Raw genomic sequence first — 71,856 nt, 5'->3', positions numbered from 1 at the left:
CAAACCCTGGATACAGATAGCGTAAGTGCCTGGGGTGGCATGTCGCCCTGCTCTGACTATGCTGCCCTACTAGATGGTGCTTTATCACCAAGAGCATGAACCTGATGCCCAGTGAAAATGGAGACTCAGAAGCCGTCTAAGCCAGAAAGAATCAAATGGACCAAGCATTTTTGTTGGGTGAGACTTATGTGAAGATCATCTTATTACCTCCTTGCCACTTATGATGGGGGTAGAAACATGTTTTGTGAAGTTTATACAATGTGATGGACTCTCTTCAAGAAAAAGAACTCAAAACTGTGGGTATAAAGTTAGGCACAAAAGTAAGTGTTTTTTAAATGGGAAAAAAGAACTCATAACTGATTAGAAATTTATAAACTTTTAAAATTTAACAAATGCCATAAGCATTTTCTGGACTACTATACTTCAGCAAGAAAAGACTGGGGACAAGGGACTGGTGAGATGGCTTAGCAGTAAAGGCACTTGCCTGAAAAGCCAAAAGACCCAGGTTTTTCTTTTTTTCTTTTTCATTTATTTATTTATTTATTTGAGAGTGACTGGCAGACAGAGAGAGAAAGAGGCAGATAGATAGTAAATGGGCATGCCAGGGCCTCCAGCCACTGCAAACAAACTCCAGGTGCATGTGTCACTTTGTGCATCTGGCTTATGTGGGTACTGGGGAGTTGAGCCTTGAACCAGGGTCCGTAAGCTTCACAAGCAAGTGCTTAACTGCTAAGCCATCTCTCCAGCCCAAGACCCAAGTTTTGGGCAAGAGAACTACTTTCTTAATGAATCTGATATGGGCACAAGGGTGAACAAGACATACTCTGCGGACACTCAACACTTAGCAAAGCAGAGATCCAGAGGCTCCTAAGTCCCATCGCTGAAGTAGACTTAAAATGCTCCCAGCATGGATCAGGGAATTTTGCAGAAGAGGGGGTGTAATGATTGTTAGAGCCACAATTTGTGACAGTACCCATAGAGACATTGCCTCTCCCCTACCCCAATAATGCATGACCCACAATCCCCAAGGGGTTGATCTGCATCCCTAAAGAGGAAGGCCTCTTCAGCAAAGGGGAAGGAAGGAGGAAAGGAAGGTACCAGCATGTGTTGCTTACATACTAAATACATCCACATCTAATAAAAATAAAATTAAAATTAAAAAAGACCCAGGTCTGATTCCTCAGGACCCAGGTAAGCCAGATGCACAAGGGGGTGCATGCATCTGGAGTTTGTTTGCAATGGCTGGAGGCCCTCTCACGCCAATTCTCTTCTCCTCTCCCTCTCTCTTTCCCTCTCTCTCTCTCTTTCTCTCAAATAAATAAAATAAATATTTAAAAAAAAAAAAGAAAAGATGGACCAGAACACGAAGATGTCATCCAGTATATCAGTATGGGCACGCCAGGGCCTCCAGCCACTGCAAACAAACTCCAGACACTTGCCACCTTGTGCATCTGGCTTACATGGGTCCTGGAGAATTGAACCAAGGTCCTTTGGCTTTGCAGGCAAATGCTGTAACCACTAAGCTACCTCTCCAGCCCCTATCTTCTTTTTTTAACATCTTATTTTTATTTGAGTGAGAGAAAGAGGCAGAGAGATGGGGGAGGAGAAAATGAGAGAATGGGTTCCCCAGTGTCTCTAGCCACTGCAAATGAACTCCAGACAAAAGTGCCATCTTATGTATCTGGCTTACATGAGTCCTGAAGAGTTGAGCCTGAGTCCTTAGGCTTCGTAGGCAAGCACCTTAACCACTAAGTCATCTCTCCAACCCCCTTTTCTATCTTCTAAGGCTGGCTGGACTTCCGGTTAAGATGGCGGAGTAGGTACCACGCCAAAGCAGCCTAGGGGGAAAAAGACCAAAAAAACTCAGCAAAACACACTTTTACTAAAAAGTGAAGTGTATAGGAAATTGAAATGGCAGTGGAGAAGTAGAAAAGATCCAGAGCATCCAGAGCCCGCACAGGCTGGCAAAAGCAGCCCCGGCAGGTGCGCCGACCATGGCGGTGGCAGCACACCAGAAAGCCGCCAGGTTCGGCTCCAGCCGCAGGAAAAGCCAGGTGAGGGGAGCTTCCCCTCACACCGCGCTCTCCGCAACTCAGGAAATGTGAAGGGAGAGCGGCAGTGAGCAGCGGAGGAGCAGATCACAAGGTAAAAGAACACGTGGAGCAGCGAGAGATCCAGAGCAGCTGCGGCTCCCTCCCCTCCCCCACCACCTGTGCCCAGCTCCAGCGAACAAAGCAGTGGTCCCAGGACCTGCCTAGTCAACTTGAGCCAACAGCGGGACCCAAGCAGGAACAGAGTCCAGCAGCAACATCAGCAGCTCCGGCACCAGCAACAGCCACCCCAGCAGCAGCGGATCCAGTAGCAGCAGCTTCAGCAGCAGCAGCGGTGGCTCCAGCAGCAGCAGCTTCAGCAGCAGCAGTAGCAGTTCCAGCAGCAGGGGTGCTGATGTGCAGGGCCACACTTGCCAGGCTTGGTTTGCCCCACAGGAAAAGCCAATGCCCAGCTCCAGAAATCAGAACAGCAGCCCAACGACCCAGGCAGCAACTTGACTGAGACCAAAATCATCCAAAAAGGTAACTGGGATTGCACCAGAGAAGGGTCTCACTTGGTCACAAGCTGACTTGGATCCCTCAACAGACCAGAAATCTTAACCTCATTGTTGATAGAGGATATGGTTGTTATAATAACTACTCTTGCATAAATTCTCAGTGCTGTTTTGGATTGAATGTGTACAATGTTTAGTTAAATTTTAGAATCTACCTGTATTTTATTCCACTCAGCCTACTTTAATACTCCCATAGCAGGGAAACTCAACCCCTAGGAACACCTTTGTAGATACTCTGAGAGCCTTAAGAGCCACACCTAACACCTTAAGCTCCTACCCTGAAGATATATAACATCAAATCAATTGATACAGCTAAGAATACCCAGATAGCTAGAAAATCCAAGCATTAACTTAATCCAAGATGCAAAAATATATACATTATAACACAAGAAACACTAAAAAGCAAGACGATATAAATCCACCTAAAAGTATTAATGCATCAGAAATGACCTCCAGTGAGGACGAGTTAGAAGAAATGCCTGAGAAAGATTTCAAAAGAATGATTGTAAATATGTTCAAAGAAGTCAAAGAACAAATCAAAGGAATCAAAGAGGAAATCAAAGAAGATGCAGGACACCAATTTAATGAAATAAAGAAGGCAATACAGCCAGGCATGGTGGCGCACGCCTTTAATCCCAGCCCTCGGGAGGCAGAGGAAGGAGGATCGCCGAGAGTTCAAGGCCACCCTGAGACTACATAGTGAATTCCAGGTCAGCCTGAGCCAGAGTGAGACCCTACCTCAAAAAAAAAAAGAAGGCAATATGAGACATAAACAAGGAAATAGAAATAATAAAAAAACTCTGTAGAAAATCTCACCAGCAGAATGGATGAAGGAGAGGACAGAATATCTAAGATAGAAGACCAGGTGGCAGATCTAATACAGTCCAACAAAGAGAAAGACAAACTTATAGAAAAGTATGAGTGGGAATTTCAAGATATTCGGGACACTATGAAAAGATCCAATATAAGAATATATCCAATATATCCAATATAAGAATTCAGGGCATAGTAGAAGGAGAAGAACTCCACTCCAGAGGCATAGTAGGCGTCTTCAACAAAATCATAAAAGAAAACTTCCCCCAAATTGGGAAAGAGGTGCTGATGCAGATACAGGAAGCCTTTAGAACCCCAGCCAGACAAAACCTGGAAAGAACCTCTCCTCGCCATATTATAATCAAACTACCAAACACACAAACCAAAGAAAAAATATTGAAAGCAGTTAGAGAGAAAAATCAAGTTACCTACAAAGGCAAGCCCATCAGGATTACAGCAGATTATTCAACACAAACTTTAAAAGCCAGAAGGGCTTGGAGTGATGTATTCCAAGTTCTGAAAGATAACAACTGTCAACCAAGGTTACTTTATCCTGCAAAGCTATCCATTCAAATAGACAGAGAAATAAGGACATTCCATGACAAAAGCAGGTTAAAGGAGTACTTGAAGACAAAACCAGCTCTACAGAAAATACTTGAAAGAATCCTCCATGCTGAAGAAAAGGAAAAGCACACATATAAGGAACCTGAAATAAACAAGCAATACTCAAACTCTAGTTAACACAAAAGAGCAAAGATAGAACCGGAACCACACAAAAAAATGGCAAACATAAATACACACCTTTCAATAATATCTCTTAATATCAACGGCCTCAGTGCCCCAACCAAAAGACATAGGTTTGCAGACTGGGTTAAAAAGCAGGATCCTACAATTTGTTGTCTCCAAGAAACTCACCTTTCTACAAAGGATAGATATTATCTTAGGGTGAAAGGTTGGAAAACGGTGTTTCAAGCAAATGGGCCTAGAAAACAAAAATATCTGACAATGTAGACTTCAGTCCAACGTTACTCAAGAAAGATAAGGAAGGTCACTTTATATTGATTAAGGGTACACTCCAAAAGGAGGACATTACAATCCTAAATATATATGCACCTAACATGGGGGCTCCCAAATTCATCAGACAAACACTATTAGAACTAAGGTCACAGATAACACCAAACACAGTGGTGGTGGGTGACTTTAACACCCCACTCTCATCAATTGACATGTCATCCCGGGAAAAAACAAACAGAGAGGCATCTGGACTAAATGAGGTCATAGAAGGAACGGACCTAACAGATATATACAGGACATTTCATCCAAATGCTGCAGGATATACATTCTTTTCAGCAGCAGCACATGGAACATTCTCTAAAATAGACCATATATTAGGACACAAAGCAAATCTTAACAAATTCAGGAAAATTGAAATAATTCCTTGTATTCTATCTTCTAAGGCTGTTTGCTCCACAAATATTCCTGACAAAACTATCCAGAGCAAAGTTGTCACAGAGATATGAAAGGTCAGTAGAGAACTGTCTCCCAGTGCTTACTGCATGCATAATAGACAACTTTCATGAACTGGGTCTTAGTCCATCAGTACGCGACATCCTCAAGCCTTGTCCAGCTGTAAATAAGATAAATAACACTTCCTCACCCCAAGTGTCTCCTTCTCCATCACAGCCAAACCTGTTACAGGCTTCAATGCCACAAGTTAGCATCTCCCCCTCCCCCATTCCTTTCTCATCCTACTTGGATTTGACTTGTGTCTCATCATCCGTCTATCAAAACAGATCCTGGGCTGGAGAGATGGCTTAGAGGATGAAACACAAGCCTGCAAAGCCTAAGCACCCATGTTTAACTCTCCAGGTCCCACATAAGCCAGACCCAGACGCACAAGGTGACTCAAGCACGCAAGGTCTCACATGCGCACAAGGTGGTGCACGCATCTGGAGTTCAACTGCAATGGCTGGAGGCCCTGGTGTGCCAATTCTGTCTCTCTCTCTGTCTCTGTCTCTCTCTCTCTCTCTCTCTCTCTCACACACACACACACACACACATACACACACACACACACAGATCTGGGGCTGGAGGGATGGCTTGGAGGTTAAGGCACTTGCCTGCAAAGCCAAAGGAGCAGGTTTCAATTCCCTAGGACCCACATAGGCCAGATGCACAAGGTGACGTATGCATCTGGAGTTTGTTTGCAGTGGCTGAAAGCCCTGGCTATGCCCATCCCCCCCACCCCTCTCTCTCTCTCCCTCTCTCCCTCTCTCTCTCTCAAGTAAAAAAAAATAATTTTTTTAAACTTAAAAAGAACAGATCCTGCTGAAGTCCCCAGTGATTTCCATGTTCTGTGTGTGTGTGTGTGCGCGTGGATGTGTGTACCAATGCACATATGTGTGGAGGTGTGCATGCAGAGGCCAGAGACAACCTTTGGTATTATTCCTCTTAGGCATCATCTACCATTTTTTTAATTAGTTCCTTCTCTTTTTTGTTTCATTTTTATGGTTTATTTTTATTTATTTATTTGAAAGCGACAGACAGAGAAAGAGGCAGAGAGAGAGAATGGATGCGCCAGGGCTTCCAGCCACTGCAGATGAATTCCAGATGCCTGCACTCAATTGTGCATCTGGTTAACGTGGGTCCTGGGGAATCGAGCCTCCAACCGGGGTCCTTAGGCTTCACAGGCAAGCGCTTAACCGCTAAGCCATCTCTCCAGCCCATCTACCATTTTTTAAACAAATCCACATTTTTGGTGTGTGTGCGTGCGTGTGTTATATATGATGTGCATGGCATATGCACGCCTTTGTTCCGGTGTGTGCACATGCACTGAGACCAAAGATGACATTTGGTGTCTTCTATCCTACAACGTGCCCAGATACCACTAGGTCCCGAAAGCCCTGGTGCCTTTGAAGAGAGCGCCCTCGTGTGTGCAGACAAGAAACGCGCAGTCTTTGCTCCTGGACGCCGGACCCAGCGCCCCTGCGCGGGGCGGACCTCGGCTCCCCCGCTGGGCCACAGCTCGGGCTCGGCAGCCACTGGCCTCTCCGGGCGCGCTTTTCCGCTTTCAACCGGCTGCCGATCAGCTGGCTGCCGCGTGCACACACAGAAATGCACAAAGCACACGCACAAAGGCACGTTCCTGATGAACCAACCCCAACCCCTGCTAAGCCGCCACACCAGAGACATAGTGACTGGATCCCGGCTCTCTGGCCAAGGTGTTTTCTCTCTCATTCTCTTTCTCCCTCCCTCCCTTTCTCAAAATCCTGCTTCAGGATTTCTTTCTTCCATTCATATTCCTTTCTCCTAACTTACATGTTCATACACTGCAAAAATATAAAAGCTGAGGCTGGAGAGATGGTTCAGCGGGTAAAGTGCTCGCCTCCAGAGCCTGACGACCCTGGTTCGATTCCCCAGCACAATCGTAAAAGCCAGATGCACAAAGAGGCGCATGCGTCTGGAATGAGTTCCTTTGCAGTGGCTGGAGTCCCTGGAGTTCCCCCGACACTCTCTCTCTCTCTCTCTCTCTCTCTCTCTCTCTCTCTCTCTCTCTCTCATAAATAAAATAAATGTTCAACAAAGTCTAAAGAAGAAGGGGGGAAATCGCAAGCTGTCATTCATCATCCCCCACATTTCAGTCTGTTTTTCTTTCCAGTACCAATGAGCCCAGCTTTCTGCTGCTGCGGCCCCTGTGCGGAGCCTGGAGCCCGGAGCCTCTCCCTTGCCGCCCTTGCCTTGAGCCGCTCCCGAGCGTTGGGGTCCTGCGAGCAGGTGTCACCTTAGACACTGCTGCCCGCGCCTCTCAGAAAGTTCCAGGCGCGCCGGGGGAGCCGCGGGGGACGGGGCGGGGCGGGGCGGCTCGGGTTTCGGGGCGCTGCGGGAGGCCCGCGCGCCGGCTGCACTGCTCCCCGGGAGCTGCGCGCGGCCAGGCCAGGCGAGGCGAGCGCGCGGCGGAGGCCCCAGGCGGCCCGGGCAGGGCAGGCCAGCGCCGGCCGGTGAGTACGCGGGCGCGCGGGCGGGCGCCGGGGTGGAGGGCGCTCCGGACCGGAGCTCGGGGGCGCTCGCTGTCCCCGCGTCTCCTGGCGATCTGTCCCCTCCACGCCTTCCTCCCGCTCACAGCCGGCGCGTCCGGCCGGCCCCCCGGGGACAGCCTCGGCCGGTGCAAACCTTCACCCCCTGAACCCCACCCCGGGCTTCTCCCCAACGCTCAGAAAAGTGTCTTCCTAAGTTCTCCTGAGCTGGCCTCTCCATCTCCTGCTTGCCCGGCTGTGGCCTCCATGCAGGGACCCCTCTGAATGCTAACCTGTGTGCAGGTACCCCTAGAAGGTAACCAAACGGAGTCCACAGGACCTGCCGCCTCCTGTTAAATCCGGGTGGGTTCTGGAGAAGGGGAGCCTTGGCTAACTTGGAGGCCTCAGCTCAACACCCAATGAAGCAGTTACTTTCCTGGTTGATGAACTGACTGCTTCGAGCTTTCCTATCCCAAAATGAGGTATTTGAACTCTTGCTGAAAGGTCCTGTGCCCTCCCGGCCACTCTGGTGGCTCGCGCCCTACTGTAGAGCTGACCGTAGTGCCTGCAGGTGCCAAGGGCACTTGACAGGGAACCAGTTTCGCGCTGTGAACTGTGCCTCGGTGAGCGCGTCCCCTGGGCCAGGCCCTATCCAGGACAATCTCTGGCCACTCTCGGCGAACTTGGAGCCGGCCAAGGCAGAAACCCCTGCCAAGATCTGCTGGCGGTGCCCAAGGCCCACAGTGGATCCGACAAGGCTGTGTGGCAGGGGAAGAGAGGGTGTTTTCCCTCTAGTGATAAGTTAGGTCATCACTGTGATCTCTCTTAGGTCTAGGACTTAAAATATAAATAAATGAGTTTAATGAATACTCAACAACAATTTTTTAAAAATGATGCCAGGCGTGGTGGCGCACTCCTTTAATCCTAGCACTCGGGAGGCAGAGGTAAGAGGATCGCCTGAGTTCGAGGCCACCCTGAGACTACATAGTGAATTAATTCCAGGTCAGCCTGGGCCAGAGTGAGACCCTACGAGAAAAACCAAAAAAAAAAAAAAAAATGATGACCTTGGGGGAGCTGAGATCCAGCTCATTCTTTTCTGAAAACTGGGAAGGATGAGCTTCACAAATGAACACATTTCTAGACCATCAACGTGGAAGTGGAGGGGGGGACTGAAATGAAATATGTAGTAGGAAATTTAAGTCTTTTTTATTTTCATTTATTTACTTGAAAGAAAGAGGCAGAGAGAGGATGGGCTCACCGGGACCTCCAGCCACTACTGCAAACGAACTCCAAATTCATGTGCTCCCTTATGCATCTGACTTTTGTGGGTCCTGGGGAATCGAACCCGGGTCCTTTGGCTTTGCTGGCAAACGCCTCAGCCATGAAGCCATCTCTCCAGCCCAAAACTTTTTTTAATTATTTTAATTTAAATATATGTGTGTATATATATATATATATATATTGTGCTAGAAAGATGACTTCGCGGTTAAGGTTCTTGCCTGCAAAGCCAAAGGACCTAAGTTCAATTCCCCAGGACCCTTGTAAGCCAGATGAACAAGGGAGCACATGAGTCTGGAGTTTATTTGCAGTGGCTGGAAGCCCTGGCGTGCCCATTCTCTCTCTCTCTCTCTCCTTTTCCCTCTCTCAAATAAATAAATAAAAATAAAAATATTTTAAAATATCTGTTATTTTATTGGGGCATGGTGGCACACACCTTTAATCCCAGAACTCCTCCAGCTCTAAATTCGAGGCCCTCCTGAGACTACATAATGAATTCCAGGCCAGCCCAAACTAAAGCAAGACCATACATACACATACACATGCATATATGCATATATCAGAAAGAAAAAGAGAGAGAGGGCTGGAGAGATGGCTTAGCGGTTAAGCGCTTGCCTGTGAAGCCTAAGGACCCCGGTTCGAGGCTCGGTTCCCCAGGTCCCACGTTAGCCAGATGCACAAGGGGGTGCACGTGTCTGGAGTTCGTTTGCAGAGGCTGGAAGCCCTGGCGCACCCATTCTCTCTCTCTCCCTCTATCTGTCTTTCTCTCTGTGTCTGTTGCTCTCAAAGAAAGAAAGAAAGAAAGAAAGAAAGAAAGAAAGAAAGAAAGAAAGAAAGAAAGAAAGAAAGAAAGAAAGAAAGAAAGAAAGAAAGAGAGAGAAAGAGAATAGGTGTAGCCAGGCAGGGCCTTTTGCCAGCAAAGGAACTCCAGGTGCACGAGCCACTTTCTGTGTCCGCTTCACGTGGGTACTTGGGAATCCAGCCCATGCTGGCAGTCTTGGCAAGTAAGGGCCTGGGACAGCGGAGCCATCTCCCCAGCCTTTTTGAAAATGAAATTTGAATTTGTGGGAGGGGTCAGCGCTGGGGACCTCTGGACCTCCACTCATTAAACCTGCTACCACTGAGCTGGAAGGCCCGGCCAGCTTGCTAGTTATTGGGGGTGTATCCTAAGACTTAGGAAAACAGAAGGAAGCGAAATTCAAACTAATTTGCATTAGAAAAGAAACTGAGGCTAAAGAATTCCCGGGTAAGGTTGCTCTGGCTGATACCGTAAGTGCACTGCTGGAAAGCTTTCTAGTCTATTAGATAACACCTGAGGCCCCAATTCTGTTACACGGCATTGCCTCTTTTTTCTCTCTTTAACTACTCTGAAACTATACAGAGTTACACGTTCCTCATTAATTTATGAGGGATACCAAAAGAATTGACTCAATCCAAGCGTTCGAATGCGTGCTGTGAATGCGCTTTACTGAGAACTGAAAAGGAAGGAAGACTGGCCACTTTCTAATGAGAACATTGGTGGGCTGACTTGTCAGGTGTAGGTACAAGTTTGCACTGCCTGTTTGATTGACCCTGGAAGTCAGTTGAGTTTTCATCTCATTCTCAATGCTTTGGGGGTCCCCTGATATCATCAGCATTTTGTAACCTTGCTACCTTAGCAGGTGGGCTGGACTTTAGTCATTCCAAGGTAGGCAGTTTGCTAGGAATAGAGATCCATTTCTCATGTGTTTGCATTACCATTAATCCAATTAAAATCAATCCGGAAAATGAGGAAATTGTACTCTTGCTTTCCTTTGTTTTCAAACTAGTGGTATCCTTATGTGAAAAAAAGACAAGGTTGACAAGGAAAAACTTAATCTTCCAGGGACTCCCAAACCACCTGCCTATTCTTTTGGAGTTTGGACCCATAAAATTTTATTTTATTTTGTTTGATAGGATCTCCTGTAACCCAAACTGGCCTCTAGCTAATTCTCTATGTATCCAAGAGAAATAGACATGATAACAGGATATGAGCTAAATTCACAGAGTGGATCCCCAGAACTTAGTAGGTAGAAGCAGAAGGATCAGAAGTACAAGGTCATCCTCAACTACATAGTGAGTTCAAACTCAACCTGGACTACATAAGACGCTGTCCCTAATTAATTACTAAACAAAGGTCTAAGGATATAGCTCAGTGGTAGAGTGTTACCTGACAGGTAGAAGACTCTGGGTTTCCTCCACAGTATCACCAAATAAAGAAGAAAAAAATATTGGGCTGGAGAGATGGCTTAGCGGTTAAGGCACTTGCTTGGGGAGCCTAAGAACGCTTGTTAGAATCTCCAGGTCCCACATATAGCCAGACGCAGAAGTGATGCAAATGTGCAATGTCACACGAGGGGGTACACACATCTGGGGTTCAGATACAGCAGCTGAAAGGCCCTGGCGTGCCCATTCTCTCTCTCTCTCTCTCTCTCTCTCTCTCTCTCTCTCTCTCTCTCTCTTTCTTCCTCTCTGTCTCTCTCTCAGTAAAAGTAAATAAATAAATAATCGAACTTTGTCTCTCACACACCCTAGCAGTTCACCTTTAGGGAGAAAAAAATTTTTACATGTGCATATTTTATCCTAATCTCCTCCTGCTACTTTTGTTCTCCTCCCCCAACTCTCCTGCCACTGAACCCACGAAGAAAATTATTTATGATTATATAAATACCATATTCCTCATAAACCTCTGTGACAGCCATTATGTGTCTTGGAAAAGACTGGGTTAGAATTAAGAATGAATAAACAGCTGGGTGTGGCGGCACATGCCTTTAACCCCAGCACTCGGGAGGCAGAGGTAGGAGGATCGCCGTGAGTTCGAGACCACCCTGAGACTCCATAGTGAATTCCAGGTCAGCCTGGGCTGGAGTAAGGCCCTACCTCAAAAAAACAAACAAAAAAAAAAAAAAAAAAGAATGAGTAAATAGCATTAAGAAATAGTTTAGACCCTGTTTCTTTCAAGGAAAGACCCAATAACCTGGAGTAACTTTCTTCTTTCCCCAGGGGAGGGCACGCTGTCCCTTGTCAAGATCTCAGCCCCACAGGCCAAGGTTTCACTGGCCTCCACTGGAGCTCCCAGCTGGGTCTCATCCCTTGCTCTTTGTGCTGCACGCTGTATCTGGTGAGTAAAGGGCCTCTTGGAAGCGCCCATGAGTGAGTCATAGACAGCAACGATCTACCAGCATTAAAGAAATCCCTCAAAATCCCATAAGCCTGTGCTACCTACCATGCAGTAAGAGGGAATGGCTATCTTTAAATGTCAGCTAAGGCTTTTTTGTTTGTTTGTTGGCTTTGTTTCTTTGTTTAAATATTTTATTTACTTAAGAGAGAGAGAAAACGGTATTGGAGGGAGAGAATGGGTGCACCAGGACCTCTAGCTACTGCAAACGAATTTCAGATGCATGTGCCACCTTGTGCATCTGCCTTATGTGGGTCCTGGAGAATCAAGCCTGGGTCCTTTGGCTTTGCAGGCAACTGCCTTAACTGCTAAGCTATCTCTCCAGCCCGAGATGTGAGTCAGTTTTGACTTACCCTATTCTTGAGTGGCAACTTGGCGGCTAGTCATTAACTGGAGAATATGGTTGGTAGGTGCTTATTGCATGAGTAAATCCATGGAGTGCATGGCTTTAATCCACTAACTAGGCATGTAAACCTGCATAGGTCACAAGTCAACTGCATTCTTTAGATGTCAGTTTTTCTATGTGTAACAGTCAGGTAACATATGGGATCAGTATAATTCTGCTGCACTTGTGTTGCCTGGGAATTTACTTTATGAAAAATAGCAAAGTTTTTTATTTACTTAGACTGGTAACTTAGGCATCTGTGTTTGTTTGTTCTATTAGTTTTGTACTCAGTGAATACAGTCAAGTCGGTACCATTGTTAGCCTCCTCCCTGTCCTCCCCCTCCACAGGGACCCTTCTTGTTGGGGTATATGGGTCATGCATTGCGGAGTTTAGCCATCAGTTATGGGTAAGAAGAAATGTCTCTGTGTATCATGACCCATGTTGGTTTGTTTTTAAGAAATATCAATTCCCAAAAGACCCCTCAGAACTGATTCTGAGATTGTAGCATCTTAGAACAGGAAGAGGCCATCAAACCCCGTTGTTCACAGCCTGTCCCAGAATTATGTAAAGCATGCCAATTGGCCACCAACCCTGAGCATGCCCTCCTCAGAAATGGTCCAGCCCAAGCCACCTCAGAGTGTCCTAGTACAGAGCTGTACCCTCTCACCTTTTGTTTTCCCACAATGCTTTGCTCAGCTCCCCATCTACTTTGACGAGCTGAGTTAGGTGAAACTCGGCCTATCTGTAATGATCAGCTGTTCTGAAAGGCCTCTGAGGACGATACCATCTCTCCTCTGGGTATCCATGCCAGTGTTTAATGGCCTCTGAAATCGTCTCCTAGAAGGGATCTGTGACTTGCTGAGGTGGGGAAGAAAGGTGTCAGCAAGGGATAGAGATGATCACCTTGATCGTAGCTGACATGTGAGCTTCTGTGTCCAAGCTGAGATAAAAAAAAAAAAAAAAAAACGATCCTCACACCTTCTCAAGTAGCCAAAGACTCTTGAGTTACCAAACGTGGGAGGGAAAACAAGAGCACGTTGTTTACCTTATGCACTTCTTGGGACCTAATCTTGGTGCCACTACATTGTAAAATATTGAAAAATTATTCTTTAATTTAAAGATGTAACTTAGGAAAGTATAGCCCATGATCTGTATTTGTTTATCCTACACTTTGTTTCTCTTTAACCCTTTCTTTTTTTTACTTTTTATTGACAACTTCTACACACATAGACAATATACCCTGATCATAGTCCCCTCCCACCACCCACTCTTATCACCCTACAGAATCACTCATCCACTGAATCTCTTCTTCTTTGAAAACAGTCTCTCCTCTATTTTGATATTATCATTTTTCCCCCTCCGGTTATGCAGGTCTTGGTAGGTAGTGTCAGCCACGGTGAGGCCATGAATACCATGGCCGCTGGAAGACGGTATTGTAAGCACCCCTCCCCTTCCTTTGGCTCTTACATCTTTTGCACCATCTCTTCCACAATGCTCCCTGGGCTTTGGAGAATATAATAGAGATGCCTCACTTGATGCTGATCACTCTACTGTCACTGCTCAACAATTTGGAGAGTTTTGAGTCACCCCAGTGGCCACTGCCATCTGAAAAGAGAAGTTTCTGTAACCAAAAATGAGAGTAGCATTAATATATGGGCATAACTATAAGTATGTAGAGGGCCGTTAGGTAGGTATCATATACCCTTTTAGCTAGATAACAGTAATAGTTTTCCTTCTAGGGTTTATGACTTCCTATCCATAGGCTTTTTATTAGATTTTCAGTACCAGGCAAGAATTTTTTTCTTGTGGAACAAGCCTCAAATCCAATCACAGAGCAGTTGGTCTTCCCCATAACAGACATGCCACCATTGCATCAGTTGGTGCATTCGGCCTGGCTCTTCAGCTGTAAAGCTGTAACGCTTGAAGGGTCCACTGCTGGTTAACACCACTGATGACTTCTCTCCCCCAACAGGCTGCATAGCTCTTTTCAGTACCCTAACAGCTAGTCAACAGGGAAGAGGCTTCCAGCTCAGTTCTAGCATGATTTTGCAGGGAACTGAAGCCAAAGCATGTGGAGACTTCAGCAACAGGATCTTATCATCTAGTTCTTGTGGGTGACAAAGAACCTTGGCAATAGCCTATAGTGTTTGGAAGCACCTGGGGCTTCCCTGACCAACAGCTCACCAGAAGTGCAAGTGAGACTTCACCTGAAGTCACTTTATATGTGAATCTCTATAGTAGTGAATTAAAAGGCTGACAAGGGCTGGAGAGATTGGCTTAGCAGTTAAGCACTTGCCTGTGAAGCCTAAGGACCCCAGTTCAAGGCTCAGTTCCCCAGGACCCACGTTAGCCAAATGCACAAGAAGGCACACGTGTCTGGAGTTCGTTTGCAGTGGCTGGAGGCCCAGGCATTCCCATTTTCTCTCTCTCTCTCTCTCTCTCTCTCTCTTTCTCTCTTTGGTTCTTAAATAAATAAATAACAAAAAATTAAAATAAAAATGCTGATGAAATAAAAGCAAAGGAAAATCATTAACCTCATTTAGAAATGAGCAACATTGGGCTGGAGAAATGGCTTAGTGGTTAAGCGCCTGCCTATGAATCCTAAGGACCCTGGTTTGAGGCTCGATTCCCCAGGACCCACATTAGCCAGATGCACAAGGGGCGCACGTGTCTGGAGCTCATTTGCAGTGGCTGGAGGCCCTGGCGCGCCCATTCTCTCTCTCTCTCTCTATCTCTATCTATCTATCTATCTATCTATCTATCTATCTGCCTCTTTCTCTGTCTGTCTCTCTCAAATAAATTAATTTTTTTAATTTAAAAAAAGAAATGAGCAACATGAAGTGAAGTAAAATATGAAATTAGAGATCATACTCTCAGTGTAATGATAATAGTCAAATTTATTAGGTATGTACTGTGTGGCGGGCCTCATGGTAAAAACATTAGAAATATTTTCTTTTTTAAAATATTTTGTTTTTATTTATTTATTTGAGAGAGGCAGAGTCAGACAGAAAGAGAGATAGAGAGAGAGAATGGGCACACCAGGGCATCCAGACACATGCACTAGCTTGTGCATCTGGCTTACATGGATCCTGGGGAATTGAACCTAGGTCCTTTGGCTTTGCAGACAAGTGCCTTAACCACTAAGCCATTGCTCCAGCCCTAGAAATATTTTCTAATTTATTCCTCACCGATCAATAGATATAGCTTTTGTCTCAGTGTTGAAGCTAAGAATTCTGAAAGGGAATATAATTTATTTTCTAATCTAAGACACTTTCGAAAGTAAGAATTTCCCTGAGCCAGGCATGGTGGCTCATGCCTTTAATCCCAGCACTCAGGAGGCAAAATTTACCATGAGTTCAAGGCCACCCTGAAACTACATAGTGAATTCCAGGTCAGCCTGGGCTACAACAAGACCCTACCTTGAAAAAAACAAAAGAAAAAAAGAAGAAGAAGAAAGAAAAAAGAACCACCCTGATACATACTTTGAGCATCCTACTTAAAGAGATCAGGCAGATTGCCGAATGTCCTGGCGTGATGGCAGAAGTGGGACTGGCTGACTTACTCCCATAGTCGGGACTCCCAGATAAGGAAACCATAAACACTCAGTGGTTAAATCCTGCTGAACCCAAAGCCCAGTATATAGTCGGCCTGTGTGCATGCTCACGAAAGAGCCTGCGCAGAGGAGTTTAGGGGAGGAGGACACATAGAGACGATGGATGGATGGATGGATGGATGGATGGATGGGTGGGTGGGTGGGTGGATGGATGGGTGGGTGGGCAGGCGGGCGGGCTGATGGATGGATGGATGGATGGGTGGGTGGGTGGGTGGGTGGATGGAAGGCCGGATGGATGGATGGAAGGACGGACGGACGGACAGACGGACAGATGGATGGATGGATGGACAGATGGAAGGACGGATGGATGGACAGACGGATGAATGGATGGATGGATGGATTGATGGATGAATGGATGAATGGGTGGATGGATGGGTGGATGGATGGGTGGATGGATGGATGGATGGAAGGACGGATGGATGGATGGGTGGGTGGGTGGATGGAAGGCCAGATGGATGGATGGAAGGACGGATGGATGGACAGACAGATGGATGGATGGATTGATGGATGGGTTGATGGATGGATGGAAGGAAGGAAGGGTGGATGGATGGATGGATGGGTGGGTGGATGGATGGATGGAAGGCCAGATGGATGGGGAGGACCCTGGGTTATATGCTCTGCCAGCTCTGACCCTGCCTCTCAAGCTCACGTAGAGCATCGTCCGCCATTGCCTGAAAGACACTGCCCGCCGCTGTGGGCTGTGCTCAGAAAGAACGTCCTGCCCTCCCAGGACACGCAGTCCACATGCAGAAGGAGCCTGTGCAGATTCAGGGCCTGTAGCTCTTCCTGCATAGTGAGCCACTATGACTCAGCGGTTATGAACAAGGAAAAGCGGATATTCTGGTGATGCTCAGAGTCTAAAGAGTGACGTTATAAATTGCTTCAGAAACAGGCTAAAACAATCACAAGCCAAACAGTTTTCTGGGTTATCATTCATGAAGTGTGTGCTAGATGTATGTATTTCAAAAGTTTGAATCATGGCTGGACAGATGGCTTGACAGTTAAAGTGCTTACCTGTGAAGCCTAACGTTCAATTCCCCAGGACAAGGGTGGCGCATACATCTGGAGTTCATTTGCAGTGGCTAGAGACCCTAGCATGCCCATTCTCCCTCTCCTCTCTTTCTCTCTCCCTCTCTCAAATAAATAAATTAGTTAAATATTTTTTTAAGTTTAAATCATATTCGGGGAAGCATTTTCTTTTAATTCTCATAATACGCAAGCAAACAACCTTAATGAAACTCAATGGTTCATGCAGAAAGTTGTGAAAGTAGAAGAATTTTGTTGGGAAAATAAAAGGGTTCAAAAGGAATGGAAGGGGAATAAAGGAGGGTAAAGGGAGAATTATGATCACAATATACACGTATGAAATTGTCAAAGAGTGGATAATTTGTTTTATCTGTGGGTGGGTGGGTGTGCATGTGAGCCTGAGTACATGTGTGGAGATCAGAGGACAACCTTGTGTGGTGGACAGACTCACGTTGCTGGAATGAGCATCCAGAGCAGACAGAACAACAGGAGGAACTGGTCCAGCTCCAGAGCCAGTGGACCGTTCCTACATCAAATAACAATAATAATAATAATAATAAATTTTGCTTCTGTTAGTTGCTCACGTCAATGCCTGTAGGGAAGATCTGTGACCGACACGTAGGCGTGGGCTTGCACACTTAACTATTTAAGTCAGTTACTTTGAAAAAATGAATGGATGCCTCAGACCGCCTTTCTTCTGATACCAACCTTCCATCCACAGAGAAAGTACTGATTTTTAAAACATAAAGAACAGCATAACTGGTCTAGGAAGGTGGCTAGTTTCAGACTGCAGAATCCACTCTCACTGGTTTTAGCATGGAGAGATTTAAGCAACATTTTGAACAAACATGCCAGATTCTCTTTTCCGAATGTTGTCATCAAGAATATTATCTAGGGCTAGAGAGATGGCTTAGTGGTTAAGCGCTTGCCTGAGAAGCCTAAGGACCCCAGTTCGAGGCTCAGTTCCCCAGGACCCATGTTAGCCAGATGCACAAGGGGGCACATGCATCTGGAGTTTGTTTGCAGTGGCTGGAGGCCCTGGCGCGCCCATTCTCTGTCTCTCTCTATCTGCCCCTCTTTCTTTCTCTCTCTGTCACTCTCAAATAAATAAATAAAAATTAAATAAAAGAATATTATCTAAAGATGAGGAAACAGGTGGAGGGAAGGGTGGTGTAGTAGTCAGCTCCACATGGCTGGGATGAAAATCCAAACCAGGCACAGTTGGGGCAGAAAGGGATTTATTTCGAGTTTACAGATCCAGAGGGAGTTACACAATGGTGTACGAAGCTGGCTCCTATGCATAAATCCAAGCAGAGAGAGGAACCCCCCAGCAGCCAGCAACACCAAAGAGAAAACAGCAGGCACAACCCCAGTAGCAAGCAGGAACCCCCAGAGCTCAGGCTGCCCTGCACACCTTTGGGCCAGATCCCAGGATCCCCCCTCTCAGTGACACCTACTGAAGCCAGGCAACTGGAGACCCAAATTACAAGCTTAATAAAAATCTGAACCACATATAAGCTTACCTTTAAGTGGAAGAAGAAAATGACTGCTCAGGATTTAAACAAGAAGGTGGCCTTGTGAGCCTCTATTGGTTACCCCAAGCAGTCCAAGCTAAAAGTCTTGTGGGTTTATGTTTAATAAGAGTCAATTATCTATGGCATATTTTTCGGTCTGGCTTCTTCCTTTGTCGTGATAAACACAAACTTGAAACAGTATTTTAAAAGTCCAAACACTTAAATGTGCTAAGCTGGAGGCAACTATTTCTAGATAGTTGAGTTTTTACAAGTGCTGCTCAGCCACACAACTGTTGTATACATACTTGTTTTCCTGTGCCCTTTCTGTATGCAAATAAAGCTATAAATTTACTCATTTTGATAAACTGGAATGACACACACAAAAAAAATCTGAGTCCATGGGGGCATGCATTCACATTCAAACCACCACAGTGATGGTTGCCAGGGACCAAGGGGAAGGGCATTGCTAGAGAGGCAATAGTCAAAGGGAAGGCAGTTTGAGTTAGGTAAGAATAAATCCCCAAGATCAATACCACATAGCAGCTAGTTAGCAATACAGTACTGTATGCTCACAATGTTTACGAAGAAGGTACATCTTTTTTTTTTTAATTTTTAAATTTTTATTAACATATTCCATGATTATAAAAATATATCCCATGGTAATTCCCTCCAGAAGGTACATCTTATGCTAAGAGTTCACATCACAGGTCTGAAGAGGTGGCTTAGCAGTTAAAGCGCTTGCCTACAAAGCCAAAGAACCCCAGTTCAATTCCCCAGTACCCATGTAAAGTAGATGCACAATGTAGCACATGTGTTTGGAGTTCATTTACTAAGTGGCTGGAGGCCCTTGCATGCCCATTCTTTCTTTCTTACTCTATCTGTCTCTCTCTCTCTCTCTTTCTTTCTCCCTCCCTCTTTTTCCCTCCCTCCTGAAATATATAAGAAATAAGAAAATATTTTTAAAGAGTTCATATCACACAATAATAAAGAGTGGGGGTGGGCTGGAGAGATGGCTTAGCCATTAAGCGCTTGCCTGTAAAGCGGAAGGACCCTGGTTCGAGGCTCGATTCCCCAGGACCCACGTTAGCCAGATGCACGAGGGGGCCCATGTGTCTGGAGTTCATTTGCAGTGGCTGGAGGCCCTGGAGTGCCCATTCTGTCTCTGTCTGTCTCTCTCTCTCTCTCTCTCTCTGCCTCTTTCTCCCTCTGTCTGTTGCTCTCAAATAAATAAAAATATAAACAAAATTAAAATAAAGAGTGGGGGGAAACTGGGGGTGGTAGGACACGCCTTTAATCCCAGCACTTGAGAGGCAGAGGTAGGAGGATCACCATGAGTTCAAGGCCACCCTGAGACTATATAGTGAATTCTAGGTCAGCCTGAGCTACAGTGAGACCCTACCCCAAAAAAAAGAAAAAGAAAAAGAGTGGAGGGAGCTGGGCGTGGAGGCAGAGGTAGGATTGCTGTGAGTTCAAGGCCACCCTGAGACTACATAGTGAATTCCAGGTCAGCCTGGGCTAAAGTGAGACCCTACCTCAAAAAAAAAAAAAAAAAAAAAGAAGAGTTGGGGGAGACCCTTAGAAGTCATGGATATGTGTAAGTGTATACCTTTAATCTCTCAAGTTGTTTAATTTTGTGCAATCTTTGTATGTCAATCCTAAATCAATAGAGTGATCAAAAAGTAAATCGCAGCTGAGGAAAGTAAGAGCTTTTATTTCAGTACAGAAGTGAGCAGGGTTGGTTCTCCTCTTGTTGAGCCTCCTCTGCTTTCCAAACAGGGGGTGCGTGGTTCTTACTCTAAGAAGTGTGAGACATCACCATCTAATACTGAGATTACTAAAATAAAAAAGTGTTATATATCTGAAAGGCAGACTTACCGCCTCTTCCATTTTCTCTGATAATCCTACAGATAAAGTAACACCCACCCATACCTTCCTAAACCTGTCTAATGTTTCGGATCTAAATTTCTTTGACCCTTGCTCCTGATTTCAGTCCTCAGTGCAGTGGTCATGACAGTTGGCAACACTTGCCTGAAATGCCCAGCCAGGCACAACTCCTTTGTTGTGAGAATATAAGCACAGAAACAAGACTTTGATTGAGAAGCCTAAATATTTCTCCTTGTCATTTCTTTTTTTCTTCTTTTTTTAAGTTTTACCTACAGATGAATAAGATCTCATATTTTTTTGTTGTTGTTGTTGTTTATTTGTATTTATTTGAGTGTGACAGAGAGAGAAAGAGGAGAGAGAGAGAATGGGCATGCCAGGGCTTCCAGCCACTGCAAACGAACTCCAGACGCGTGCGCCCCCTTGTGCATCTGGCTAACATGGGTCCTGGGGAATCGAGCCTCGAACCGGGGTCCTTAGGCTTCACAGGCAAGCGCTTAACTGCTAAGCCATCTCTCCAGCCCTCCTTGTCATTTCTTACTTAAATATTTCAAAGACATACATAAGAAGAGGTTCTGATATAACTCATTTGCACAATTTGTTTGCACTCTATTTAGACGTTTCTTTCTTTTTTTCCCCCCTGTTAGGGTGGGTTGATAAATGAGTTGTTAGGTGTTTTGCCATCTCTGGAGTCAGTGGCTTTGTGTTTTGGTTTGGTTTGGTTTTGAAACAGGGTCTCGTTCTATAGCTCAGGCTGCATTGATCTCACAGTAGTATTCCTGCCTCAGCCTCCCATGTTCTCAAATTAAATACAAGAGCCACCAGGAGAAACGGCTTAGCGGGTAAGGTGTTTGCCTGTGAAACCAAAGGACCCAGGTTCGATTCCCCAAGACCCACATACGCCAGATGCATCTGGAGTTCATTTGCAGTGACTAGAGGCTCTCTCTCTCCTTGCAAATAAATAAAATTTTAAAAATAGTCATTAAAAAATATATATATGAGAGCCACCACCTCTAGCTTGAGTCACTGGCTTCCAATCCTGGTCCCAGAGTAGAACCACCAGCCTTTTAAAGGCTCACTCCCTGCCTGCCTCCCAGCCTGATTCCATCAGAAGCCCTGCTATTAGAGTGAGGTGTTGGGTGTCGTTAACCCTATTGGGGGAGCGCCAGTACACAGCCAGGTTTAAGCATGAAAACGGCCAGTTCAGAGAAGCATTTGTACTACTATTTAAAGACGTGTTTATTCCCACCATTCTTGATTTTTAGTGCTTATTGTTTTTCTATCACTCTCTTGCAATAACTTTTATTTGAACAGGTTTTAACTCTTTCTTGTGGTCTCGTAGTATGTGCTTTTTCTTCTTTTCAGACCGAAGGATTCCTTCTGGTGTTTTCTGTAGAGCTGGCTTACTGTTCATGTATTTATTCCTTTAACCTGTTTTTATCACGGAATGTTCTGGTTTCTCCTTTCAATTATGACAGATAGCTTAGCTGGATACAGCAGTCTCAGTTGGCCGTAGTTGTCTTTCAGAGCTAGGTACTTTAAAAGCTCTTCTGGGGCTGGAGAGATGGCTTAGTGGTTAAGGCACTTGCCTGTAAAGCATAAGGACCCAGATTCAATTCCCCAGATTCCATGTAAGCCAGATGCACATGGTGATGCATGTGTCTGGAATTCATTTACAGTGGTTAGAGGTCCTGGTGCAACCTCTCTCTCTCTCCCTCCCTCTCTGTTTGTCTCTAATAAATAAAATTTAATTTAATTTAAAAAAAAAAAAAAAAAAGCTCTTCTGGCCGTTAAAGTTTACTGTTGTCCTGAGTGGCTTGCCTTTATAGGTGACTAAGTGCTTTTCCCTTATTGCTTTCAATATGTTTTCTTTGCTCTGTGTGTTCAGGAAAAGCATTTGCTCTATGAAAAATCATGTCCTTATGCTTGAAATTCTTCCTTTCAAAGTGGTTTCCGGAACATTTAGTAAGCATATTAATTTATAGCATATACTATGATATTATCATATGATACAATGCTTTAAAAATTATCTCTCAGGCTAGGAAGATTAGTGGTTAAAGGCACTTGCTTGCAAAGCCTGCCTGCCAAGGCTCAGTTCTCTAGTACCCACATAAAACCAGATGCACAAAGTGGCACATGCATGTGGAGTTCATTTACAGAGACAAGAGACCCCTGTGTGCCCCTTCTCTCCCTCTGTCTCTCTCTCTTCTTGCAAATAAATAAAAATATATTTAGGGGCTTAGCAGTTAAGTGCATGCCTGTGAAGCCTAAGGATCCCGGTTCAAGGCTTGATTCCCCAGGACCCACGTAAACCAGATGCACAAGGGGGTGCATGCATGTGGACTTTGTTTGCAGTGGGTGGAGCCCTAGCGTGCCCATTCTCTCTCTATCTATCTGTCTCTTTCTCTCTGTGTCTCTCAAATAAATAAATACAAATAAACAAATATATATATATTTTTTAAAAAAGAATTTCATTTGGTTTTAATTATATTAGTGATTCATTACTAATTACCTGAAAGTAATAAAAAATTGTTTCTTTGTGATAGTCCTTTGTCTTTTTCATCTCTAGTTCTCTGGCTCCCTATGTTATAATCTGGTGGTGATCACTATGAACTGCTTGAAGTCATTTTAGGATGCTTTGAAAACCCTGTGCCTGGACCCCACACTGCCTGGAGGCTGAGCTCTAAGCATCAGTGTGAAGCCAGGCTTTAGTGAATTTTTGAAGTCACTGAGTTGATGCAGGTGCAGCCAGAGCTGAAAACCAGTATTTTCCATGTCAATCACCCACCAGAACATCTGAATGTCTGGGGCTCTTCAAGCGTGCGCATTGCCCTGGTTAATGAAATAAAGAAACTTTGAGGGTGTAGGGGAAAGGAAGGCATAGTGATCTGCCTTTAGATTAGTGAGTAGAAATGAAGACTTCTTGTGTTATGGATAGGCAAACAGCTTGGTAAAGATAAGGGTGGCAGCCAGGCATGGTGGCACACGCCTTTAATCCCAGCACTCGGGAGGCAGAGGTAGGAGGATCGCCTTGAGTTGGAGGCCACCCTGAAACTACATAGTGAGCTCCAGGTCAGCCTGAGCTAGAGTGAGACCCTACCTTGAAAAACAAAATAAATAAATAAATACAAAGATAAGGGTGGCATTAGTTGTGGGGGCACACATCAATAATCACAGCACTAAGGAAGCTGAAGTGGGACAATTCGAGATTTGAGGCCAGTTTGGTCTATGTAGTGAGACTCTGGAGAAAGAGAAGAAGACAGACAGAAAGACAGATCTACTAGTTCACGTTGGTTTCTAGAGCCATACAAGTTAGGTGAGAGGCAGCCAATCAGCCTTGTTAACCTGAAGCAAAAGACACTTGATCTCTACCAGATTCTGCAATAAAACCCACCCTTGCCAGATTTATTCTTCCCATCTTGGTTCACTTTGTACCACCGTGACAAAATGTAGCCAGGCGTGGTGGTGCACGTCTTTAATCCCACCACTCAGGAGGCAGAAGTAGGAGGATCACTGTGAGTCTGTGGCCATCCTGAGACTACATAACGAGATCCAGGTCAGTCTCAGCTAGAGCTAGACACTACCTCAAAAAAAAAGTGGGGGCTGGGGAGATGGCTTAGCGGTTAAGTGCTTGCCTGTGAAGCCTAAGGACACCGGTTCAAGGCTCAGTTCCCCAGGACCCACATTAGCCAGATGAACAAAGGGGCACATGCGTCTGGAGTTCATTTGCAATGGCTGGAGGTCCTGGCATGCCCATTCTCTCTCTCTTTTTGTCTCTACCTCTTTCCCCCTCTCTCTGTTTCTCTCAAATAAATAAATAAAAATAAACAAAAAAGTTTATTTATAAGCGGGAGGAATGTATTTCTTACAGTTGAGGCTGGGAAGTCCAAGATCAAGGTGAATGCTGGGAAGGCCTCTAAGATGGACCCTGTTGCATCCTCTGGAAGGGAGGAGCTCTCTGTCCACACCTAGCAGAAGGGATGTAAGGAGACAAACCCCAAACTCCTTCCATCAAAGTACATCTTATCCCATTTATGAGGGCAGAATCCTTATAATTCAATCATCCAACCCATAATGGCCACCTGTGTTCACATTTTTTTTTTTTTTTAGGTAGGGTCTCACTCTAATCTTGGCAGACCTGAAATTCACTATGTAGTCTCAGGCTAGCCTTAAACTCATGACGATCCTCCTACCTCTACATCCTGAGCGCTGGGATTAAAGGCGTGCGCCACCTCACCCAGCTTCCATTTTTTTTAAATACTTTTATTTATTTAAGATACAGAGAGATAATGGGAGAATAGGTGCATCAGGGCTTCTTGCCACTGCAAATAAAGTCCAGGTGCATGTGCCATTTTGTGCATTTGGCTTTATGTAGGTACTGGGAAATTGAACCTTGGCTGGCACCCTTGACCACTTAGCCATCTCCTCAGCCCCCATTCTTTTTTTTTTAATGATCAACCTAAAGCATTGCAGATGCAGTTACTGCAAGACAATTGACTGACCCTTCACAGGGTCATCTTCCTTCTCTCCAGAGGTGAAACCATCTGGAATGTTTATGTTTATTATTTTACTACCACCATGAATGATTTTTTTTAATAGGGTTCTGCCATACAGTCCAGGCAGGCCTAACATTTGCCATGTAGCTCAGGCTATCCTTGAACTTTAGCTTCTTCTCAGCCTCCCAAATGCTGGGACCTTTGGCTATTTTACTAAATATATTTATCTAGTTGCATCTTCCATTTTTTTTACAAGTTAAGTCTTTGAGATCAATGATGATGCATTATCACTGTGTTACTTTTAATTATGATTTAGTGTACCATTTACGCATATAACAAAATACATTTTGTTGCTTGCAAGTAGACATTTTCATTTTTCCAGTTACTTATTATCATAACTTTACTGTGATTATTCTTACATACATCTCCATAAGCATGTTGGATTTTTATTCTATAATTATATATTTTATTCATATAAGTAGCTCTCACTGTGTAGCAAGGGAAAGATATATCAACCATCATAGTGTTAGTTTAACATTTGACAACATAACCAACTTTAAAATAAGATTATAATATTGCACTGATGTTTTTAACCTGTAACCTACTTCAAAAATCACCAGGGAGAGGCCAGGCATGGTGGCATATGCCTTTAATCCCAGCACTCGGGAGGCAGAGGTAGGAGGATCACTGTGAATTCGAGGCCACCCTGAGACTACATAGTGAATTCCAGGTCATATTGGGCTAGAGTGAAACCCTACCTCAAAAAACAAAACAAAAAAATCACCAGGAAGGGTTGGAAAGATGGCTTAGTGGCTAAGGCACTTGTCTTCAAAGCCGAAAGACCCAGGTTTTAGCAAGTCAAATTTGTAACATGGTGCATGCATCTGGAGTTCGTTTGCAGTGGCTGGAGATCCTGGCATGTCTGTCTGTCTGTCTATCTGCCTCTCTCTCTCTCTCTCTCTCTCTCTCTCTCTCTCTCTCTCTCTCTGTAAATATCTATCTATCTGTTTTCTTTCTTCTTCTCCCCCTCCTCCTCTCCTTCTCTCTCAAATAAATAAATAATTATTTTACATCACCAGGGACTTCCTTCATGGTGATGTAGTCTCTTCTCTGAAGCAAAGATTAAGTACTAATCAACAGAATTGAGAATGGAGTTTCAGAGACTTGGTGACAATTGAAGGACCAATCTTACCATCTTTTCTGCTTGCTGGTCAGAGTTGGCCTCATTTGCACTCACCCTTATATGGTGGCTTGAATGTGGCGTGACATACCCCCTCCCAAACCTCATGTGTTTGTGATTAAGCCTCATGCTCAATCCCCAGCTGGGAAAACAGTTGGGAGACGGAGCGTTGCTGGAGGAGGTGTGTCACTAATAATCGTCCGTCCAGCCGTAGTGGATGTTCACTGGCTGGCTCACTCTTTCTGCTGCCCCCCAGCTGATGTGACAGGATATGACCACCAGCCTCTGTTCTGCCACACTTGCCCTGCTGTGGTTTGAAATTTGCCCTTGAAACTGTAAGCTGAATAACCCCATCCCACTTTTTTTTCTATGATCTATTTCTGGTCAGGGTTTTTGTTTTGTTTTGTTTTGTTTTTTTTAGTTTTATTTATTTGAGAGAGAGAATGGGTGTGCCAGGGCCTCCAGCCATTGCAAACGAATTCCAAACACATGTGCCACCTTGTGCATCTGGCTTACTTGGGTCCTGGGGAATTGAACCTGGGTCCTTTGGCTTTGCAGGCAAATGCCTTAACTGCTAAGCCATCCCTCCAGCTCCTGGTCAGGTATTTTGTCCCAGCAAATAAGAAGGTAACTGCTACACCTTATATGGGGCTAGAGGCAATGGATTGCAGTATTTATTTGCTGAACTAAAATGAGCTTTGTTGAAGGCATACATATTGACCATTTATTCCGATGGGAGAGACTAAGTCAGGCTTGCTTTTTATTCATTTTTGTTCCATTGTTTATGAGAGTCAACTGTATACAGAACAATACTTGAGGCACTCTGGAGTGCCCAAAAAGTTCTCAAAACCTAGGGTACCCCAGGAAGAGATGATTAAGACACTCATCAGTTAAGGTTTTGCCATCTAAGATGGAGTCTTTTATTTTGCCCTTTAGTGACGTTCCAGAAATGCTTGTCTCCTGCTGTTGATGAAGACCTTGGAAGTACTATGGATCATGCTGAGGAAAATGAAATCCCTGCGGCAGCCCAGACATACTGCGTGGAAAGGCCCATCTTTAGTCACCCAGTCCTTCAGGAAAGACTGCACCCAAAGGACAAGGTCTCTGATTCCATCGGGGACAAGCTGAAACAGGCATTCACGTACGTTTTGTGCTTTAACCTGTTGCCTCTGCCGTAGATTCTGCTGTGAAACAAGCAAAGGCAGTTGTGTAAATGAAATCTCTCCAGCGACATGGAGGGAGAATGAGGGATGAGCGCTCCCGATTTGCAAAGACCATCCGCCGTGGTCCAGTCCGTGTTGGCGACTGAGTAGTCCACGTGAAGATCATAGATTCCGCCAGCTTTCTGGGATTTCTGCTGTGCAAAGGCTCACATGAGCGACTCGTTCTTGGGTTCTCTGAACTGCCCACCTCCTCCACTTGTCTCAAAGGATGCTTCAGTTCTCTGCCTAGTTTCCTATCCCTGACTCCTTCCCCATGGAACAACATCTTAAATCACCAATCGCAGATATGAGGAATAGAAAATGCTTCAGTATGATGTCGCCAGAGATTTTTCTCACTTTTTTTTTTAAAAAATGGTATCTCTGTCTTTCTTCTTAGATGTACACCTAAAAAAATAAGAAATATCATTTACATGTTTCTGCCCATAACGAAGTGGTTGCCGGCATACAAGTTCAAGGAGTATGTGTTGGGCGACTTGGTCTCAGGCATAAGTACTGGAGTTCTTCAGCTTCCTCAAGGTTAGTGGAACTTATTTCTTTTATTTAATTTTTTTTTCTTGAGAGACAAAGAGAGAGAGATAGAGGGAGAGCTGGGCATGGTGGCGCACACCTTTAATCCCAGCACTTGGGAGGCAGAGGTAGGAGGATTGCCGTGAATCCAAGGCCACCCTGAGACTACATAGTGAATTCCAGATCAGCCTGGGCTAAAGTGAAACCCTACCTCAGAAAAATAAAAATAAAAAAAAAAAAAGGGAGAGAGAAAGAGAGGTAGAGAGAATGGGTATGCCAGGGCCTCCAGCTACTACAAACAAACTCCAGACACATGTGCCACCTTGTGCATCTGATTTACGTGGGTCCTGGGGAATAGAACCTGTCCTTTGGCTTTGAAGGCAGGTGCCTTAACTGCTAAGCAATCTCTCCAGCCAGAATTTATTTCTTTTTTCCCCTTCATTATTTGTTTCTCTTGTTACCATCTCCTCCAAGGATTATTTGATCCTTTTTCATCATGGTTACAAATTGAGTTTTTATCATATTTTTATTTATCATATTGTTCTAGCAACCTTGACATTTCTTTTTTCTTTCTTTTTTTCTTTTCTTTTCTTTTTTTTTTTTCCCCCCCCCCTAGGTAGGGTCTCACTCTAGCTCAGGCTGACCTGGAATTCACTATGTAGTCTCAGGGTATCCTCAAATTTGGTGATCCTCCTACCTCTGCCTCCCAAGTGCTGGGATTAAAGGCATGTGCGCCACTACACCTGGCTAGTTTTTATTGTTGTTAAAGTCCTTGGCTTCTAAGTAGCTAAACTAACTCAAGGGTCCTGTAAAGTGCTGAATCCCTCTGCAGCTCTGTGATTTTATGTGTGCTGTAAGAACTTAGGAAATGTCACTTTATTCATCTAAATAATGCATGGTTGTTATGCATCCACCTCGCCTTCCTTGTCCCCAGGTAATAGACTAGCCTTCCAGTGAAATTAAGACAAGAGGGCTGGAGGGATAGCTTAGCAGTTAAGGCGTTTGCCTGCAAGGCCAAAGGATCCAGGTTCAATCCCCCAGGACCCAAGTTAGCCATGCACAAGGGGGTACATACATCTGGAGTTAATTTACAGTGGCTAGAGGCCCTGGTATGCCCATTCTCTCTCTGTGTCCCTCACTCCCACCCCACCCCCTGCTTCTTTCTCTCTCTCAAATTATATATGTATATTTTAAAAATTGAGACAAGAAACAAATAAAAGCACATCAACATTTTAATTATAAGCAGTATGAAAGAAAAGCCAGGGCACTATGGTATTATAACGACTAGGGGTCTAAATTAAATAGGGAAGTAAAGAAAAGTTCTTTGACAAGGTGAATTTGAGCTGAGACCAGAGGTAACGAGTGAGAGCACATGAGGTGGCAAGATACCTCAATGGGTAAAGTGTTTGCTTTGCATGCTTTTGGATCTGAGTTTGGTCCCCAGTGCACACATAAAATAAGAGACCCTGTCTCAAAAAGAAATAGACAGTATGGGGCTGGAGAGACAGTTAAGGCGCTTGCCTGAAAAGCCTAAGAACTAATGTTCGAATCTCCTGGCCCCACATAAGCCAGACACACAATGACACAAGTGTGCAATGTTGCACATATGTACAAGGGGCACTGCGTCTGGAGCTTATTCACAACAGCTGAAGGCCCTGGTGTGCTCATTCTCTCTCACTCAATAAATAAATAAATAAGATGGGGGGAAGAGATGGTATTATCATGGGGTATTTTTTTTAATTAATTAATTTATTTATTTGAGAGCGACAGACACAGAGAGAAAGACAGATAGAGGGAGAGAGAGAGAATGGGCGCGCCAGGGCTTCCAGCCTCTGCAAACGAACTCCAGACGCGTGCGCCCCCTCGTGCATCTGGCTAACGTGGGACCTGGGGAACCGAGCCTCGAACCGGGGTCCTTAGGCTTCACAGGCAAGCGCTTAACCGCTAAGCCATCTCTCCAGCCCACCATGGGGTACTTTTTATAATCATGGAAGTTGTTAATAAAAAAAAAAAAACTGAAAAAAATTTTTAAAAAAAATAAATGCAGGAAAGAGAGGGTCATTGAGTTTGCAACACAGTTTTGTGTTTTGGAAATGGCCATGGGCAGTGTGAAGTAAGTTTGCTGGTTGCCTGCCTGGAGACCTCATGGGGCCATGAGGATGAACCATGGCTTGCAGTGGAGACCTAGTAGGGATGTCAGGACCACAAGAGGGCTGCTAAGGAAAGCTGCTGGTCTGATGAAGTTTTCCAGGACTGTGAGTAAGCTGCGGGAAGGGAGGGGGGGAATTGGAATACCAGAGACATGTTGCTGGTTAGAATTATCAGGCTTGGAGATTTGTCACTGACTAGAGTTGTTTGCCTTGAAGCTACCGAATTTGGTGTTTGTCCTGGTTGTTTTAAATCTTGTATTGAATGAATATTCTTTGCTATGCCCCAAATAAATAAATAAATAAGAAATAGACAATATGGGTTCAGTGAAAGACTCTGTCTCAAAAAAAAAAATAAGGTGGACAGTAGAAGTAAAGGGTGACACCTGAGGTGTGTCCTGTGACCGTGCACACGTGCACACCAGCACACAGCCATGCGCTCGTGTGAATAGGAATACATATCCACAACACAGAGAGAGAGAGAGCGAAGTGGCTTCGAAGGGTTTAGGGGAGGGCAGTGTGATAGGAGTATAGGCTGTCTGAGGGCAGTGGTGATAAGGAGGGGTAGAATCAGGGAATCGAGTCTGTAGACCCTTCTCAAGCCCCTTTTGGATTTCACTGCCTGCAATGAAAAGCTGTCAGGATGTTTATTGGGTGGATTTTCTTTGTACAAGGCCACAGCGAGGGAATGGATCAGGCTGATGAGTAACAGATGTGGGCGGACCAGTTACAGGTGACAATGGCCCAGAATAAACAAAGGTAATATTGTCTTGAGGAGCTGTAGGTCAGATGGACAAAAATCTATCTCCTTCTAGCCAGTTTCCCAAAGTTATTGGTTGGTAGGAAAAGCACTATTATAGCCGGGTGTGGTGGGGCACGCCTTTAGTCCCAGCACTGTGGAGGCAGAGGTAGGAGGATCGCTGTGAGTTCGAGGCCACCCTGAGACTCCGTAGTGAATTCTAGGTCAGTCTGGGCTGGAGTGAAACCCTGCCTTGAAAAACCAAAAAAAAAAAGAAAGAAAGAAAGAAAACACACTTCTAATGAAATTTTAATTTCCAGATTTATTAAATCTATTAAATAAAATCTTTCTGTTTTTTTTAACTTGAGAGTGAGAGAGAGGAGAGAAAGATTTGGTGCACCAGGGCCTCAGGTACTGCATTCGACTGCCAGACACTTGCGCCACCTAGTGGGCATGTGCAACCTTGCACTTTCCTCACCTTGGTGCATCTCGCTTAAGTGGCATCTGGAGAGTCAAACATGGGTCCTTAGGCTTCACAGGCAAGCGCCTTAACCACTAAGCCATCTCTCCAGCCCTGTTAAACAAAATCTTAGCCCAGACTTAGAAAAGTGTCTGACAGCCATTTTGGCACTATCACCCCTAGACAGAATGAAAGACAAGGTCAGGATAGGATAAGGAGCTCAGTATCTTCAATGGGAAAAGAGCTAAAGTGATCTTTAGTCAAGCTGCACCACAAGACGTCAGGAAATGTAATGAGGGAACTATGAAAAGTCACATTCACGGAGCTGGGGAGATGACTCATTCAGTGACGTGCTTGTCACACAAGAGTGAGGACCTCAGTTCAATCCTCAGAATCAATGAAAAAGTAGCGCATGGGGACACGTGCTTATGATCCCTTCACTGGGTAAGTAGAGCCTGGAGAATCCTCTGGTAATTGCTGCCTAGTCTAGTCAAATCAGTATGGGTTCAGTGAAAGATCCAGTCTCAAAAAAATAACATGGAGCCAGGTGTGGAGGCTCATGCCTTTAATCTCAGTACTTGGGAGGATCACCATGAGTTTGAGGCCGCCCTGAGACTACATAGTGAGTTCCATGTCAGCATGGGTTAGAGTGAGATCTTACTTCAAAAATCAAAAAGAAAAAAAAAAGGATAATTTGAGGAAAACACCAGTCATTTAACCTCTACATGCAGACCCTTGGTTGGTACATACACACATATGTACACTCTACAGACCCCACACAATGTAAATAAGCCAGGCATGGTGGGTGATGCACATCTAATCCCATTAGCAAGGAAGCAGAGAAGAGGATCATCAGGGCTCATTGGCCAGCCTAATTGACAAGCTCCAGGCCAATGAGAGACTCTGACTCAAAAAGAAATGGAGGGCTGGAGAGATGGCTTAGCACCTAAAGCACTTGCCTGCAAAGCCAAAGGACCCAGGTTCAATTCCCCAGGACCCACATAAACACAAGGTGGCGCATGCATCTGGAGTCCGTTTTCAGTGGCTGGAGGCCTTGGCGTGCCCATTCTCTCCCTCTTTCTGCATCTTTCTTTCTCTCTGTCTCTTATAAATAAATAAATAAGAAGTGGACAGTGCTCTTCTGAGGCTGACACCCGAGGTTATTCTCTGGCCTCCGCACACATATCTAGGGAGAGTAAAATGAGAGGAGAATCCCCTGGCCTGCGTTCTCTTGCTGCTACAAATGTACTCCTGACAGTGTGCGTCTGGCATCACGTGGATATTAAGGAATTGTGCCCAGGCTGGCATGCTTTGCAAGCAAGTACCTTTAACTCCTGGGTCATCTCCCCTGCCCCATGACCTGCACTTCTAAAACTTCTTGGAATAAAATTCCATGGTAACCAGCCCAGGCTCACTTGAAGATACCTGTCCACAAAGAATGCCTACAGAATGAGCACATGCCAAGCAGAGAGCCAGGGTGGAGGTACCTTCTGATTGGAGGCCAGGGCTGGAACCTGAGTCAGAGAGAGGAACATGCCTTAGATGGGTGAATGTAGTGTGGAGTTTCTTATAGCAAAGGGGCCTCCAGAGAAACACCCCATTAAAGAGAGAGCAACGGAGAGATGGCTTAGCAGTTTAGGTGCTTGCCTGCGAAGCCTAAGGACTCATGTTCGACTCTTCAGATCCCACATAAGCCAGACGCACAAAGGTGAAACAAGTGCAAGGTTGGACATGCGCACTAGGTGGCACAAGCATCTGGAGTTCGATTTCAGTAGTTCAGGCCCTGGCATACCAATTCCCTCTGTCTCTCTCACTCTCTTCCTCTCTCTCTCTCACTTCTCTCTCCTTTTCTTTTTTTTTTTTTTTTTAATTAATACATTTTTAGTTATTTATTTGAGAGTGACAGAGACAGAGAGAGAATGGGCCCACCAGGGCCTCCAGCCACTGCAAACGAACTCCAGACGCGTGCGCCCCCTTGTGCATCTGGCTAACGTGGGTCCTGGGGAATCGAGCCTCAAACCAGGGTCCTTAGGCTTCACAGGCAAGTGCTTAACCACCAAACCATCTCTCCAACCCTCCTTTTGTTTTTATATATTTATTTGAGAGTGACAAACAGAGAGAGAAAGAGGCAGATAGAGACAAGCAAATGGGTGTGCCAGGGCTTCCAGCCACTGCAAAGGAACCCCAGACGCATGCACCCACTTATGCATCTGGCTAACGTGGGTCCTGGGGAATCAAGCGTCGAACCAGGGTCCCTAGGCTTCACAGGCAAGCGCTTAACTGCTAAGCCATCTCTCCAGCCCTCTCTCTTTCTCTCTCTCTTTTTCTCTCTCTCTCTCTCGTAAATAAAATAAATAAAGTAAAAAATAAAAAAAGACAGCCAGCACTGTGCATCAACACAACTACATCTAAACCCACCAAGTAACACGTTTTCTGTTCTTACCTAATATATGACAGAATAAAGCAGGAAAAACTCCACGCACTGGCAAAAGGAAGATGGCAAAGTGAGCTGCCCTGGACTGTGTAGGCATGAGGATGCGCACGAGGCTGGGGTGGAGGGCAAGCAGGTTAGACCTAGCCTACGTTAAGTCAGGTAGCCCTGCTCATCGGAGACCAACCCAGGATGGAAAAGCGCACAGCCGGCTGTGTGCGGGCCGGCTCGCCAGCTCTGCTTTCTCGCCCGCAGGCTTAGCCTTCGCCATGCTGGCCGCCGTGCCTCCCGTGTTCGGCCTGTACTCTTCGTTCTACCCGGTCATCATGTATTGCTTTCTTGGAACCTCCAGACACATATCTATTGGTAAAAGTATAACGTTTGGTCCTCTCAGATCTATGGGATGTGGCAAAGAAATACAGTAGTAACACACACGCTTACTAAAAATTTTGTGATTGTGCAGTAAGTGCTTTCAATGTATTCTCTTCTTGGTGATGTGGATCAGTGGTTAAAGCATGTATGGAACCCTGGGCTCAATCCCCAGCGCTGGAAAAATAATTGCGTGTGTATACACACATATTCTTCTGGAGATTTCTACTATTAGTAGCTCTCTTATAATCTTGTGATAATTAAAAAGGATTTTTTTTAGCCGGGCGTGGTGGAGCACGCCTTGAATCCCAGCACTCGGGAGACAGAGGTAGGAGAATCGCAATTAGTTCAAGGCCACCCTGAGACTACCTAGTGAATTCCAGGTCAGCCTGAGCTACAGTGAGACCCTACCTCAAAAAAAAAAAAAAAAAAAATTGGTTTTTTTTTTTTGTATAAGAGAGCAATTGTTGAAATCTGTAAAATGAGATGAATGTTTCATTTCCTAATACAGCATGTGCCTGATCTTTATGTTAATAGTGGTACTTCAAGCTCCTAATTACGATGCATGTATAACATTTTCATCACACATTAGGCTCTTAATTATATAATCTTTTTAGTGTATTTAAGATAAATGCATGTGAATTTTATAATAGGTTTGAAGCTCTTTTATGTATTGGCTGCCACCAGCAAACACACTATATTTCAGATATTTATTGTTTGGTACCTAATGTCCTAAGATTTAGAAGCTCATACATAAATTTTTAAATAAGTTTAACAGAAGCAGAGGGTGGTGGCACATGCCTTTAATCCCAGCACTCTGGAGGTGGAGGTAGGAGGAATGCCATGAGTTTGAGGCCACTCTGAGACTACATAGTGAATTCCGGATCAGCCTGGGCTAGAGCGAGACCCTACCTCAAAAAAAAAAAAAAGTAATAATAATAATAAGTTTAACAATGAAATTTCTTCATATCCATCATAATAGTTACCAAAAATTAGTGGAAAATAATACCAAGTGCTGGCAAGGAGGTGAAGAAACTGAAACCCTTGTATATTGTTTGACAGGATTGTAAAATGGTGAACCTAAAATTTGAGGATGACAGAAAGAATAATTTGAAATGATCTATTGTGACTATTGTTAATAACATATATTGTACATTTGAAAATTATTAAGACAGTAGATATTGTTTTCGCCCATTCACAAAAAAAAAAAAAAAATCTATAGCTGGATTTGCCACTCCAGAGTGCATATCCAAATCAAACCAATCATGTACATCCTAAATATGTACAATTTTATTAGTCAGTTAAATTATATCATTCAAATTAAAAAGTAAAGGGCTGGGGCGATGGTTCAGAGTTAAAGGAACTTGCTTGCAAAGCCTGATGGCCCGGGTTTGATTCCCCAGTGCCCACACAAAGCCAGATGCACAAGGTGATACATGCATTTGGAGTTTTTTGTTGCAAGGGCAGGAGGCCCTGGAATACCCACGCTCTCTCTCTCTTTCCTTGGAAATAAGTAGACAAAAATGATCATTTCCCGACACCCCGGAATACAGCATCATGCGTGCCTCATCATTGCAGGTCCTTTTGCTGTTATTAGCTTGATGATCGGCGGCGTAGCTGTCCGGTTAGTTCCAGATGATATCGTCATTCCAGGAGGAGTAAATGCAACCAATGGCACGGAAGCCAGAGATGCCCTGAGAGTGAAGGTCGCCATGTCTGTGACCTTGCTTTCAGGAATCATTCAGGTGAGGCTCTCTCGCATATGGGATATCCACTGATATTCCCCTTGGCTGATCTTACTATTGGGTAGGCAGACAGCTAGCAAAACTCCAGAGCCTGGGGTCCCTAACACTCAGGAAAACCAGCCCAAGTGCATGCCATTTGCAGCTAAGAGTGACTAGCAAGCTTCAGATGGGTGGTTTAGAGATTCCCCAAAGCAAGCCGAGTTTAATTTAATGTTATTTACTTATTTGAGAGAGAGAGAGAGAATGGGCATGCCAGAGCCTCCAGCCACTACAAACTCCAGCTGCGTGCTCCACTGTGAGCATCTGGTTTACACAGGTACTAATCAAACCTGGGACCTTAGGCTTCGTGGGGAAGCTCCTTAACCACCAAGCCATATCTTCAGCCCCCCATAAACAGAGTTTAAAATGGCACGATGAAAGACTGTACTTTCAGGAATCAGTTCTGTAGTTCCGTTACTAGAGAGGTTTCTCTGACTGTGTAGAGTAACCACGAGGAGGAGGCGCAGCTGGTCTCCTGAGCGTGAAGCCCGCTCTTGGAGTTGCTTTTTATTGCTGGAGGGAAAAAATGGCATGACTAAATGCCTTTAATTCCAGCACTCGGGAGGCAGAGGTAGGGGAATTGCTGTGAGTTCGAGGCCACCCTGAGACTACAGAGTGAATTCCAGATTGGCCTGGGCTAGAGACCCTACCTTGAAAAACAAAAACAAAAACAAAGGCACGATTATTAGCCTTGGGAAGGGAGCAGCCTTACTTACCTGCGTGGAGGCAGTGGCCAGTGTTCACCAAGCACACCCCTGACTCCATGGGACAGTGAGGGTGGCCAAGCCTCGGAGGGCCCGGGCCCCTCCAGACCTTCCTTAGAACCAGTGACTGGCTTAGTAGCTGCTGTCGGGGGAAGTCTGTAGTGTTAGGAAGGGGCCCAGAAAGAACTGTGATGTGTTGTCTGTTGATCGATTGCAACCTCCTAACCTCTCATGTGATTTGTCTGTTTCTTTATCATTTAAAAATATATATATAATAGTTTTGCCTAGGTGTCTGCAGATTTGGATTTGTGGCCATATATCTCACAGAGCCTCTGGTCCGAGGGTTCACCACCGCAGCTGCTGTTCACGTCTTCACCTCCATGTTAAAATACCTGTTCGGGGTTAAAACAAAGCGGTACAGTGGGATCTTTTCAGTGGTGTATGTAAGTAAGCAACTCTTGACGCGCTGGCCCTGGCTGCGCCTTCCTTCCTCTCCCCCTTCTCTTCTGCATCTCTTCCACCTCCAAGGCTTCCAGCGAACACTTGCTTATTTTAAGGCTTTCTGAGAAGTGTGCCTCAGGAGGAATACACCCTGAAATCCCGTGATAGAGATGTGATTTTACCTACTTCAGAAGGAATTTGTTAATTCTTTATTTGGTGACTACAATGTCACCTTAACTAGATGAAGAGATAGGGGTTTCTTTGTAGAATTAAATTATATTCTTTTGGGGGAGGCACTAATGAATAATTTAAAGATATAGTAAGAAAACACATCATTCTCAAAAAATTTTAATTCAAGCAGGCAAGAGAAAAATAAGTAAGGCCGGGCATGATGGCACACACCTTCAATCTCAGTACTTGGGAGACAGAGGAAGGAGGATCGCTATGAGTTTGAGGCCAGTCTGAGACTACCTAGTGAATTCCAGGTCAGCCTGGGCTAGAACAAGACCCTACCTTGAAAAACCAAAAAGAAAAAAGAAAAAAAGTAAGGCTATAGAACACTTGACTAACATAATTAACCAGTTTGATATAATAAAGTATGTATGGGTTTGCTCGACTCAGAGACTATAAAAATTACTTGCAAGTACATAGGAAAAATAGTAATAACTGATCACGTTGAAATGATGATATAAAACTGATCACTAATTCTAAAAGCTTAGCATTTTTTTCACATATTTCAGTCCAACTAGAAATTGATACTAATATAGCTTCCAAACCCCACTCCTAATGTTTGGAAGCCAGAATTTTCTAAACAGTCCCTGAATACAGAAGAAATTGGAAAATAATTAGAACCAATCGAAAGTAAAATGCTGCGTAGCAGAGCTTCAGCTCTGCTGCTGGAGCCTTAGCAGGTTTTTATCTGCCAGTTCAGTGGGAAGGTAGGTAGTGAAGTATGAGTTACAAATTAAGTGCTGTAAGAAAAAGGAACAGGGTGCTCAGGAAAACCAACCAGGGGGGCCTTTAGATTAGGCCCTCGGAAAGTTATTCTGCGGAAGTAACACTTAAATATGAGTCCTTGATTGATGAGACAGTAATCAAACGGTAAAGATAATCCACAAGTTATTAGTTTCTCACGATAGCTGGAAATATACCTCATACCCTGACACTTCTCAAAATGACTTGTCACAAAGAAAATGCAGCAGTCAACCTGCATATACGCTGTAGGCTATGTGGCCCTTACCTGGGGGTGGGGGGCGGGAAGTCTTCTTTGTTGATGAGAACTGAGTATGGGGTATCCTTTAACTCTTCTGGGCTCCCCCCTCCCAGCTTCAAAGCCCACCTGACTTCTCTTTCATCTGCTAAGGACAGTTTCCAGTGCAAGCTCTCAAAAGGGCTTCTGTAAATTGACCTTCCAAGTGTTTGCTGATGTCACCCTTGATTCTTTCCTAATGCTCACAACTAAACCTCAGGGTGACTTTTCCAAATCTCACGATCCTACGTTGAGACACCAGCATACCAAAAACTATAAACCTGGAGTGATAGAACATGTCTATAATTTCAGCACTACACTCCAGAGGATCCCAAGTTCAAGGTCAGGCTGGACTATATTGCCACAACCTTTTATGAAAAATAACGTATGTTGCCAGGTGTGGTGGCACACGCCTTTAATCCCAGCACTCGGGAGGCAGAGGTAGGAGGATCGCCGTGAATTCGAGGCCTGAGACCCTGAGAATACAGACTGAATTCCAGGTCAGCCTGGGTAGAATGAGACTCGACCTAAAAAAAAAAAAAAAAAAAAAAAAAAAGTTGTGTTATTAGATAAGAAATGAAATCATAAAAGCCAGCCATGGTGGTGGCACATGCCTTTAGTCCCAGCTCTTGGGAGGCAGAGGTAGAAGGTTTTCCATGAGTTCAAGGCCAGCCTGAGACTACATAGTGAATTGCAGTTCAGCCTGAGCTAGAGTGAGACCCTACCTAGGGGAAAAAGAAAAAAAAAAACAGAAATGCAATTATAAAGTATATAGCTAAGTAAAAATGCCTGTCAGTTTGTGAGCACTACAAAGAAGAAAACGTCAGCCTGAAAACGTGTGTGTGTGTACTGAAGATTGAACTCGATGCCTTACGCATGTTAAAAACACACTCTTACCACTGAGCTACCCCACCCTTGCGCTGTAACCCCACACAGATAGCATGACTTTTTAGTTTGAGAGTTCATCTGAATGTTTAGAGATTAGATTATTTTATTGTGGTAAAATATGTATGCTGATACTTATCACAATGTTCACATTATTTTTTTAAATATTTTATTTATCTATTTGAGAATGTATTTATTTATTTGAGAGAGAGAAAGGGTGGGGGGGGGAGAGAATGGGCGTGCCAGGGCCTCCAACCATTGCAAACGAACTCCAGATGCGTGCGCCCCCTTGTGCATCTGGCTAACGTGGGTCCTGGGAGTCGAACCTGTGTCCTTTGGCTTTGCAGGCAAATGCCTTAACCGCTAAGCCATGTCTCCAGCCCCTCATATTATTTTTTAAGAGGAATTGAAATACATGCACCTTGCTGTGTACCCCAAACAGAAGTCCCATACCACCCAGCAGTCCGCGGTTCCCCTAGCAGCCCCGGGCCCCCTCTGTCTCTGCCTCTGAATTGCCTCATCCGCGTCTCTCGTGTGTGTTGAGTCATGCAAGGCGGGGGGCTGTTTCTTGATGTAAACACCCCGTGTTCACTGTGTTACAGAGTACAGTTGCTGTGTTGCAGAATGTTAAAAACCTCAACGTGTGTTCCCTAGGCGTCGGGCTGATGGTTTTTGGTTTGCTGTTGGGTGGAAAGGAGTTTAATGAGAGATTTAAAGAGAAACTGCCAGCACCCATTCCTCTAGAGTTCTTTGCGGTAAGTCCAAGCAAGGTGCGGAGCGCCTGCGGTCCCAGGTGCCTGCTTCTCTGCGGGGCTCTGGACCTGGACGGGGTGCACCGAGGAGCAACAGGGAGCGAGAGGGTCTGTTTGCATTCAGGGCTGCCAAAAGAACAAAGAAGTATGGGCTGGAGAGATGGCTTAGCGGTTAAGCACTGGCCTGTGAAGCCTGAGGACCCTGGTTCGAGGCTCGACTCCCCAGGACCCATGTTAGCCAGATGCACAAGGGGGCGCACGCATCTGGAGTTCATTTGCAGTGGCTGGAGGCCCTGGCGAGCCCATTCTCTTGCTCTCTCTCTCTCTGCCTCCTTCTCTCTGTCTGTTGCTCTCAAATAAATAAATAAAAATAAACAAAAAGTAAAAAGAGAAACATATTAAAACATAGATATAGGTGAGATTTTTAAAGTAAAACATATAAATAGATTTAGTTATGAAACATAGATTTTTGTGAATTTTTTATTTTTATTTTTTTATAATTGATTTTTTATTGACAACTTCCATAATTATAGACAATAACCCATGGTAATGCCCTCCCTCCCCCCACTTTCCCCTTTGAAACTCCACTCTCCATCATATCCCCTCTCCCTCTCTCAATCAGTCTCTCTTTTATTTTGATGTCATGACCGTTTCCTCCTATTTTGATGGTCTTGTGTAGGTAGCGTCAGGCACTGTGAGGTCATGGATATCCAGGCCTTTTTGTGTCTGGAGGGAGCACGTTGTAAGGAGTCCTACCCTTCCTTTGGCTCTTACATTCTTTCCGCCACCTCTTCAGCAATGGACCCTGAGCTTTGGAAGATATGATAGAGATATTTCAGGGATGAGCACTCCTCTGTCACTTCTTCTCGGCACTGTGGTGCCTTCTGAGCCATCCGAAGGTCACTGCCAAATGTAGATGAGTTTTAAAATGCAAGTGAAGACTATACATGTGAATTTTAATATTAGTTATCTCTGAGGAAGGGGATGTTTGGAGGATTTGTTTTCCTCAATTTCTTTTTTCCCCCGAGGTAGGGTCTTACTGTAGCCCAGGCTGACCTGGAATTCACTATGGAGGCTCAGGGTGGCCTTGAACTCACAGCGATCCTCCTACCTCTGCCTCCCAAGTGCTGGGATCAAAGGCGTGCACCACCACACGTGGCTCAATTTTTTTGTTGTTGTTTAATTATTTTGCTTTTTTTTTTTTTTTTTGCTTTTTTTTTGTTTTGTTTTGTTTTGTTTGTTTTTTTCGAGGTAGGGTCTCACTCTAGCCCAGGCTGACCTGGAATTCACTCTGTAGTCTCAGGGTGGCCTTGAACTCACAGCGATCCTCCTACCTCTGCCTCCCAAGTGCTGGGATTAAAGGCGTGTGCCACCATGTCCAGCTATTATTTTGCTTTTAAGAAAAAGAATTATGAAATTTGCAGGAAAATGGATAGACCTGGAAAGTATTATACTAAGTGAGGTAACCCAGGCCCAGAAAGCCAAGTGCCACATGTTCTCTCTCATATGTGGATCCTAGCTACAGATGACTGGGCTTCTGCGTGAGAATGAAAATACTTAGTAGCAGAGGCCAGTAAGGTAAAAAGGAGACATCAAGGGAAGAGAAAGGAAGGGAGGAGGGTACTTAATAGGTTGATATTGTATATGTGTAAGTACAATGGTTGAGATGGGGAGGAAATATGATGGAGAATGGAATTTCAAAGGGGAAAGTGGGGGGGGAGGGAATTACCATGGGATATTTTTTTATAATCATGGAAAATGCTAATAAAAATTTTTTAAAAAAAGGAAAAAGAAAAAGAACATTGAGCTTGAGAGATAGCTCAGATAGTTCAGTGGTTAAGATGCCCATAAAGCCTAGCAACCTGAGTTCCATTCCCCACACAAAGCCAGATGCACAAACCGCAGTGACTAGAGGCCCTGGCATACCCATTCTCATTCATTCATATTCATCCATTCCCTCTCTCTCTCTCTTTCCCTCTCTCTCTCTCTCTCTCTCTCTCTCTCTCTCTCTCTCTCTTTCAAAGGCATGGTGACACACATCTTTAATCTTAGCCTTCAGGAGGCAGATGTAGGAGGATTGCTGTGAATTCAAGGCCAGCCTGAGACTACGTAGTGAATTCCAGATCATCCTGTGCTAAAGGAAGACCCTACCTCAGGAAAACACCACACACACACACACACACACACACACACACACACACAGAGCTGGATGTGGTGTCAGCCTTGGAGAGGCCAACGTAGGAGGATCACCAGAGTTCAAGGCCAGCCTGGGGCTGCAGAATGAATTCTAGGTCAGCCCGGGCTACAGTGAGACCCTACCTCAAAAACAAACAAACAAAAAAAAAACACATTACTTTAATAACCTAAGAAAGTAAAATGGCTCCCATTTTTAAAAGAATACAGGACAAAGTTTTAAAAGAATACAGGACAAAATTTTAAAAGAATACAGGACAAAATTTCTTTTTTTTTTTTTTTTTTTTTTTGGTTTTTCGAGGTAAGGTCTCACTCTAGTCCAGGATGACCTGGAACTCACTCTGTACTTTCAGGGTGGCCTCGAACTCACAGCAATCCTCCTACCTCTGCCTCCCAAGTGCTGGGATTAAAGGCGTGCACCACCATGCCCGGCTACAAAACTTCTTTAATATTTCAGTTTCCTAACAGTACTTTTTACACTTCTTACCTATGTACTCCATAGAGCAAAGATACTAGAAGCCACCCTGGAAAGTCTGGGGAAAGGACAGGATTCAGTTTCAGCATAAAGTTCATATATATATTTCATTTTTCAGGGCAGTGTCTTGTTCTAGCCCAGGCTGACCTGAAATTCACTATGTAGTCTCAGGGTGGCCTCAAACTTATGGTGATCTTTCTACCTCTGCCTCCCAAGTGCTGGGATTAAAGGCATATGCCACCACGCCCAGCTTAAAGTTTATATTTTTTCATAAACACATTTTAATTTTGCACTGAATAATACATTTCTTTATGTCATTAGTTTTTTTTAAAAAAAAGTGGTTTAATTTATTACCTCCACAGAAAACCAAATCACCAGAAACTTGAGCTATGATTACCCTGTAAATTTAAATATTATAGCCATTCTTCTACTTTGAAATAAGCAAAACAATTCAAGGGTAACAAACAACTGCCACCAACATCAGAGGATCTGTCACTTCATTAAAGAGGCCCAAAATGCCTGTGCCTGCTCTTGTGGGCCACTGCCTCTGACAAGCTTACCTTAGAAGTCACCTGCAGCGGCCACAGCCATGGCAGACTGGTCCTTTCTCTGGCCCCCTCTTTTCCTTTCTCCTGGAAAACCCATTCAGAAGCTGCTGGAAGCAGTATTAATTCAGGACGAAGCAAGTTGCTAGCTCACCTTCTGTTACGTTTTTCTGCTTCTAGCTCACTGTCGATTGTTCTTTGTGTCTCAAGTGATCCTAAATTTTGACCATTTCAGTGTGGTCTTGGGGACATCAGTCTGGGTAACGCGATGCCTACTCTGGGCCTGGATAAGACAGTTGTAGGATATCCCAGAAGGCTGCTGTCCTAAAAAACAGAGTTCTAAAGCAAAATGTGGGTCTCGTGATCATTTTAACATCCTTACCATGCACAGCTAAATAACATTTGCTCAAGGTATCTTCACCCGGATTCCTTCTGTCTGTCCCAAAGTCAAGGTTAGCCACCAGGAGGATTTATCACCTCTTTTTAAAAAAAAAAAAAAAAAATTATTGTTACTTATTTATTTGAGAGACAGAGAGACAGAGAGAGAGAGAAGCCCACATGCCAGGGCTTCCAGCTGCTTCAAATGAACTCCAAATGCATGCGCCACCTTGTGCATCTGGGTTCTGGGGAATCAAACCTGGGTCCTTTGGCTTTGAAGGCAAGAGCCTTAACTGCTCAGCCATCTCTCCAGCCCTTCTGCCTCTTTCTGTTGCAGTCAACTAGTCAAGCACCTTGACAGGGAATAAAGCAAAAAAAAAAAAAAAAAAAAAGCACACCATGGCAGGCAGTGACCTGTAGTATCAATTTGAGTTACAAGGGGTCGAGTCATGAAAAGCAGTCTAGATTGCTGAAGTTTAAGTAATCCCCCTGAATAAATCTAAGCATTATATATTAGGATAGATTTGGTTTGCTAATGAATTCTGTGAACCTAATTTTTATGACATGTAAGGTCTCATCTCTGAAGTTGCATTTGGATTTGTGTTTGTTTTAGGTGGTAATGGGAACTGGCATTTCAGCTGGATTTAACTTGCAAGAATCATACAATGTGGATGTCGTTGGAACACTTCCTCTGGGGTAGGAAAACAATGTGTTTTAAGAAACAGTATGACTTGGATAACTGATGGATCTATTGTTTCTAATTCCTACTATAGTAGTCTTGGAATGAAAAATCATCTTTTCTACATATTAGGAGAGGATTTTAGAGCTTTGAGGTGTGCAGGGCATGTGTGGTGTGTGCACATGTGCTTGGTTAAAAACATATAAAATCTACCACCTTAACCACTTTTAAGCATATAGTTTGGTAGTGTTAAGTATATTCATGTTGTAAAACAGACCTTTGGGACTTTTTCATCATGTAAATCTAAAATTCTATATGCATAAAACAAATTTCAGTCATTCTCCATCCCTCAGCCTGTGAATGGTAACCATGCAGCTTTCTGTTCTATGAATTTGACTGCTCTTGTTTTTATTTATTTATTTATTTATTGGGGGGGGTTCAAGGTAGGGTCTCAATTGAGCCCAGGCTGACCTGGAATTCACTATGTAGTCTCAGGGTGGCCTCGAACTCACGGCAATCCTCCTACCTCTGCCTCCCAAGTGCTGGGACTAAAGGTGTGCACTACCACGCCCAGCTTGACTACTCTTTCTAAAAAATTCTTTTATTTACAACACAGAGAGAATGAGAACGGGAGTGCCAGGGCCTCTTGCTGCTACAAACAAGCTCCAGATGTATGTGCTACTTTGTGCACCTGGCTTTACATGGGTACTGGGGACTTAAACCCATGCCCTTAGGTTTTGCAAGCAAATGCCTAAACCGTTGAACCATCTCTCCAGCCTCTGAATATGACTACCCTGACATCAGCCTTATACAATGCTTGTCTTTTCTATGACTGGCTAATTTCTTTTTTTTTTAATTTTTTTGCTTATTTTTATTTATTTATTTGAGAGTGACAGACAGACAGAGAAAGAGACAGAGACAGACAGAGAGAGAGAATGGGTGCTCCAGGGCCTCCAGCCACTGCAAACGAACTCCAGACACGTGCGCCCCCTTGTGCATCTGGCTAACGTGGCTCCTGGGGAGTCGAGCCTTGAACCAGGATCCTTAGGCTTCACAGGCAAGTGCTTAACCGCTAAGCCATCTCTCCAGCCCATGACTGGCTAATTTCACTGGGCCCAGTATCCTCAAGATTATCCATGTTGAAGCATGTAACAGTGTGTTTGTCCTTACAAGAGCCGAACCGACTCCATTGTGTGCATACCCTGCACCGTTCCACTGCACTGCCCCACCCATGGGCGCTTGGCGTGCCTCCTCTGCCTCGCGACTTCGAATGGCGCTGCTACAGGTGCAGACCTGCAAATCTGTCTTCGACCCTGCTTTTAATTCTTTTCAAGTTACTGGATAGTATTGCAAGATATTTCTAGGAAACCAGACACCATTTTATAATACTGCCAACAGTTGGGAGTTTTGTTTGTTTGTTTTCCTCAACATTATAAAAAAAAAGCTCTCTTTGAGCGACAGGAATTAAAAGGAAAATGAGGGCTGGGGAAGCGGCTCAGTGGTTAACTGCAAAACCTAACAACCACACTTCGATGCCCCAGATAAAGCCAGATGCACAAAGTGACACCTGTATCTCGAGTTCTTTTGCAGTGGCTACGGGTCCTGGGGTGCCCATTCTCTCTCTCTCTCTTTCTCTCTCCCCCTCCTCTCCTTATAAATAAACAGGTAGATAAATAAATGAACGTATTTTTTTAAAAAGCATAGTGACTTAAAGCCTAGCCTACCACTTATTAGCCATATGGCTTTGGGCAGATGGCTCGCCCTCTCAAAGGCCCATCTTCCTACCTGCCAGGGTGTGTGGTAGTCCACAGTTATGCCCAGGGTAACTTGGAGTATTCAGGAAAGAATGTGGGTGGGTGGGCCTGGCAGAGCAGTGTTACACACATCACAGGCATTCAAGACATGCTCATTGTTCCAGAGGGCTTTCTGTTTCCAATCATATGCTACTTTGTCTTTTCTTTATATATATGACCTAGCTCTGAATTTTTAATTTTTTTATTTATCTTATTAAATTGAGAGAAAAAGGCAGAGAGAGAGAGGGAAAGAGAGAGAGAGAATGGGTGCACCAGGGCCACCAGCTGCTATAAACAAACTCCAGATGCATGCACCGCCTTGTACAACTGGCTTACGTGGGTCCTGGGGAATCGAACCTGGGTCCTTTGCTTCACAGGCAAATGCCTTAACTGCTAAGCCATCTCTCCAACCCTGCATTATTAATATGTAACCACTTCTGCTTCTCACGCTGAGCCAGTCTGGCACTCTCTGACACCTACAGGTGTGTCTATCTTTCTGTCTCTTGTAGTAATGCTCCATCTCACTATTTATTTATTTCTTTAAGACAGAGAGAGAGAGAGAGAGAGAGAGAGGAGAATGGGTGCACCAGGGCCTCCAGCCACTGCAAATGAGCATGTGCCACTTTGTGCATCTGGCTTACATAGGTCCTGGGGAATTGAAACCCAGCCCCATCTCTTTCTTTTGCCACCTTTTTCTTCTTCTTTCTCCTCCCTCCCTTCCTTCCTTCCTCTTCCTCTTTCTCCTCTGCCTCTTCTTCTTCTTCCCTTTTTTTTCTCCAAAACAACAGAGTCAGACATGTTCCCCAAACTGGGACACTGAGGGAACCTGCCATGTTCCATCGGACCAAACCCTCCAGCTCCATGTGAGTCTCCTAGGAGACAGTGGGAACACCAGGGGCTCCCTAAGACAGAGCTTACCCCACAAAGCCAGTGTTAAGGCAGAAGTTTGCACTCCACTTCAAGACAAAAAATAGATCCCTCATAAAACAGATGCACATGGTGGCACATGCACAAGGTGGCTCATGCATCTGGAGTTCGCTTGCAGTGGCTGGAGGCCCTAGCACACCCATTCTCCCCCCATCTCTCTCTCTCTCTCTCTCTCTCCCACTCTCGCTCTTGCTCTTGCTCTCTCTCATAAAAAAAAAAAAAAAAGGCCAGTCTGCTGGGCTTGCCTCAAGAAAAACCCATAACACAATAGTAATACCTTGTTTTGAAGTTGGGTTTATAATTTAGAAAATGCTTTTATATTCCCCGCTAGTTAACATTTGTAATTACTCTATTGACAATATATTTATTATCCCTATTTTACTATGGACACAGTAGTTGCAAACAAAAACAAGCACACAGCAAAAAAAAAAAAAAAATCCTTACCCTCATGGAATCTATATTGTACTGAATATAGACAATCAATCAATAAAACACAAAGAATGAGAGGTGCTATGAGAAGTGGGCAGCTCTTGTAGGTCAAGCGTCAGGGAAAGTAATGTCTGAGACATATGTGAGCTTCAGTGACTCACTGGTGACTCCCAACTTGGCTCCAGAACTTGGTTTTCTGATGCCCATTTTCATCCCTTTCCCATTACCTCACACTGGGCCTCTGTCTACCACAGTGAGTCACATGATAAACATCACTTTTTTTTTTTTAATTTTTTTGTTGTTGTTCATTTTTATTTATTGAGAGTGACACAGAGAGAGAGAGGGAGAGAGGTAGAGAGAGAGAGAGAGAATGGGCACGCCAGGGCTTCTAGCCACTGCAAACGAACTCCAGACGCGTGTGCCCCCTTGTGCATCTGGCTAACGTGGGACCTGGGGAACCGAGCCTCGAACCGGGGTCCTTAGGCTTCACAGGCAAGCGCTTAACCGCTAGGCCATCTCTCCAGCCCAATAAACATCACTTTTTGATTGTATCAAATAGGTAATCTTATCTTATTTCAGCTACTACTAACAAGCAATTTGATTGAGATTTCTTTCTAAAATATGGTAATAGGGGCTGGAGAGATGGCTTAGTAGTTAAGCGCTTGCCTGTGAAGCCTAAGAACCTCAGTTCGAGGCTCAATTCCCCAGGATCCACATAAGCCATATGCACAAGGTGGCGCATGCATCTGGAGTTCATTTGCAGTGGCTGGAGGCCCTGGCGTGCTCATTCTCTCTCTCCCTCTCTTTCTCTCCCTGTCTGTCACTCCCAAATAAATAAATAAATAAAAATTAAAAAAAAAGCTGCCCTTGGAGCATTCCTTGAAGCAATTCTTTAAAACAAAATATGGTAATAGGTTAAAAATTTGCATCACCATAATTTCTAATTAATAGCTCCCTTTCCCCTATTGCATGTACCCAAATAAATTGCTTTCCTTTGACATATGTGAGCCAGGCTTTTTTGGTTTTTCGAGGTGGGGTCTCACTCTAGCCCAGGCTGACCTGGAAGTCACTATGGAGTCTCAGGGTGGCCTCAAACTCATGGTGATCCTCCTACCTCAGCCTCCCAAGTGCTGGGATTAAAGGCGTGCGCCACCACGCCCAGTTTGCGAGCCAGGTTTTAGAAAGAGAGAAAAATGAGTTTTACCTTGCTGAAACTTGGCTCTGTAGAAGCTTTATCTCCCTGGAACTTTGCCCAAAACCAAGCAGGTGACCAGTGTGGTGGCACACGTCTGTAACTCAGCACTTGGGAGGGTGAGATAGAAGGATTGCAAGTTGAGGCCAGCCTGGGCTACATAGTGACTTCTAAGCCAGCCTGAGCTACATAATGGTATACTGTCTCAAAAGGAAAGAAAGGAAATGGGTAACAAACATCTACCTGCCCAAATCCAGCAGTGACAGTGTTAGTCTTGTCTGTGCGTCATTCTGCAACCACAGCCATCAAGTTGCTTATACTTCTGCAGTATGGACTGATGCAGAGGAGGTGCCAGTCCCACTCACGTATCTTGGGTGTCTGAAGGTGTGACTCCTGCCAGACAGTGACTCGAGAGGGCTTCTGTCATACATGTTACACCTCAATCGGAGAGGTTGAAAGAGTTGGGAGCAGTCTAGAATCTCCTTTCCACATGGCATCTCTTGCAGATCGCTTTCTGTGGTGCCTGTGAGCCGCAGGAGAAGATAGCAGAGAATTTTCCAGATCTTATATGACCTCTGACTGCATCTACTATGTTCTAGAAAATGTATCAGTTTTTTTGTTGGTTTGGTTTTGTGGTTGGTTGGTAAGTTGGTTGGGTTTTGTCTGTGTGTGATAGAGTCTCGCTCTAGTCCAGGCTGACCTGGAATTCACTACAGAGTCTCAGGTGGCCTTTAATTCACGGCAATTCTCCTACCTCTGCTCCAGAGCCCTGGGATTAAAGGTATCCACTACCATGCCTGGCTTTGTATTAGTTATTTTTGCATCACTGTGCCCAAAATACTTACCAGAAACAACAAAAGGCAGGAGAAGGTTGTTTGGCTCACAGTTTCAGAAAGATTTCAGTCCTTCATAGCAGGCAAGACACATGAACAGCTCTGTCCATGGCAGGAAGAGTGTGAGGCAGCAATTCCACACATAAAAGCAAAACAAAGAAGCAGAGAGGCAGGCCAGAACCAGAGGTAGAGAGAATCTTCAAGAGCTGCCCCTCCTGACCTAGTTTCTCTATCTAGACCCTACTCCCTAAAGGCTGCACAGCCTTTTTAAAAGTGCCACATGGCTGGAGAGATGGCTTAGTGGTTAAGGCGCTTGCCTGCAAAGCCTAAGGACCCATGTTCAACTCTCCAGATCCCATGTAAGCCAGACACTCAAAGGCCAAGGCAAGTGCAAGATCACGCACTCCCACTAGGTGGCGCAAGCATCTGGAGTTCGATTTCAGTGTCAGAGGCCCTGGCATGCCATTTCTTTCTCTCTTTCTTTCTTTCTTTCTCTCTTTCCTCTCTCTCTCTCCCCCAAATTTTTTAAGTGCCACAAAAGAGAGGGCAAAAAGACTGTAAGAGCTACAGAGTGGGTGAGAATACGCTGAGGCAAACTCCCCCCCCCCCACACACACACACACACTGTCTTATAGGGACTGACTGAGGCCTTCACAACCCCACAGTGAATCCCATAACCCCACTGAGGAGGGCCCCAGGGAAACAGGAGCAGAGACAAGGGCATAAAAGAATACAATTTTGTTTTTCAAAAATAAACAAGGGTGGGCTGGAGAGATGGCTTCGTGGTTAATGTGCTGGTCTGCAAAGCCAAAGAACCTAGGTTCAATTCCCCAGTATCCATGTCAGTCAGATGCACAAGGGGGCACATGCATCTGGAGTTTGTTTGCAGTGGCTGGAGGCCCTGGCATGCCCATTCTTTCCCTCTCTCTCTCTCTCTCTCTCTCTCTCTCTCTCTCTCTCTCTCTCCCCCTCCCTTTCCCTCTATCAAATAGATAAAAAATAAAATATCAGAGCTGGAGAGATGGCTTAGCAGTTAAGGCACTTTCTTATAAAGCCAGAGGACACAGGTTCAATTCCCCAGGACCCACGCCCAAGCCATATACACAAGGTGGCACATGTGTCTGGAGTTTGTTTGCAGTGGTTAGAGGTCCTGGGGCACCCATTCTCTCTCACTCTGTCTCTTCCTCTCTTTTAAATTAATTAATTAATTAATTTAAGAATAAATAAATAAAAATAAAATATTTTTTAAAAAAGATATTTTAATCTGGGCATGATGGTGCACACTTTTAATCCCAGCTCTCAGGAGGCAGAGGTAGGGAGATCACCATGAGTTCATGGCCACCCTGAGACTACATAGTGAATTCCAAGTCAACCTGAATTACAGCAAGACCCTACCTCAGAAAAAAAGATATTTAAAAATAAATAAATGAATAAATAAATAAATAAGGGCTGGAGAAATAGCTTAGTGGTTAAGGTGCTTGCCTGCCAAGCATAATGACCCATGTTCCACTCTCCAGATCCCACATAAGCCAGACACACTGAAGTGAGACAAGCACAAGGTTGCGCATGCCCACTAGGTGGCAGTAGCTTCTGGAGTTCGATTGCAGTGGCTGAGGCTCTGGCACACCAATTCTCTCTCCTCTCTCTCTCTCTCCAAAAATAAATAAATGAATAAAATTTCAGGGTCTAGGAAATAAGTGCTACAAGCTTGGAACTGAGTGCTGAAAACATGAGCTTGTGGAAGACATTGCAAATTCAACCCATAACGTCTGCCCTTGATCCTCTAAAGTTCATGGCCAAATCATATTTAATGCATTCAGGTTGCAGAGGTAGAGCGATAGGTAAAGTGCCCATTTTTCAAGTCAGAGTATGCAAATTCAATCTCCAGATCCTACATATAAAAGGCCAAAAGCCACGGCAGGGTTCTGTAATCCCAGCTTGCTGATGCAAGATGGGATTTGGAGAGAGGAGAATTTCCCAGAATCTCGTGGCAAGTGCAGCAAAGAATAAAAGCAGCAGAGTGACAATCCAGGGACAGAAATGCTGTCCCAAAACAAGATAGAAAGGCAAATTGACCAGAAAGTTATCCTCTGACCTCCACACATGTGCTATGGCCTATGCACACACACAGTAACACACACACACACACAAACAGGCATGCACACATGCATTTTTTTTGCAATTTTCAAAACAATATATCCAGTTCAACTTCAATAGTCCCCACAGACATAATAGACCCAACTCTGTTCAAAAGTCTCCTTTAAGACTCAAGGCAATGTGTAAAATCATACAAGTTAATGCTTCCAATACACAATGGACATAGGTAAACGTTCCCATTTCAAAAGAGAGGAATTGCCGGGCGTGGTGGCGCACGCCTTTAATCCCAGCACTCGGGAGGCAGAGGTAGGAGGATCGCCATGAGTTCAAGGCCACCCTGAGACTACAGAGTTAATTCCAGGTCAGCCTGGACCAGAGTGAGACCCTACCTTGAAAAACCAAAAAAATAAATAAATAAATAAAAGAGAGAGAGAGGGTGAGGAATGGTAAGATAGTGAAAGATTGGATCTGGGCTGGAGAGATGGCTGAGCAGTTAAGGCACTTGCCTACAAAGCCTAAGGACCCATGTTCACTTCTCCAGGTCCCACATAAGCCAGATGCACAATGTGGTGCTTGCATCTGGAGTTTGTTTTCAGTGGCTAGAGGTCCTGGCATGCCCATTCTCATTCTCTCTCTCTCTCTCTCTCAAATTAAAAAAAAAAAAAAAAAAAAAAAAAAAAAAAGATTGGACCAAAGCAAGTTTCAAATCCAACCGGGCAAACATTTGACCCTGCATCTCCTTGTCTAACATCCGGGGCCGTAATGCCGTCATGTGAGCTCCCACAGGCTTGGGTAGCCCTATTCTTGTGGCTCAGCACACATGGACTCTCTTGGACCTTCTCCACTGAATGTCTGCAGTTCCCCTGGGACATGTCCCACATTTCTGGCACCCCCAACAAAATCCTGGGGTCAGTGGATAAAGTATTTACCATGGAAGCATGAGGACCAGAGTTCGAATCCTCAACACCCATGTAAATGCTGCATGGATGTGGAAGGCTGCCTATAATCCCAGCACTCAGGGAGGCATAAACAGGGTGTAGTGGTTTGAATTAGTGCCCTCCATAAGCCCATGTGTTCTGAATGCTAGGTCCCCAGCTGGTGGCGATTTGGGAGGTAGAGCTTTGCTGGGGGGAGGGGGTATGTTGCTGGGGCCTTGAGGCTTATCAAACCTAGCTGGCTGGTGTTAGCTGGGCTCACTCTGCTGCCACTGCTGTCCACTTGATGTTGACCAGGAGGTGATGTCCAGCCTCTGCTCATGCCACGTTTTCCCCTTCCGTTGTGGAGCTTCTCCTCAGGTCTGTAAGCCAAAATAAACCCTTCACTCCCTCAAGCTGCTTTTTGTCGAGCGCTTTGCACCAGCAATGCGAAGGTAACGACAACAAAGGGACGAGTTTGCTGGCCAGCTAGACTAGCCTAATTGGCAAGCTCTGCGTTCAAGTGTGAGAGCCCACTTCAGTAAATAAAGAATAAAATAGCCGGGTGGGGTGGCTCATGCCTTTAATCACAGCACTCAGGAGGCAGAGGTAGGAGGAGTTCTGTGAGTTCGAGGCTACCCTGAGACTACATAATGAATTCCAAGTTAGCCTGGGCTAAAGCAAAACCCTGCCTTGAAAAATCAAAAGATAAAATAAAATGATCCAACACCTGTAACATCAACCTCTGGCCTCCACACACTCATGTGTGCCCCACATGCACACACACCAGCATGCACATGTGCCCACACACATAGGAACATGTATACACATGCATGCATAACACACACTCACAAAAATCATGATGTCCCAGGATTGTAAAGATGGTTTAGCAGTTCATGCACTTACTTGTAATGACAAAGGACCCAGGCTCAATTCCCCAGGACCCACATAAGCCAGATGCACAAGATAGCACATGCATCTGGAGTTCATTTGCGCTGGTTAGAGGCCTTGACATACCCCATTTCTCTCTCACTCTCTCTCTCTCTCTAGTAAATAAATAAATAAAAATTAAATATTTTTTAAAAATAGTGTCCCAAGTTAGATACAAGTATTCAAAACATTAGCCCGACTCAACACTCAAGCCCTAATAGCAAATGAGAAGGCTGGCCTCATTCATGAACAAGGACATCTAGTGGGAGAAACAGCATGCGCCTACAAGTAGGAAAGGAATGGCTGGAGGCTGTCTTTGAAAGCAAACTCCCATACTTACCCATACGAAGTCATAAAGACATATATACACTGTGCAGAGTTGGTAACATGGCAGTTGACTGTTAAAGATCACAGACAGATTGGGGGTTACTTTCCTGAACTCATTCCAAAATACATGCTGTTTTTTATTTATTTATTTATTTATTTATTTATTTATTTATTTATTTATTTATTTGAGAGCGACAGGCACAGAGAGAAAGACAGATAGAGGGAGAGAGAGAGAATGGGCGCGCCAGGGCTTCCAGCCTCTGCAAACGAACTCCAGACGCATGCGCCCCCTTGTGCATCTGGCTAACGTGGGACCTGGGGAACCGAGCCTCGAACCGGGGTCCTTAGGCTTCACAGGCAAGCGCTTAACTGCTAAGCCATCTCTCCAGCCCATACATGCTGTTTTTATTACTTACTCCTCAGGCTCAGACTAGCTACTAGATCTTCCCTCATGCTTATGTAACAAAGGGCAGAGGAAAGACAACTAATATAATTAACTAATTTATTTATTTATTTAATTTTTTCAGCAAGAGAGAGAATTGACACACAAGGGCCTTAGCCACTGCCATCAAACGCCAGACACTTGTGCCCCCTAGTGTGCACGTGTGACCTTGCACTTGCCTCATCTTTGTGCATCTAGCTTTCGTGGGATCTGGAGAATCAAACATGGGTCCTTAGGCTTCACAGGCAAGCGCCTTAACCGCTAAGCTGTCTCTCCAGCCAAAGATAACTAATTTTAAAGTCAGGTACCTTGGGTTTGACTTTCTGCTCCATGTTGGAAAAAATCATTTTACATCTACAAGCTTCCTTTTATTCAACCTGTAACTTGAGATAGCAATGGCACCTATGGAATAGGACTGTGGTAAGGAAAACTAAGATGGCCACTGTAAAACATGACATAGGCTTAGCAAGTCCCTTTCCTTGCCTCTCTGCCCTCCCTCTCCTTACCTCAGAATTTCAAACATCCCTATGTCACTGTGCTGTGACATCGTGAGAGAAACAGGTGTAGAGGCAGGCTCACTGTGGTTTGGGTGTGCTTAATGCATGAACGTATTGGCCGTGGACAAGATGCCTCACTATGCCTCATTTTTCTCATCTGTAAAATCAGGATTATGGGATGGAGAGATGGCTTAGCAGTCAAGTGCTTGCCTGCAAAGCCTAAGGACCCAAATTCAATTCCCCAGTACCCACATAAAGCCTGATGCACAAGGCAGCACAAGCGTCTAGAGTTCATTTCAGTGGTTCGAGGCCCTGGCACACCCATTCTGTCTCATTCCCTTTCTCTCTCTGTCTCTCTCTGATATAAATAAATAAAATCAGGATTATTAACCAGGCATGGTGGCGCACGCCTTTAATCCCAGCACTCGGGAGGCAGAGGTACGAGGATTACCATGAGTTCAAGGCCACCCTGAGACTCCATAGTGAATTCCAGGTCAGCCTGGGCTAGAGTGAGACCCTACCTCGAAAAACCAAAAAAAAAAATCAGGATTATTATGATGCCTCATTCACAGATGATGGGAAATAAATGAGTGTGGGATGCAGCACAGAGAACCCAATACACAAGCACTTGATAACTGGCCTGTGTCACAATTAAGTGACTGTTATCACTACTTAATCAAGTGTTGAATTGGAGCAGGATGCCTTTGAAAATCCTGACTGCTCCTCACCCATAACATGCTAGGGACTCCCTTAGGATGAGGATCCTAAAAATGGACATATTCTGGGTTTTCCTGGGTTCCAGGAGTCACACTCTGAGTGCCTCCAGATTTCCAGAAAGATCTAAAGAGTATAGCCTTCAGTTGCTCTTTTCCTATGTTGGAGTAGAAGAGACAATGACATGAGGAGAATTAATAGACTGAGAGTCAACTCAAATAACAAAGAACTGAGTAATGTCACTGTTGCAGTCAGGCACATATTGCTGGCAGAAATCACCCTACCAAGAGCAACTTGTGGGGAAAAAAGAGGTTTATTTTGGCTTACAGGCTAGAGGGGGAAGCTCCATGATGGCAAGGAAAACGATGGCATGAGCAGAGGGTGGACATCACCCCCTGGCCAACATAAGGTGGACAATAGCAACAGGAGAGTGTGCCAAACACTGGCAAGGGGACACTGGCTATAATACCCATAAGCCTGCCCCCAACAATACACTCCCTCCAGGAGGCGTCAATTCCCAGCTCGCCATCAGCTGAGCGTTCAGAACACCTAAGTTTATGGGGGACACCGGAGTCAAACCACCACAGTCACCAAGACAGTAAATCTCCGTGAAGGGATCCCTCCCCACTCCAAGACTGGGCCAGCTATCTCGTGGCATCCGAGTGTTTATGCCAACCTTCTCCGCTTCCTGGTTCTGAGTCTTCCTTACACCTGCCCTTGGGTTCGATCTTACTCTGCTACAAACAACCTGACCCTCGCTCTCTGCCTGTGACCCGTCCCATAGAAAGCCCCGCTCTGACACGCGGGTCTGGAAAGAACCTATGCAATATGGGAGGGCCCTTCCTCCTGCCCCACCGCAGCAAACACACCCACAAGCATCGCTCGCCTCACTGGCACGGGTTGCCCCCTTCGGCTCATGCGTCTTCCCACAATGGTCACAATGTAAACTGACAGCCAGCTTGACTTTTCAGGCTGCTCCCTCCGGCCAACCCGGACACCAGTCTCTTCCACCTCGTGTATGTGGACGCCATTGCCATCGCCATCGTGGGATTCTCAGTGACCATCTCCATGGCCAAGACCTTGGCAAATAAGCATGGCTACCAGGTTGATGGCAATCAGGTAAACATCATCCATTTTCTGCGGATGTTTCACGGCGGTCCAGTCACCAAGCTCTGCTATGGAAACGATGGGATTTTCTTGTTAGAAAAATCTTCATGTTGGTGATAGATATATTTAAAGCATGTATTTATTCAACACTGTAATTACTTTTTAAAAAATATATATATTTTAATATATCTATATATATGTGTGTGTGTATATATATATACACATACACATACATATATATTGCCTGAGACTCCATAGTGAATTCCAGGTCAGCCTAGGCTAGAGTGAAACCATACCTCAAAAAACCAAAACAAACAAACAATATATGTGTGTGTGTGTGTGTGTGTGTGTGTGTGTGAGTGTGTGTGTGTGTGTGTGTGTATATATATATATATATATATATATGTAATTTATTTAAGGGAGAGAGAGAGGGAGAGAATAAAACTGTAATTTCTTTCATTTTGTTTGTTCATTTGTTTGCAGCCCAAGCTGACCTGAAGCTCATTATATAGTCCAGGCTTGCCTTAAACTTGTGGCAGTCCTCCTGCCTCAGCCTCCCAAGTGCTGAGAGTCAATAGTCTCTTTGCTACCTTCTTTTGTAACATAGCTACAGATAAAGTATTTAATCCCAACACCGTGAACTATAATCCTGCATTTTTTTTTTTTTTTGGAAGCAGAGTCTTGCTCTGTAGTCCAGGGTAGCCTGGAACTCACTATGTAGCCCAGGCTGGCCTCAAACTCCAACTTGTCCTCCTGCCTCAGCCCCTTAAGAGCTAAGATTACTGGCATGACGTGTCATGCCTGGCATTCCGTGTGTTTCTAGAGGGAGATCAGATGCTCCCTGTTCACATAAAATGTAATCAAATTAGAAATCCCAAAGTAGCCCTAAGAGCAGGACTCATGGTCCCAAGAAGACACTGACAGTCATTTGTTCGTGAGCAGTAGCCTCGACAGCCTAGATGCCAGCTATCATGCCTCAGGAAGGGCATGGTGGCACATGCCTTTAATCTCAGAACTCAGGAAGCAGAGGTAGAAGGATTACCTTGAGTTCAAGGCCACCCTGAGACTACTTAGTAAATTTCAAGTCAGCCTGGCATAGAGAAATCATACCTCAAAAAAAAAAAGCCAGACATGGTGGCATACGCCTTTAGTACCAACGCTAATGAGTCAGAGATAGGAAGCTCACTGCGAGTTCAAGGCCATCCTGAGACTCCGTAGTGAATTCCAGGTCAGCCTGGGCTAGAGGGAGACCCTACTTTGAAAAATCAAAAGAAAAAAATGTTTATTTTAAACAGGAAAATATTTTCTCTCTTTATAGCAGTTCTCTCTCTCTTTTTTTTTTTTTTTAACGAAGTCAGAGCTAAGGAGACAACTCAGTGGATGAAGTGTGAGGACCTGAATTGGTACCCCCACCACCCACACAAAATGCGGGCACAGTGACACATGTCCATAATCCTAGCACTGAGGAAGTAGACAGGAGGAGGACCCCCTAGGGCTTGCTGGTCAAATGGTCGACCCAAATTGGTGAGCGCCAGGCTCAGTGAAAGACCTTATCATAAAATAAGGAAGAGAGTGCTTGAGAAAGACCCCTGATGTCAACCTTTGACCCCCACATGTATTCACTTACATACATGTGCCCACACTCACATGTGTGGCCGCACACATACTAACATGCATATATATACATGCATACAATGCCACAGACACATGCAAAGAAAAGCAACTTTTATGTTAAGAGTATGTTTTGAAACAGGAAGTAGGTAAAGATCATGTAGCATTGACCTCCAGCACAATGAAGAGCTAGTGTTCCCCACCACTCCAAATGAAGCCATGATTCCTCATGCTGGAAAAATTCAATACTTGAGGCCGGGCATGGTGCCACACATCCTTAATCCCAGCACTCAGGAGGCAGAGGTAGGAGGATTGCTGTGAGTTCAAGGCCACCCTGAGACTCCATAGTGAATTCCAGGTTGGCCTGGGCTAGAGTGAAACCCTACCTTAAAAAAACCAAAACAAAAAAAAACAAAATATTTGATTTATTTATTTGCAAGGAGAGAGGGAGGGAGAGAGAGAGAATGGGCATGCTAGGACTTCCTGATGCGTGTGCCACTTTGTGTGTCTGGCCCTGTGAGGGTACTGGGGAATCGAACCCAGCTTGTTAGGCTTTGCAGGTAAGCACCTTAACTGCTGAGCCATCTCTCCAGCCTCTGGGAAAATTTTTATATTAGAAAAAGAGATGAGCCTGCATTGAAGATGTGTTTTTTTTTATTTTAATTTTAATTTTTTAGTTTACCAAGGTAGGGTCTCCCTCTAGCTCAAGCTGACCTGGAATTTCCCATGTAGTCTCAGGGTGGCCTCAAACTCTCCACGATCCTCCTACCTCTGCCTCCCGAGTGCTAGGATTAAATGCATGCGCCACCACGCCCGGCGAAGATGTGTTTATAAAATGCCCTGCTTGCTTTTCCCTAAAGAGTGACCTACCACCTCTGTTTTGTTTCCGCACGGGAAAGGAGCTCATTGCCTTGGGACTGTGCAATTCCATTGGATCTCTCTTCCAGACCTTTTCGATTTCTTGTTCCTTGTCCCGAAGCCTTGTTCAGGAAGGAACCGGAGGGAAGACACAGGTACGTACACAGCAAGGCCTCTCTGCCCACCGCTGATGAGGGTGGTGATGAAATGTTAAGTCTCCTGATTCTGAACCCAAGCAAAGCTGCTCTGCCTGTATATCCATGCTCCGGGGGAGCTGGGAAGTGAATCAGAGAAAGGTGTGATTGCCTGAAGCAAATCAGAAGGAACTCCATCTATGGGAAAGAGGGTTATTTTCCAGTTAAATTGGAAAGTTATCCCAATACTGTACTTGCTGCTACCAGTGAGCCTTGAAGTTCAGACAAGAACTATTTCTCTTGAAAGCCTGAGACTGAGTGTGGGCAAGAGGCTCGTACCACTCACTAGAACTTTCTGCAGTAATGGATTTGTTACTCTTTACACCATCTAGTTGGGCATCTGCAATAAGGATGGCTCTTGAGCTCTTGAAATGTAGCTAGTGCCACCAGGACCTGATTTTTGTTTTTAAATTTTCTTCAATTTAAGTTTCCAAGCAACTAAATAGCCATTTGTGGTGAGTAACTACCAGACTGATAGCAAATGCTAGTCTGAACTCTTCGGTCCTGGAGCCTTAGCTCCAGACTTTTCTCCAGCCTCTGACAAAGCACTTCAGTCAAGATATGTAAACAAGCCAGGTGTGGTGGCGCACACCTTTAATCCCAGCACTCGGGAGGCAGAGGTAGGAGGATTGCCATGAGTTCAAGGCCACCCTGAGATGACAGAGTTAATTCCAGGTCAGCCTGGACCAGAGTGAGACCCTACTTCGAAAAAAAAAAAAAAAAAGATATGTAAACATTTGAGCTTCTGTTTAAAAGCTGTGAGAAGAGCCATAATTTCAAGAAGGAATCAAGATAAAGTTGTAGGTTTGCATAATAGTTTGGATGATTTTTTTTTTATTTAGTCCATAGGTTCTTGATTTTTCTCACAGTGATTATAGCAAGAATAAGACCAGCCTACACCCAGCCTTTTACCCTAGTCTTTAAACCCCTCATTATGTCTTCTCTCACTCAGCTTGCAGGGTGCTTGGCCTCGTTGATGATTCTGCTAGTCATATTAGCCACTGGCTTTCTCTTTGAATCATTACCCCAGGTGTGTAGAGTGGACCTGGTGTGAGGTGTGTGTGTGTGTGTGTTTTCCATGCTGTTCTATTTATTTAGATTTTTGTAACTGTCTTGGAGATTGAAACTCTAGTAGGGAAGTATGGGAAAGGGTCATGGCTAGGACCAAGATCCTGCTCCACCGTTTACTGACAGCTGTCACAGGCCTTGGGAAAGTCACCTTAATCCCTCTGAGTCTCAATTTCCTTGTCTGAAAAGTAGGGGGTGGACTGGCTGATCTCCAAGATGACTTCTCTCTTTGATCTTGCATGACCTCGCACGTCATTAAAATTCTAAGATGAAGCCTGGCATGGTGGCGCACGCCTTTAATCCCAGCATTTGGGAGGCAGAGGTAGGAGGATCGCTGTGAGTTCAAAGCCACCCTGAGACTACATAGTGAATTCCAGGTCAGCCTGGGCAAGAGTGAGACCCTACCTGGGGAAAAAAAAAAAACTCAGATGACCTTTATAACATAAGGCATTTATTTCTTGATATATTTCAAGTACGAGAGATGAGAAATAACATGAAGGAAGTCATAAGGAGAAAGACCACGGATGAAATAGCACCAGCTTTAATTCTGAACCTCCTGCTGCCATGGAGGTCCTGGTTTTAACCAAGGCCCAGTTAAACTAACCAAGTACTGGGAATCGGGCGCTTACGGCTCCATGGGCAGTGCCACCTAGGGAGTGGGAGAAGGGGGAAGCAGGGGACGACAGCGGGGGACGGGCCGCAGCGGCGGGGACAGGTGAGGAGAAGCCCGGGCGGACACTGTGTTTCAGGCGGTGCTGTCGGCCATTGTGATTGTCAACCTGAAGGGAATGTTTATGCAGTTCTCAGACCTGCCCTTCTTCTGGAGGACCAGCAAGATCGAGCTGGTAAGTCAAGGTGGCGGCAAGGCTAAGACTTCAGGGCAGCGGCTGTTACCACTGCAAAGAAAAACCCGAGGGCGCCGGGCGTGGCGACGCACGCCTTTAATCCCAGCACTCAGGAGGCAGAGGTAGGAGGATCGCCGTGAGTTCAAGGCCACCCTGAGACTCCGTAGTGAATTCCAGGTCAGCCTGAGCTACAGTGAGACCTGACCTCAAGGAGAAAAAAAAAAATCTGAGGAAGACATTAATGCACTTAGTTGTTATTTGCAGCGCTCGGGCAAGGTGACCATAGGCCTCTGGGTGGTTCTCCTGGACATTTTAGCATGATTCTCTAGAAAGCTTTCTGACTTTCATTCAGACTATCTGGCTTACCACTTTCGTGTCATCCTTGTTCCTGGGACTGGACTACGGTTTGATTACCGCGGTGATCATTGCCCTGCTGACCGTCATTTACAGAACCCAGAGGTGAGTGGCCTGGCTATGTGGGCTATGCTGGCATCAAGTATAGAACTGGCAGAAGTGGAACCCCGGAGTTATTTCTAGCTAATGTGAGAGCTACAGCTCTTCTAATGCAGCCTGTTGAGTAAATAAACAAGATGTTAAATAGATTCTATGCAGGGCTCAGCATAAAAGCACATGCTTGGCACATTCAATCCCCAACACCAGAAAAAGAAAAAAAAGAAGAAAATCCATATAGTTTCATTAGGTACTCTGCTCTGTCACAGCTGATAAATTCATAAAATTAGAATACATGGCTATACATGCTTCCATTGAAGTAACAAGGTACAGTGTGACAAATAAATAAAAGTGATGTCCACATCAAATGGACAGTAGTTGAGTCAGACTTTGCAGGGAGCACTAGTATTGTGTCTGTAGACAGGGGTTCAGGTTTGCCCATTCCTCTCATGCTTGTTGAAATCCTCATCCTTTTCAGGCCCAGATCCCCCCAAGCAGAGGGACCTCAGCTTCCCCTGTGTACCCCAACATCACTCCATGCAAGGGCAGAATGGCAGGGAATGAGATATATGAGGAGCCCTTCTGCAAAGTCCCCATGAGGATCCAGTTGCCCTGAATTCACTGGCAAACCCCACGAATTGTACAAATCATGTGCGGTGCCTCTGCTTAGTTGAATCAAACCCAATCTCTCTTTCTCTCTCCAGTCCAAGCTACAAAGTCCTGGGACAGCTTCCCGACACCGATGTATACATTGATATAGACGCATATGAGGAGGTAGGGCATTTTTCTGATATTTTAAAAGGTGGTAAGCAGTGATGTATGCGGTAAAGTAATGTTTTTATCCAGGACAAAAGGCAGTGTGGAGGAGAGCAAGGCTTGGTCATCAACGCGAAGAGACCAAGTGTCAGTTTATCACGTGGATCCGGCTTTGTAGTTTATACTGTGCATCAACTAGTAAATGTCTTAACGCTTATTTGCACTCATTTTAATGAGAATAACTATACACAGTGGGAATGAAAATGTGCATTTACAAAATGCTGAAGCTGAGGGAATAGTATGCCTATCTGCATGGTTATTTAAACCAATAGTAAAATACTGAATTAATCATGAAAAAATCTAGATTGGGGTGGGGGAACTATGGAACTCCATTTTATTTTCATTGATTAAGATGACAGCTTTAAGTTTCTTTGATTTTAGAATGTCCTTTTCTACTATGGAATCTCAAAGACCTACACAGAATCTCTTAAAACTCATTTGGGGATTGGAGGGATGGCTTAGCAGCTAAGGCATTTGCCTGCAAAGCCAAAGGACTCTGGTTCGATTCCCCAAGACTCACGTTAGCCAGATGCACAAGGGGATGCACACGTCGGGAGTTCATTTACAGTGGCTGAAGACCCTGGCATGCCCATTTTCTCTCTTTCTCTCTCTCCCTTTTTCTCATTTGGTCTGCATTCTGCTTAGGAAGAAATGCTGATTCACTGTGAGGTATTAGATGATTTTAGGGTGAATACTGGTGGGTTTTTTTCTTTTTTTCCTCATTCCAAAGAATGAAATCAGTTCCAGATTGCATCTTTGAGTCTCATGAGGCTTCTTGAAAAGATATGTACTCCAAGCCGGGAGTGGTGGCACACGCCTTTAATCCCAGCACTGGGGAGGCAGAGGTAGGAGGATCACTGTGAGTTCACGGCCACCCTGAGACTACATAGTGTATTCCAGGTCAGCCTGGGCTAGAGTGAGGCCCTACCTCAAAAAAGAAAATACAATAAATGAAAAGAAAAGAAAAGAAGAACAAAAGAACAAGAAACTTTTTTTCCTCAGGATGCTTCTTCTCAGTAACGTCATCGTGGTAAGGGCCCTCTGCTGTTCCTGTATTCGTTTCCAGGAGGGAGCAGAGAGGCAATGGCAGTTCTGATTCTGAAATAAACACAGGTGTGAAACTCACTCATGTTTTATTTCTCAGGTGAAAGAAATTCCTGGAATAAAAATATTCCAGATAAATGCTCCAATTTACTATGCAAATAGTGACTTGTATAGCAACGCATTAAAAAGAAAGGTGAGTCATACGAGGTGATGGAAGCTGGGAAGATGGCTCAGTGGTTAAAGCAACTTGTAAAGTTCATGGGCCCAGGTTCAATTCACCAGCCACCCATAGAAGATGGACTCAAAGGTGGCACAAGTACCTGGTGTTTGTTTGAAGTGGCAAAAAGCCCTGGTGTGTGTGCACACATACACACACACACACACATGCATGCAAAAGAATTTAAAATTTTTGTAAAGAAAAATGAGTTTTGAGGAGATTTGTGCATGACAGGAACTGCTCAAATGTCTCTGCATACTTTGTTTTTATTTGCTCTATTTTTTTTACTGCTAGGTTCCCAGCTGATGGAGATTTTGGAAATAATGCCTCCTGGAGGCAGTGTATTGTTGGGGACGGGCTTATGGGTGTTATAGCCAGTATCCCCTTGCCAGTGTTTGGCACACTCTCTTGTTGCTATTGTCCACCTGATGTTGGCCAGGGGGTGATGTCTACATGCCATCATTTTCCCCTGCCATCACGGAGCTTCCCCCTAGGGTCTATAAGCCAAAATAAGCCTCTTTTTTCACACACACACACACACACACACATACACACACACACACAAAAGAATTCAAGGGCTTGAGAGATGGCTTAGTGGTTAAGGTGCATGCCTGCAAAGCCTAAGGACCCAGGTTCTATTCTCCAGGTCCCACGTAAGCCAGATGCACATGGTGGCACACACATCTGCAGTTCGTTTGCAGTGGCTAGAGGCCCAGATGCACCCATTCTCTCTCTCTAATAAATAAATAAATAATAAATAAATAAATCATATATATATGTATATATGTATGTATGTATATGTATATAAATTTGAGAAATCTAAGTTTAGTAAATACCATTCTAAAATTCTTTCTATGGCTTTAGCTTCTGATTGTCTTGAATAAAGACTCAAACTGAGAAAAGCACTAATGGTCTCTTAGTAAAGGAGCAATAATTCAGGATGTCTGAGGGAAACATCTGGCATAGAAAGCAGTTCCAAGGGGGATCTGAAGACTTAACAGCATGCGGGTGGGTCCCTGGGAACCAGAAGTGATTCTGTGTATATTTCTGTTCTGTAAAGACTGGCGTGAACCCAGCACTCATAATGGGAGCAAGAAGAAAGGCCATGAGGAAATATGCTAAGGAAGTTGGAAATGCAAATATGGCCAATGCAACTGTGGTCAAAGTGGTAAGTGATCTGTTCACAGTATTTTCCCTTTTCCTTTAATTGTGGTTGAAGTATAAATATAGCATGAAGTTGTTGATATAGGAAATCTTATAAACATTCTAAGTTTCCTTTATGTATTAAAAGTATGTGATAAGCGTGGTGGTGCATGTCTTTAATCCCAGCACTCAGAAGGCACAGGTAGGAGGATCATTGTGAGTTCAAGGCCAGCCTGAGACTGCATAGTAAATTCCAGGTTAGCCTGGGCTAAAGTGAAACCCTAACTCAAAACAAACAAACAAACAATCAAACAAAAAAGGTATGTGATAAATCAATGTGGTGGTGTTCACCTACAATCCTAGCACTTGGGAGACAGAAGTAGTAAGATCAGGAGTTCAAGGTGAACCTCAGTTACATAGTAAGTTCAAGGTTAGCCTGAGCTACTTAATATCCTATCTGAAAAAGCCAAGAAGGCCAGGCATGATGGCTCATGCCTTTAATCCCAGCATTTGGGAAGCAGAGGTAGGAGGATCACCATGAGTTCAAGGCCACTCTGATACTACATAGTGAATTCCACGTCAGCCTGGGCCAGAGTGAGACCCTCCCTAGGGAAGAAAAAAAAAAAGCCAAAAAGGAAAAGGAAGTATGTGAAAGGTTGGTTATGAGGTTGCTTCTGACATGAGTCATAAAAGCATCATTTTGAAAAGTAAAAAATCAAGGGCTAGAGAAATGGCTCAGTAGTTAAGGGGCTTGCTTGCAAAGCCTGACAGCTTGGGTTTGAGTCTCCATTACCCATGTAGAGCCATACGTACCAGGTGGTACATGCATCTGAAGTTCATTTGTAGCAGCAAGAGGCCCTGGCCTGCCCATTCTCTTGCTCTCTCTCTCTCTCTCTCTCTCTCTCTCTCTCTCTCTCTGTGTGTGTGTGTGTGTCTGTCTCCTTGCAAATAAATAAATCATACCACTTTTTTTTTTTTTTTTTTTTTTTTGGTTTTCAAGGTAGGTCTCACTGTAGCTCAGGCTGACCTAGAATTCACTCTGAATTCTCAGGGTGGCCTCAAACTCACAGTGATCCTACTACCTCTACCTCTCAAGTACTAGGATTAAAGGCATGCGCCACCATGCCCGGCCATATTTTTTATTATTATTTTTATTAACAGCATCTATGATTATAAACAATATCCCATGGTAATGCCCTCCCTCCCCCCACTTTCCCCTTTGAAACTCCATTCTCCATCACATCCCCTCCTCTCAATCAGTCTCTCTTGTATTTTGATGCCATCTTTTCCTCCTATTATGATGGTCTTGCACAGATAGTGTCAGGCACTGCGAGGTCATGGATATCCAGGCCATTCTGTGCCTGGAGGAACACGTTGTAAGCAGTCCTACCCTTCCTTTGGCTCTTACGTTCTTTCCACCACCTCTTCCCCAATGGACCCTAAGCCTTGGAAGGTGTGATAGAGATATTGCAGTGCTGAGCACTCCTGTCACTTCTTCCTAGCACCATGATGCCTTCTGAGTCATCCCAAAGTCATTGCCATCCGAAAAGAGAGGGTTCTCTACCAAAAGTGAGAGTAGCATTAATATAAGGGTATGAACATTAAGAGAAGTGCTGACTAGGCAGTTTGATGAGCATAATACATACATTTAGCCAGACATCAGCAGATGTTACACCCCTAGGGCTCATGACTACCCCTGTTTTAGGTTTTCAGTATCAGGGATGTATTCCCTCCCATGGAGCAGGCCTCCAGTCCAATTAGAGGACAGTTGGTTTACACCATGACAGACATGCCACTATTGCACCTGTTGGCTCATTTGGCCTGGCTGGCCAATTATAAAGCTTGTAGTGTCCACTGTAGAGTATCTTCACTGGCGATTTCTCTCTCTCCCATTGAGCTGCATGCAGAAGGGCTTCTTCCAGCTTTCTGTCAGCTGTCATACCACAGTTTTAAAAAAGAAAAGTTAGAGCCAGAAGTGTTGGTGCACACCTTTAATCCCAGCACTTGGAAGGCAGAGGTAGGAGGATCACTGTGAGTTTGAGGCCACCCTGAGACTACAAAGTGAATTCCAGGTCAGCCTGAGTTAAAGTGAGATGCTACCTTGAAAAATCAAAAAGAAAAAAGAAAGGAAGGAAGGAAGGAAGGAAGGAAGGAAGGAAGGAAGGAAGGAAGGAAGGGAAGGAAGAAAGTCGTCCAGGGGTAGTGACACACTCCTTTAATCCCAGCACTTACAGGTAGAAGTAGGAGGATTGCTATGAATTCAAAGCCAGCCTGAGATTAGAGATAGTGAATTCCAGGTCAGCCTAAGACCCTACCTCCAAACAAAACAAACAAAAAAGTAAAAATCACATGTTACCTTAATAAATTTCACTTTTAGTACTTTGTTATAGATTGATTCAGATGATTTTTAAATATATTTTATTTATTTATTTATTTGAGAGAGAGAAAGAGGCAGAGAGAGAGGGAGAGAGAGAATGGGTGCGCCAGGGCATCTAGCCACTGCAAACAAACTCCAGATGCATGTGCCACCTTGTGCATCAGGCTTAGGTGGATCCTAGAGAATCAAACTGGGGTCCTTTGGCTTTGCAGACAGACATCTTAACTGCCAAGCTATCTCTTTAGCCCTCAAATGATTTTTTAAAAGCTCAAAGGCTGGCTTTTGTTGTTCAGGCTTATGGTAATGAGTGCTGGTCATGCTGAGTTAATGAAATGTTTTCTGAATTAGGAGAAAAGGGAGACAATGATTAAAAGTACAGATTGTGCCAGACCAAAAGCCTTGAGGTAACAATTATTTTAGGAAGGATCTAGTATGACAGGTTGAGAGCGTAGGGGTTGATTTTCCATTTTATATCTTTCTCTCAAACAAAAGTATAAGTTGGGGGCTGGAGAGATGGCTTAGTGGTTAACCGCTTGCCTGTGAAGCCCAAGGACCCTGGTTCAAGGCTCGATTCCCCAGGACCCATGTAAGCCTGATACACAAGATGGCACATGCATCTGGAGTTTATTTGCAGTGGCTGGAGACCCTGGCACGCCCATTCTCTCTCATCTGCCTCTTTCTCTCTGTGTGTTTGTCTGTCGCTCTCAAATAAATAAAAATCAACAAAAAAATTAAAAAATATAACTTGTTCACACACTTCATGGTTCCATTTTGACACAGGATGCGCAAGTAGACGGAGAAGACGGTACCAAGCCTGAAGAGGAGGAGGATAACGTCAAATATCCTCCCATAGTCATTAAGAGCACGTTTCCTGAAGAAATTCAAAGATTTATGCCCCCGGAAACTGTCCACACTGTCATTCTAGATTTCACTCAAGTCAATTTCATCGATTCTGTTGGAGTGAAAACTGTAGCCGGGGTAAGCAGCACCCTGACGAAATCACTCCGCCTCTCTGTGTCTCATGTCCTATCAGCCACACAGGGACATGGGCTGCATACGGTCCCTCAACTCTTTTCTGTTGTTGCAGTTTTATTTCCCCCAACTTTTGATTTAATCTATAAAAGTAAAGACAGGAGCCGGGCGTGGTGGCACACGCCTTTAATCCCAGCACTCCGGAGGCAGAGGTAGGAGGATTGCCATGAGTTCGAGGCCACCCTGAGACTCCATAGTGAATTCCAGGTCAGCCTGAGCTAGAGTGAGACTCTACCTCGAAAAGCCAAAAAAAAAAAAAAAAGACAGTAGTATAATAGCCCCCATGTAACTTTCACTCAGCTTCAACAATTACCAATTTACAGACAATTTCATTCTGTTTGTATCAGTCATCCTTTTTCTGAAGCACACCCTAGTTGTTACGTACTCTTGTAACTATAATTTAAAAAATCAATGCCACTTTTATTTTTTTTTTTTTGGTTTTTCGAGGCAGGGTCTCACTCTAGCCCAAGCTGACCTGGAATTAACTCTGTAGTCTCAGGGTGGCCTTGAACTCATGGTAGTCCTCCTACCTCTGCCTCCCAAGTGCAGGGTAAAAGCGTGCGCCACCACGCCCGTCTTTTTTTTTTTTTAATGCCACATTTTAATTATACCTAAATAAAATTGAACACTGTTTAAATATTCTAGTTGTCGTTGACTGAGTGAAAAGCAGAAGGAAGACATACTGGTAGACAGTGACTTGCCCTGGGCACAGGGTCAACAGAAACTAAACTTGATTTCAACATTATTGCAGATTGTAAAAGAATATGGCGATGTCGGCATTTACGCATATTTAGCAGGATGCAGTCGTAAGTACCTTAGAATGGGGAACCTTTGAACATTCTAGTTTGCTTCTTTTTTTAAAATTAACTTTATTTGGAAATTTCCCTGTAATTTAAATTTTTATTTTAAGTATTTTGTTTATTTATTTGCCGGGGCGGGGGGACATGCCAGGGCTTCTAGCCACTACAGATAAACTCCAGACGCATGTGCCACCTTGTGCATCTGGCTTACGTTGGTTCTGGGGAATCAAACCTGGGTCCTTTGGCTTTGGCTTTACAGGCAAATGCCTTAACTACTAAGCCATCTCTCCAGCCCTATAATTCTTTTTATATCATTTATAATTAATTAACTGGCCTAGTTAATAGAGTGCCTGCCTAACATGCACAAAGCCCTGAATTTGATCCCCAACAACCAAAATAAAAGCACCAGGATAGAATATGATATATTTTGGGTAAGAAAAGGGGATGATTAGGACTGGACAGATGGCAGGGTTGTTAAGTGCATTTCCTGAGTAAGCATGAGGGCCTGAAACCCCCAGTCCCACAAGGGGGAATAGAGACCATGGAATCACTTGGACTAACAACAACAACAAAATAAATAAATAAACAGCAAACCCTGGTATCAGTAAAAGATTTCCAGCTCAAAATAAGAAGAGGTGGAAGAAGGATGGAGCTGGACACCTGGTCATTCTGCTCCAACCTTCACAAGCAAGCATCCCATGCTACAGGTGGTGCATTGGGCACCACATGAGCACATATACATGCATGTAACACACGCACGTGCACACACACACACACACACACACACACATACAAAGCCTCCTGGGACTGGAAGGAGGATATAATGATAACAGGGAGTAGAGTGAGAATTGTACTATTTTACTATAGCATTTTAATATTTAAACTAAATGATGCTGGGCATGGTGGCACATGCCTGCAAATCTAGCTAGGGAGTTGGAGGCAGGCAAATCAGAAGCTGAAGGTTGGGGCTGGAGGGCTGGCTTAGTGGTTAAGGCATTTGCCTGCAAAGCCAAAGGATCCCGTTTCGATTCTCCAGGACCCACATAAGCCAGATACACAAGGGGGCGATGTGTCTGGTGTTCATTTGCAGTGGCTGGATGCCCTGGCGTGTCCATTCTCTACCCCCCTTCTCTCTCTTAAATAAATAAATAAAATTTATTTAAAAAAATAAAAAAAGAAGCAGCAGCTGCTGCTTCTGGTCCACACAAGAAATGGTCTGATACTTAATTAATTAGTAACTAAATAAATATAGTATCAAAGTGTTACTTGTTAAATATCCAAAATCACAACCCAGAATGTGAAACGATTTTCTTTTCTTCTTTTATAGCACAAGTTGTGAATGACCTCACTCGCAATAGATTTTTTGAAAATCCTGCCTTAAAGGAATTACTGTTCCATAGCATCCATGATGCGGTTTTAGGCAGCCAAGTTCGAGAGGCCCTGGCTAAGCAAGAAACCTCTGCCCCACCTTCCCAAGAGGATTTGGAGCCGAATGCTACTCCTTCCACACCTGAGGCATAGATGGGACCTCCACTTGAGACGGGGTTATACGACTGTTGTGAAATTTCTCATTTACATGTTTTAAATGTTAGACCCTAGATTTTGCCCCCTTTTAGGGTAAGCACTTAGTAGTCAAGGCAATCTGGAGGGTGAGTGATGCGTAGCAAGTGTATCTTACTTGTGTTTTATAATTGAATATTCAAAGATAAATTGGCCTCTTCCTGCACTTATTTTACAGTGACATTTGTTGCATTTTAGTGTTTCTTTTCAAGATAAGCCCTTGAAGTTTTCTGTATTTATGTACTTTTCCCTGCAAACAGAACATGCTGCCATCAGGAGGGTTAGTAGGTCCTGTTTTATGCTTGCTGGGCTACAGACCATAATTAGTTTTCCAACAAAAGAGGCAAATCCACAAATTTCTAGAAGCCCTAGTTTCAAAATAACCTTTCATTATTGCAGAAATGGTATAAGTGCATTGTGGATATGTTGAAAAAAATAGACAATTGAAAAATTAAAAACAAAAATCACAGTCCCACAACTACAGGCACTGTTAATACCGTAATGTGTATCCTTCCCAGTCCTTTTCTATGCACATATACTTTTAAACAAAAACAAGGGTCTATGGTGTTTTCTAACCTACCTTTTTAGTTAGGAATCTCTGCTTTTCCATTCTAGAACATTTTACCTCTGAGGTCAATCTCCATTACCCTCAAATCTGCAATGTGAGTCTGAACTTGTATTATTCTATAACCTTACATTGCAACTGGGGATGTCCTCTGAGTCTATTTAAATCTAGTACAGTTCCTCTTTTCTGTGCCGGTTACTTAGTTAAAAGACAGAGACAGACGTCCTACAGACCCCATCTTGTGGATTTGTCTAGCTGCCTCTCAAGGCGCTGCCTGGCTTGTTCCCTGGCTCCTTGTACCACCTGCCACGCAGAAATCATAGCTCAAGACAAATGCATACGAGTTAGGCATTTTGTGCATTATGATGTACAATGTGTAGATTGCCGGTAAAATATGTTTCCTATTCCATCAGGCAGGAAATACATGACATGTAAGCCGGGCGTGGTGGCGCACGCCTTTAATCCTAGCACTGGGGAGGCAGAAGTAGGAGGATCACTGTGAGTTGGAAGCCACCCTGAGACTACATAGTGAATTCCAGGTCAGTCTGGGCTAGCGTGAAACCCTACTTCAAAAAAACAAACAAAAAAAAAACCACAAAAAAAAAAAAAGAGAGAGAGAAAGAAAGAAAATACATGACATTTAATTTACCTACCACATGATCAGCATGACAATCTGATCCTCTTACTGGCTTTCTCCCATTGTGGGTTAAAGCAATGCCCAGTTTCCCATTAGCCACTGAATCAGAAATTGTAACAACATGAGATGGTAATCTCTGTTTAAATGAGTAACTTTATTAGTTTTCCTTTTTGATTTATTTATTTATTTATTTGAGAGAGACAGACACAGAGAGAAAGACAGATAGAGGGAGAGAGAGAGAGAATGGGCGTGCCAGGGCTTCCAGCCTCTGCAAACGAACTCCAGACGCGTGCGCCCCCTTGTGCATCTGGCTAACGTGGGACCTGGGGAACCGAGCCTCGAACCGGGGTCCTTAGGCTTCACAGGCAAGCGCTTAACCGCTAAGCCATCTCTCCAGCCCTGTTTTTTTTTTTTTTTTTTTTTTTTGGTTTTCTGAGGTAGGGTTTCATTCTAGCCCAGGCTGACCTGGAATTCA

The 71,856-nt window shown here is 44.4% G+C and overlaps 1 protein-coding gene and 1 non-coding gene across 2 annotated transcripts; both read left to right on the top strand.

Moving 5' to 3' along the window:
* The first annotated feature begins 11,789 nt into the window (after positions 1–11,789).
* Slc26a5 (solute carrier family 26 member 5) lies at positions 11,790–70,140 on the top strand. Its single transcript, XM_045135883.1, has 19 exons — positions 11,790–11,848; positions 26,938–27,142; positions 27,601–27,740; positions 33,764–33,874; positions 35,456–35,622; positions 36,644–36,808; positions 39,543–39,695; positions 43,897–43,979; positions 56,029–56,176; positions 58,675–58,788; positions 59,780–59,857; positions 60,645–60,740; positions 61,093–61,199; positions 61,895–61,964; positions 63,151–63,243; positions 64,328–64,435; positions 67,568–67,765; positions 68,571–68,625; positions 69,947–70,140. The coding sequence occupies exons 2-19, from the start codon at positions 26,991–26,993 to the stop codon at positions 70,138–70,140; spliced, it is 2,232 nt and encodes a 743-aa protein (XP_044991818.1). The 5' UTR covers positions 11,790–11,848; positions 26,938–26,990.
* LOC123455480 lies at positions 36,040–36,252 on the top strand. Its single transcript, XR_006633943.1, has one exon. It is a non-coding gene; the product is annotated as a small nucleolar RNA U3 (small nucleolar RNA).
* Positions 70,141–71,856: the final 1,716 nt, after the last annotated feature.

This window comes from Jaculus jaculus, chromosome 16 (genome assembly GCF_020740685.1).
Source record: "Jaculus jaculus isolate mJacJac1 chromosome 16, mJacJac1.mat.Y.cur, whole genome shotgun sequence".
Taxonomy (NCBI): domain Eukaryota; kingdom Metazoa; phylum Chordata; class Mammalia; order Rodentia; family Dipodidae; genus Jaculus; species Jaculus jaculus.
This window is presented reverse-complemented; position numbering and strand designations above follow the sequence as displayed.

Bases quoted from the DNA above. Each gene is read 5' to 3' on its own strand.
- Slc26a5 (XM_045135883.1), top strand. From the start codon at position 26,991: ATGGATCATGCTGAGGAAAATGAAATCCCTGCGGCAGCCCAGACATAC. The intron at 36,809-39,542 runs GTAAGTAAGCAA...ACTGTGTTACAG, and splicing joins GGATCTTTTCAGTGGTGTAT to AGTACAGTTGCTGTGTTGCA. The intron at 59,858-60,644 runs GTGTGTAGAGTG...ACTGTGTTTCAG, and splicing joins TCTTTGAATCATTACCCCAG to GCGGTGCTGTCGGCCATTGT.